General features: G+C 41.3%; 3 protein-coding genes across 6 annotated transcripts in view; 1 reads left to right on the forward strand and 2 right to left on the reverse strand.

The window, feature by feature from the left end:
• Positions 1 to 4,107: 4,107 nt before the first annotated feature.
• Positions 4,108 to 19,264, forward strand: pcgf6 (polycomb group ring finger 6). Of its 3 annotated transcripts, XM_034101359.2 has the most exons (11): positions 4,108 to 4,164; positions 4,616 to 4,693; positions 4,805 to 4,904; positions 5,568 to 5,664; positions 5,866 to 5,921; positions 5,998 to 6,057; positions 8,377 to 8,494; positions 14,550 to 14,577; positions 14,695 to 14,793; positions 18,383 to 18,469; positions 18,576 to 19,264. In XM_034101359.2, exons 2-11 carry the CDS (start codon positions 4,637 to 4,639, stop codon positions 18,624 to 18,626), a joined length of 753 nt encoding a protein of 250 aa, XP_033957250.1. In that variant the 5' UTR covers positions 4,108 to 4,164; positions 4,616 to 4,636; the 3' UTR covers positions 18,627 to 19,264. The 3 variants fall into 3 exon arrangements, with proteins under 3 accessions (XP_033957250.1, XP_033957249.1, XP_033957251.1); XM_034101358.2 differs by lacking the exon at positions 4,108 to 4,164 and having other exon boundaries at positions 4,228 to 4,693; XM_034101360.2 differs by lacking the exon at positions 4,108 to 4,164 and having other exon boundaries at positions 4,228 to 4,693; positions 8,395 to 8,494.
• A 644-nt stretch (positions 19,265 to 19,908) lies between these two features.
• inaa (internexin neuronal intermediate filament protein, alpha a) lies at positions 19,909 to 28,339 on the reverse strand. Its single transcript, XM_034101097.2, has 5 exons — positions 28,052 to 28,339; positions 26,005 to 26,235; positions 24,632 to 25,159; positions 22,795 to 22,919; positions 19,909 to 20,965 (listed from the first exon to the last, which is right to left on the reverse strand). The coding sequence occupies exons 1-5, from the start codon at positions 28,337 to 28,339 to the stop codon at positions 20,773 to 20,775; spliced, it is 1,365 nt and encodes a 454-aa protein (XP_033956988.1). The 3' UTR covers positions 19,909 to 20,772.
• Positions 28,340 to 63,887: 35,548 nt separating this feature from the next.
• The window catches only part of LOC117459392 (zinc finger protein 383-like), a 13,392-nt gene continuing 5,190 nt past the window's right edge, over positions 63,888 to 72,089 (reverse strand). For both annotated transcript variants that reach the window (XM_071205727.1, XM_071205726.1), the window contains exon 2: positions 63,888 to 65,028. In XM_071205727.1, coding sequence (XP_071061828.1) covers positions 64,255 to 65,028 — 774 coding nt within the window. In that variant the 3' untranslated portion in view covers positions 63,888 to 64,254. The remainder of the gene's footprint in view (positions 65,029 to 72,089) is intronic.

Raw genomic sequence — 72,089 nt, forward strand, 5'->3', positions numbered from 1 at the left:
AAATCGATATGTGTATGTATTTACATCAATATGTTTTAAAAAATAATAGAATTGGCTAATATTAAGTGATAATATTAGGATTAGTGTGAACAGCTAGTTTACATGTTAGGCTAACAGTGCCTTGGTTAAAGAGCCTGTTGCTGTTTATTTATAGCTTTGAATTCTTTCAAACCAATATTATCTTCTTAAACTTCTATGGTAGTCAGGAGCATCACTTTCTAATGTGTATTGATATATTTAGAGGGAGGGGATCTAAAGTAATGCTTTAAAATTAAGATTAGATTCATTTCTACAATTTTCTTAAATTCATGGTAGTTTCAGTAATCCCCTGGTAATTGAGGACACAAGTTATCTAAATGACTAATGTCATCTTTATGGCTTTCAGAAAGGACAGGAGACCGACAGGTGGCTATCAAAGGACTAGCAGCAGCAGCAGCAGCATAATGATGATGATGATGATGTTAAATGTGTTGTTTTAGGAACATCCATTGCAAATACATGGAATTCAATAAACATTGAATAGCATATCATGCAGTTTGTCTGTGCCTTTTCCTCCGTGTTGTCCTGGTGTGCTGTGCTGCCTCCTAGTCGCCACCATGGTTTGCTGTGCTGCCTGGGGATGCTCCAATCGCTCAGAGAAAGGAGTACGAATGTACGGCTTCCCCACTGACACAGAGCGGAGGAAGCAGGAGCAATTTCACGACCAACAGCAAAAAAATATGTGATGTAATTATATACAAACACTGCATTTGCACTTTTTCACAAAACGAAAAAACCACACCATTGGGAAAGCTTAATATTTTGTTTAATACAAAAAAACAGGGAAAGGCTTGAAAAACAGAGTTGAGACTCAGGGTGAGGGTGAGGGTCTCAGTGCAGGTATTCAGGCTCCATTGAATCCCCCTCTGGTTCTTGTGCTGAAAGAGGGAGTAACAGACAGGAGAAAGGGTTATACACACCTATATAGCACACCTATTGGATGGGAAATGCCTTGGGGAGATAAGGTGTGGTCTCTGTTCCCAACTGAAGTTATGGAACTTTATTATTTGTGAGTTTAACAAAGTATGACAAATGGCATCAGTAACAGATGTGATATGAATTTCTATAAAGTTGTCTCACATTCTTGGTCATATTTTATATACAGTATGTAATGAGTATAACATGTCCAGTAAGTATAAAGTGTTTCCTAATACTGTGTATTCAACCACTATGGAATATGTATATGGGCAGACACAACTGAGTTGTTCTGTGTATGAAGTAACCTCAAGTCACTCGTTTGTCAAGACAAAAAAGGGCAAGACTAGGCTGAGAGCAGAGGCTATACCCACCATCTTCGTGCATCGCCCTGTGTTCAAAAAGAGAAGGGCCCCTGTATCTACAAAGCCCATAGCTCATGATCACAGCTATAGTGTGAAAGGTGACACAGGTATAATAAGTATGAACTCTTAGTAACAAAAGTAATATTTCTTATTTTTAAGTGGTATAATATTTTAAATGTTCGAACATTTACAGTGCCATGTCTTCTACTTACATTAGTCTCAAAGATTGAAGGAAGAAGGGAAGGGATCACTGCCCACTGCCAGCACCCAGCCAGAGGAGCGCAAACAACAAAAACAAGCAAGGTGTCCCGTCATGTACCTGGAAGTTTGGGTTGGCAAAATGGATTAAGAGAGGGACTTGAAAAACCTTGGTGGCTCTCTACTCATGTTGTTACAGTTGTCTTGGTTACAGCTCTCAAGTTTTTTTTTTGTGCCATTTCCACATCTTTAGAAAATATGAAAAAATTGAAGTGAAATCAACCTCTTCTCTGGAGAACAAACTTTGATTTCTCTGTCTTGGGAGTTCGCAGTCTTGCAGTGTTGCTCCTCCACCTGTAACATCACTGCCCCTCCACCTGCCATACAGTAGGTTACTAACAAGATTACTTATATAATACAGTGATAGAATATATGTTTAGTATGCTTACTTATATAAAACAGTAGTATTAAACTTACCTTGTGTTTTCACTCTCACTTAAGTCCCTCTCCCTTTGCCATCAATCCAAAATCAGCTGAGCTGCAACATTATACAGACAGGTAATAATCAACAGAATCACAAGGACACAATATGGCTCTGCTAAAAACACTCACTCTTACACGCACCAAAGTTATATTTATCTAATATTTAACTCCCTCCACCCCCGCATACAATCTCGTTTAGAAGCCCCTCTTCTATAATTCAACATGTTGGACCAAATAGACATTAAGAGAACGGAATGTACAATTAAAAGGCTGTTCAACGTGTGTTGCTAACTTGCTTCGGTAGCTTGATCCGTTATCTGTAAACGTTCCCTAAATCTACTAATTTAGGGATAATCCACTGACATCCTTTAATACACATGTTCATTAGAATCAGATGTACTGATAATATCCGCAATATAAATCTTTAAACTTCTTCTTACCTTTAAAAGTCCGTCACGAACGGTCAATTATGCTGCAACTTCACAGCTCTGCCAGCCTTGGCGCTAACTTCCGGGGAACGATTGAGAGGCTCCACGATCCGCCATTGCTGTAAACAAATGGTCCATTGGAGTGAACGGAGATGTCGTAACTCTTCTATTATACGGCTCTGGCCCACTCCATATGGCCCACTCCCCCTCCACACTCGTTGCTTTGGAACAGCCCTCAATATGGCGGACCCTCCGCGTGAACGCGCAAACGGAGGGGTAGGGTGTAGGGGGCGGTTTGGGAATGGGCCTTATTATACATCCATGAGAAGAACAGACTACGTGAAATAAACAAACAACAAATAGCTGTGCTTTAGCTTCACCTTAGCATGTGTTCTTTGCAGGTGTTTGTTGAGGTTTGATTATGACTGATTTTTAGTAAGTAACGAAGTAACGCGTGTCGGGGCAATGTTAGTAACTGTAGTGTGATTACTGAATTATAAAAGTAGCGCGTTACACTACTCCGTTACCGACAAAAGTAATATTATTACAGCCAACTCTGGTGATATATCTGAACAACAAAGTGGTCAAAAATCATTTTCTTCATTTATTGGAAACATTTTCATGATTGCTTTTTTCGTTATTTAAGAATGGCGTTTATCTTTTTTGAGAATGAGTTCTTATTTTATTTAACGTATTTGGGTCTATAACAGATGATACAAATGTTTGTGTCAGTAAATGTGTACTAACAGAGGCGGGGGTGTGTGTGGAAATAACGGGGACAGAGCTGGCTGCTGTCAGACGATCAGCTGTGCAGCGTCATCACAAACGGACGTCGCTTCACGTGACGCTCCGGAGGAAAGGACGTCCCATTGCTCTTAAAACTCATTTCCCTGCTTCTCGTGGTTTCCTTGCGTCTCTCCATGCTTCCCTGCTGGGAGGGACTAGTCGCAGGGAAACGACGCAAGTGAGGGACGCAAGGAATCCATTTAACCGAAGTGAGAAGGGCCCCAGGTAGTGTTTTAGCACACCATGTGACGCATCTGAACGAATCACGTTGTCAGAAATTGGCACCAGCCAATGAGATTTAGTTTTTTGGTTTAAGACACATTTGTACTTTCACGATTCGTTGCTGATACAAAGGAAATGACCATATTTGGATCCGATGAGATTGTGCAGGAGAGACGGAGCTTTCCAACGATATCTCTGTTGGCAAACAGCGGTCGCGGTACTTTATGTTACGTTAGAAAGCTAACTTTTGGTGAATTTAGGAGAAACCTACAGACGCAAATAGACAAACTATAGTAAAAATAAACACCTAAATGTGTATTTTGTACATTTTACTTCCAAAAGCCTGAAAGAAAACATGTTATGGAATCAAAATAGAACAACATATCAAAATTGACCAGTGCATGAAAAACGATGTTTTTGCCTGCCGTGTCTCGCCCCATATATACAGTCTATGGTCTCGCCTTAAAGAGCAAAACTGAAAAATAATAAATACATACACAAATACAGGAACTAAACAATAAACGTCTGTTTTTCTAGAAACGTTTATTTTTTAAAAATATATTATTGATTGTATGTATGTGCTTTCAGCGAGCCCTGCTGGCAAGTCATTGGAGAACCGTTGCTCTCGTGTGTCTATCTCCGGAAATACGTACTTTTGTCTTCAAAATAAACAGATTTGTTCAACATGTTCTGGATTATAAGAAAAAAATTCAAATGGACTTGTTCTTGTAATTTCAAACATGCTTTGTTTTACTTTTTGTATGGAATATTGCTTTTCTTGTCAACTCATTTATTTTGAATGATAAAGACCGGAAGTTATGTTTGATGATGCTGCATGCGCGAGGGAAATAGAGTTGCTAGCGCGAGTGTAAATAACGAAGCAAAGTATATAAAGTTAAGAAGTAGCTTTATTTCGTATTTAAGTTGTCTTTTGTAGCATTAGCAAGCTTCTGGGCGTTTAACCTAGCTAACTGAGGTTGCATTAGCAAGCTGTGTCTCTTAACAATCACATTAATTTAAATGTATTTAACGTTAGCCAGCTAGCCACGCATAGCTTAATTCGTTGGCAACTCCAAACAACGTCGACGTTTTGAGATAATTCGTACTTTAAAGTAAACACTTCATTTGAAAGTTCTTCTCTCGTATCTTTGAGATGTATTCTTTTTCGTTCTAACTTAGTGTCGTAAACAGCTGTTGGGAATGTTGCCTCGCTTGAATCATGAAGGGACAACAAACGATTCAGAGGACGAAGAAGAGGTGCGTTCATATTTACTATTGCTTTTCATTATTGTTTTTCGGGGCAGACAACAAATGTAGCGCTGTATGTATGTTTAAGCTGCAACATTGACACTGTGCTTACTCTCACAGCCCGAGCGTCCTCTCAGTGAATTCTACCCATATATCCGCTGTGCCCTGTGCAGCCACTTCCTCATCGATGCCACCACCATCATAGAGTGCCTGCACACATGTGAGTGACAACAAGTTATACCAGAGGTCTGATTTAGTTTCTGGAGTCATCAAAATACTTTGAGAGGATGCAGGAGATCCATATGAACTGGGATGTTAATTTAATACATTATGTCCCTCACTTACTGTATCGCAATAATTAGGGTTTCTCTATTTGGGATGCAGATAGACACATAGGAAACAATGGAACTATGTTCATTAGCGATGCAAGTAAACTTTCACGATGCTTATACCAATATGTCCTTCCTAGATTGATGGTCCTATAACATGCATATCAGATTTAACAACACAATACACAAGAAGAGAGCAGTTGAACCATTATGTGTTTAGCGGATACAGGTTATAGCTGATCTTAATATAGACAACATTTATCAGAAATGTCATTACAGAAATGCAAAACACATGTTATATTGGTGGAAACCGTTTCTCTATAGTTTGTGAATCAATATTCTTTGAAAACATAATTTTTAAACCACTCAATTCACTGAATGTCTCAGTTGTTTAACAAACACCTTGAATTTAAAAGATGACTATCTTCAAAATCAAAGATTATAGTTCTGAGGAACTCAAAGATTGATATGTATATCAGCTTTAAAAGTCCATATGAATCTCTCTTTGCCATCTACTGTCCTGACTTTATTTTGATGTGTTTATCTTCTCCAAGTTTGCAAAAGCTGCATCGTGAAGCACTTCTTCTACAACAACAGGTGTCCAACATGCAGCACTGTAGTCCACCAGACACAACCGACGTACAACATCAGGTAGGTCTGTCAATATGTGATGCATTAGTTCAATTGTGTTACCTTCTGTACCAAAAATAATGATATCTCTGTCAACCATATGTTTTACAGTTTCAATGATTATAGGATTATGGTACAGATTTAATTTCAGAAATGTGGTTGCATTTATTTCCAAGTAAGAACAGTTTGTTTATTGAACACTTTTTCTCTGTTTTCCTGCAGGCCTGACAGACAACTGCAGGATATTGTTTACAAAATGGTTCCTTTCCTGGAGGAGTGTAAGTACAGTACATACAGTCACAATAATTTTGATGGTCTTCATGTACTCTATCTCTTTGAACTCTTATTTCACAGCCGAAAGAAAACAAATGTGTCAATTCTACAAGGAGAGAGGGCTGGATGTGCCAAACACAGGTAATTCTTTAAACTTAAAGGCTTTGTGCAACGTTAGATAAAAAGCTTGTGATTTTCTGTAATCTAATGTTCTGGACTTTACTTTTCCTTCTGTGAATAGCTTTTTGAAGTATTAAGTTAATCTAATTACGTTGTTCATTTAAAGAGCCTGTGACACGAGTTTCCCCCATCATCCAAACCCATCAATTTGAGTAAATATTGTCCCCTTGAAAACCGTTACTGAACTGATTTTGGATATTTGTACTTTGATAACCATTAATCTGCCTTCAATGTTGACAATTTTCTGGATCTTCTCGGGGATTCTTCAAGTCCCGCCAAATGATGTGTGACGTCATTGCGGGCACAGCGCTCCAGCTGCACCGTTCAGGATCCCAGCATCTGCATGTAAACGCACGATGGTGCACACAGCAGCAAGCTCAGCCAGCGATGACAGTTTAATGTTGAACGTGTCTGAGAGCTCATATGAGGCTGAAGGATCGGTTTATGTTGTATCTGTTAGAAGTTTAGGAATGAGGTGCGTCAATATGGGCGATCATACGGTCATGTAGCCAGTGGTGGACTGGGACTAAAAATCATCCCGGGACTCTCGACCGGCCCACTTCGGTACCGCTAGTAAATTGTCAACGGGGGGAGTGGGGGATGTCAGGGGCGGCGGGTGTTGTAGATAGTAAATGTAAATATGTAAATATTTGTGTCACTGCATCCTGGTAAAATACAAATATAATGTATAATGTCTGTGTCTTTGACATTAGCGCTGCTAGCCACCTGTGCCCTGTACTACGAAGCCAGTTCAACATACCCTGGATATGTTTGAGTAACAAACAAACTAACAACAACAAACTAACAAACGAGATCTCGCTAAGCGGTCCTACGACGCTGGTTATCAACTCGGTAAATCAAGCCAGGGTTTCTCTCTCCAGCTGAGAGCGCGTTCACGTCTAAGACACGAGTGGATCTGACTTTAATTACTTTTGACTCGAGTGTTTCGTCAACATAATGTGTTGCTTAAAATAATACTTCTGCATCCAGTATGTGACACTGAGTGTTGCACGGCCAGATACGGCTCAGCTGACTCAGATAAGGAAATATATGATATATTGTGATATTATATGATCGATGATCTGATTGATGATGTGATATCAGTGTGATATGAATGATAAGTGCGACACGTCGGCGTCTTCTCTGCATACGGCAGTTTAAACTGTATTTCCTTTATCCTGTAATATGACTTGAGAGATTTAAACTCCGCACACTGAGTTGATCTATTTTCTATAGACGCCGGAGGCGGGCAGCATCAGGTAAAATACGTTATTTAGCCTTACCAAACCTGAGCCTCACGCGCCGCCTATGGGGGATGTGCTAGTTACTTATCCGACCGGCCCACTTCGGTACCGGTGCATCGGGATTCGTCCCAATGGCCAGTCCGCCACTGCACCCAGCCCATGTAAACTGTCAACGGGGGGAGCCTCGCTGCGGGGAAACGGTGGACCTAGTGTCCCGATCGGAGTGGGAATAATAATAATAATAATCCGTGCATTTTATCCATTAATTTCCCCAACATTGTGGTAAAAAAAACACACGTTTAATCCATGTTGGTGTACTACAACTACAAAAAGTATCGGTTTGTTTTCTCATCAGGAAATGCAGACCGGCTCAAACAAACGATTTTTAATCATCATCCTCACGATCATGTAATGTATCATATGTTCGCCGAATTGACATGAAAGCACTAATAAATGTAGTTTCATCCACTTGAGTTTACAACTACAAAAATAATCGATTTGTTTTTATATCACATCCTACGGGAGGAAATTCAGCAGCTCTCACTACCGATTTTTAATCCTAATGTAATCATCATCTTCACCACGATCATTTATGTTTATGTCGCCGAATTGACATGAAAGCACTGACACATATGAATATACTGTAGTCAACTTCATTAAAACGTTATTAACGTGCCTAATCTCAGTAATTCACCATTTCTACGCATGACAACACACTTTGTCCGTGTTTGGCTCTCGAAGCGTTCCCACATTGACGTCACTTCCGGCTTCCCCCAAAACTTCAAAATGAGTCGAAGGAATTTCCCGCGATGTTCGAAATTATTGATATTCAACGGAACGGTATCGCTTTTTCTTTTTTAAACTGACGGTTCGAGATTACTAGTAGCCCAATATTTCATTGCACAACAGTTGTTGGGATGGTGTCACAGGCTCTTTAAGCAGACATGGGTTTTAAACATGGGTTTGTCAACAGCATCAAAAACATGAAAGTTTGTCACACAATCCATTACCTTGTGTTTTGCCTCCTGCTTTTCAGTTGTAATCTCGCCTCCAGGTCCTGTTGTCATAAAGAGGCAGAAGAAAGAGAACATTCCCCCGTCTGTGTTCACCATCCCTCCTGAGCTGGATGTATCTCTGCTGCTGGAGTTTGTTGGGTAAGGATCTATACAGCTATGCTGGACAGAATTTTGTCACAACAGCTGTATTACTTATTAAAAAGTAATCAACCTAGTAGACATTCTGCTAGATATTATGTTATGCCCCAGAACAAAGACAATCTACTAAACTACAGTACCAGTCAAAAGTTTGGACACACCTTCTCATTCATTGGTTTTTGTTTATTTTTTGTAGATTAATACTGAAGACATCAAAACTATGAAAGAACACATGGAATTATCTAGTTAACAAAAAAGTGTTACGAAATCCAGAATATGATTTATATTTTAGATTCTTCAAAGTAGCCCTCTTTTACGTTGATGACAGTTTTGCACACTTCTCTCAGTCAGCTTCATGAGGTTGTGACCTGGAATGGTTTTCAATTAACACGTGTGCCTTGTCAAGAGTCAATTTGTGGAATTACTTCTGAATGTGTTTGAAACCATCAGTTGTGTTGTGCAGTGGTAGGGTTAGTGCACAGTGGAAAGCTCTATTTGACTACTGCTGTAATCCATAGTATGGCCAGTCGATCTGGAAAATGTCAAGAACTTTGACTGTATCCTCAAGTGCAGTCGCAAAAACCATCGAACGCTATGATGAAACTGGCTCTCATGAGGACCCCCCGGGAAAGGAAGAGCAAGAGTTACCTCTGCTGCAGAGGATAAATACATCAGAGTTACCAGCCTCAGAAACCGCAAATTAAAAGCACCTCAGATTAGAGCCCACATCAATTAACACAGAGCTCAAGTAGCAGACAATCTCAACATCCACTGTTCAGAGGAGACTGCGTGAATCAGGCCTTCGTGGTCGATTGATGCAAAGATCCACTACTGAGGATGAACAACAAGAAGAAGATCATTGTTTGGGCCAAGAAACACAAGGATTGGACATTAGACAGTGGAAATCTGTACTTTGATCTGATGAGTCCAAATTTAAGATTTTCGGTTCCAACCTCCGTGTCTTTGTGAGATGCCAAGAAGGTGAGCGGAAGGTTTCTGCATGTGTGGTTCCCACCGTGAAGACTGGAGGAGGAAGTGTGATGGTGTGGGGGGGCTTTGCTAGTGACACTGTTGGTGATGTATTCAGAGTTCAAGGTACACTTAACCAGTATGGCTACCACATAGGGGTGTAACGGTACCCGTACCGAAATTATTCGGTACGGGCCCTTCGGTTCGGTACACGTGTGTACCGAAGTGTACCGAACGAATATAACGTTAAACGTAAAAAAATTGAGAACGTGAACAACTTCTTGGAAGTAATCTCAGGTGCTGCGTCGCAGCATTCAGAGTAATTTGCTCCCATTGTGTTCAACGCGTCATAGAGCGAGCAAGTCATTTCATTGGACGAGCTGGTCAGAGGGATGCGTTCATATGTATTCAGTAATTTGTGGAACTGTCGAAATGGCGAACGCAGATAAAGTTGAGCTCGAAAATCCTCCAGCATCATTGAAGTCTCCGGTTTGGGAACATTTTGGTTTCGCAGTTACGTACAAGGATGACGGACAAAGACAGGTGGACCGAACCAAAGCTGTTTGTCGGCATTGTTCAACTAACATTGGTTACGCGGCTGGCGACACATCAAACTGGCACACTCATTTGAAAAGGCATCACCCGAACGTGAATATCACCGGTACCAAAAGACTGAAGTGCAAACCCAACTCCCGCTAGCATTTAAGCCTCCACCACTCGCAAAAACTTCAGACCGAGCCAAAGCTATTACAAACGGCAAATATCCTTATGTTGCCATGGTAGCAAAGCGCTACCTGGCTGTATCGGCTACCTCTGTCCCTAGCGAGAGGGTGTTCTCCACAGCAGGAGACATTGTTAGTGCCAGCAGATCTGCCCTTTCGGCAAGCAATGTGGACAAGTACATCTTTCTTTAAAAAAACATGAAATGACAAGCAAGTCCTAATGTCAAACTGGCTGCTTAGGTACTAGTACAGTACAACTACAGATTATTTCAGTTCATCGAAAAGCTGCACCTTAATGTTTATTTTATTATATTTTATATTTATTAGAGTGAATATTCATAGTTTAATAATAATTAAAAACCCAAAACTAATATGTTGTGTTTTGTGAGTACAATCAATCAATCAATCAATCAATCAATCAATCAATCATCAATCAATGTTTATTTATATAGCCCAATATCACAAATGTTACATTTGTCTCAGTGGTCTTCACAGTGTGTACAGAATATCAGTATGACAATACGACACCCTCTGTCCTTAGACCCTCACATCGTACAAGGAAAAACTTCCAAAGAAAACCCAGTTTAAAGGGGAAAATGGGAGAAACCTCAGGGAGAGCAACAGAGGAGGGATCCCTCTCCCAGGACGGACAGACGTGCAATAGATGCCGTGTGTAAATTGAAAAGATAAAACATTTGCAACTAGTACAGTAAAGTTCAAATACAGATTATTTCAGTTCATCGAAATGCTGCACCTTAATGTTTATTTTATTATATTTTGTATTTATTTGAGTGAATACATTATTCACAGTTTAATAATAATTAAAAAAAAATATGTTATGTTTTGTGATAATTTTTTCTGCTGTACCGAAAACGTACCGAACCGTGACCTAAAAACCGAGGTACGTACCGAACCGAAATGTTTGTGAACCGTTACACCCCTACTACCACAGCATTCTGCAGTAGCCAGCTAAATATAAATCATATTCTGTATTTTTTTTTTAACACTTTTTTGTTTACTAAATAATTCCATATGAGTTATTTTATAGTTTTGATGTCTTCAGTATAACTCTACAATGTAGAAACATTTGAAAATAAATAAAAAACTTTGAATGAGAAGGCGTGTCCAAACTTTTGACTGGTAGTGTATGTTTAAAGGTCCCATGACATGGCCATTTATACTGATCATAATTCCATTGTTGAGGTCTACTAGAATAGATTTACATTGTTCAATTTTCCAAAATCACATTGGTTTTCTCATACAGCATCTCTGTATAGTATGTGTATTCACTTTCTGTCCTACACGCCTTGTTGGAGCTCCTGCCCCCCCTCCCTATGAGCCCAGTGTGCTCTGATTGGTCAGCTCGCCCACTCTGTTCTGATGAGTCCACCATTGTTGCAGCGGAACATCAGTGATTATGTTTTACAATGGCGTTAGTAACCAGAAAATGACACCAGTAATGACAAACAGATGAGAATGCTGCGTGGGGTTTGGGTGCCGTGTTGGTGGGACGTTGCGGGGCTCGCTGCTGCGGACAGTGTGAGCTGGATCGCTGTCTCAGGCTGAGTTCAGGCTGAGAAATCCGCGGAGCCGCAGCTGAGAAAAGACAAGGCTGAGTGAGTGTGTGTGTGAGGAGTACCACGGATTGGTCTATTTGGACCTGCGTATGGTCACGTCACTATACTCGAGAAGAACAAAATGGAAAAAGAAACCGGTCTTTTCTGTGTTAGAGCTTTACTCGCTACAAGGTGTACTTTGAGGGTTTGTGACTCTTGTAAGGAAATATTTGTATGTATTCATGCAAACTGTGAAGAAGCTTGAAAATGATTTGTGTAGAAAACTGGGCTGGTTTTGGGCCTGCTAACATGTGGTTTTTAGAGGACACAGGAAGAGGGGGAAGGTCAGGAGTTAACATACAGTCATCCCTGATGTGGGGTGTTGATGATAATTTGGGCAGCCAATCACTGGTCTGGAAGGGAGGCGCAGATAACTCCTCCTTGGGTCAGCGAGGGATATAGACAGAAACCCCGCTGTGTTCGGCCTCTTTCTCCTCTGGCTGGCTGGCTGGCTGGCTCACGTGAGTATCAGGTAAATGTGGGATCCCACAGAACTGTATGTAATTTGTACTGTATTGATTGTACTTGATTGTATTGCATTGTATATTACCATTAAAGTGGATTATTGTTAAACGGTTACTTGTAGGTTCTGGGTTTCCTTCCTGTAAGATAATGGCTTGTGTAGGGACGCGAGGAGATTTTTGGAAATGCGGCCTAATTAACATTTAAATCTCCTAACACTCTGCAGACCGTTTACATGCAGAAAAAGCTACATAACACACAAGGGGATGGGTAATAACTGGAAAAGCATGACATGGGACCGTTAACATATTTTCATTCTTCATGTCGTTGTTGAGGAAAATATTTTCCTAGGCCTCTGCCTTTTACCCAGTTTATCACTCTACTCCTATATTCAGCGTTCAGGAACGTGGCCTCAAGGTGCTACTGTCTCCCGTCGTCAGCATTCGGGCATGCGACTTTGGTTGCCACTTTCTCTCTTTCCTTGAGAATAGTTTTGTCTAGAACTAGATAAATACTTGGGTTTTGGGAGAGATCTTCAGAATTGGTCTGGCAGGAGCTGGGTCACTTTGTTGCTGCAGCAAATGTCTTTGTCCATTCTCTGGCCGTAACTTCCAATACATTCTTCATTGCTGCCATCAAGTGGAGCTCTCCCGTGTTCTCATTGGGTTTCTACACTGTGCTCCAAAACTTTCCTTTGCAGTCGTTAGTGAGATGTCTTTATTGGTTAATTAGCCACACGTGGTGTGAGGTTGATGGGAAAAGGCTTAGCCTCTGGGAAATTCATACAGAGTCAAGTGGAAGAACATTTGTCCTTTGCAACATTGTGTTGACATGCCAAGAACAATGTGTTCTGCAAACAGGGTCTATTTTTGTTGTCTGTTTCCTAGTAACAGTGTTTTTACAAGCGTAACCAAGAGGCATTTTCACAGCAGACTTTTTACATCATAAAAAAGCACAGTTGGTACTAATAATACAACAATGGCACTGCTTTCTGTAAGCCGTGCCAACAAGCCAGCATGCACAATACCAGTGAAGAATCCTGCAATTCTCAGGTCTAAATGGTATGCGGCCATTATTGGGTTTTGGTATAATCACATTTGAACTGATTCACTACTGGTCCTGTTTTTTTTATATTTTCTTCCTTTCTCTATTTAAAAACAAGCATGTCATTTCAGTTGAAAAAAATAGTCAATTATTTTTAATGTTACCATTGTTATTTATTTAGAACATATTTTAATTTTTTCATTTAAGGCTTTTGGCCTGTAGACACAAATAAATACTTCTTGTTTGAAAAAGGTACAACACAGTCTGTAGAAGGCCCAATCCCAAACCTACCCCTACACACTACCCCTCCGTTAGCGCGGAGGGTCCGCCACATTAAGTGCTGTTCCAAACCAACGAGTGTGGAGGGGGAGTGGGTTATCAAGCCATCAAACAGCGAGTCTGCATCGGTGCTGACTGGAGACCGGTCTCTACCTGACGCTGTGTGCGTCCGTCAGGAAACAAGCTGTTAACAAGTAGTTCCAGCAAACATCCACTCATGATAACCTCATATTTTTTAACTTAGGATCATACCTGTGTTTAGTCTAGAAACACAATTAAAGATGTTATATTTGAGTTATTAATTTAAATGTTTTGTCTAAGACAGTGGTTCGCAACCTGGGGGGCGCCTAAGATCGCAGAGGGGGACTCCAGGCCCAAGATTATTTGAGGCCAAATATCATATTACATATAATCGTAACGCAATACATGATTGCCACTAAAAGCCTTGTCTCTACATTACAATAAAATATAAAAAATAATTGATTAATTAATTAGAATACAAATTCAAGTTAGTAGCTAATAAAGGCATAAATGACAGAAATGTATAATTCTTTCTTTAATAGAAATGCTTCTTCTGCCCGTAAAGTCTCCAAACCAGGCTTTTCTGGATAAGCGCATTTTTAAAACATAGTCATTGTCCATGCCGGTTTCAGTTGGATTATTTGTCACTGTTGCTCCGATCAGGAAAAAATGGGAACCACTGGTCTAAGAGATGCTGATTTGAAATCGTTGTTACATACAGTTACGGCATTTCCTGTTTCTGCCGGAGAGAGGGGAGTTTGTCCCAAAGGTTAGGGTGTAGGGCGTGGTTTGGGATTGGGCCGTAGTGAATGAAATATCCTGTACATGTAGTAACACAGACATCCCACTAGAGGGACCGTTCTCTTGAATTGACTGCTTGTTGTTTGTTTTTTTTACCATAAAGTTGTCCTTACTATATATTAACTTCTGTTTTGTTTTCAGGGCTGAAGAGGGCATCGCTAATTACAAGGTAACACCCCCGCTTACTATTTGTAGCACTTCTTATTGTATTATAATTGCTTATGTTTACCAGAAAGATATGTAAATAATTAGTACATTCCACCCTGATCACCCTGTCCCTGTTTAGCCGTTAGAGAGACGGTACGTCCGTGTGTCCGGGGAGGCCACTGTGCGCCACGTGGAGATCTTCATCAGGAGGATGATGGAGCTGAGCTCAGCATGCCAGGTGAGTGTGCCAGGCTTACAGCTAATGAGTTCTCCAAGTGACACACCCACACTGATCCTGATAGTTGACAGTTTGGGACAGACTTAGAAGCAGGACAGTAAGGCAGTTGGCATTACAGCATAGTGTAGGCGTGTACAGGGTCATGTGGTGTATGCAAGTGAGAGGGATCACAGATTAAGAGTAACACACCTGTGGCATAATGCATATGAACAATAACTGTTGTAAACCCACAACAACAGTGTTATTTCCAATTACTAGTGCGTGACACAGCTGATCTTTTACAATTTCTAATACTTATAACACCATTTTTACACATTCTAAAAGGTATTTGAAAAGATCATTGTAACCATTTTACATGATTGCATGGAAGACAGTTATTTGTTGGCAGAGTTGGGTGTAACGCGTTACTGTAATAATATTACTTTTGTCGGTAACGGAGTAATGTAACGTGTGTTACTTTTATAAAATCAGTCATAATCACACTGACAGACAAGAGGGGTTTCTGCTGCAGGTTTATATGTACGTAATCTGCGCGACTTGCGCGTCCACATCTCCACGTGCAGTGCTGCATAAATATGGCTGAGTCAGCGATAACTTTCGAGGGGTGGAGGTATGCCATTATTTTGAGTTTGTCCGAAGAATAGACAGGAATGTGACGGTGAGGTGCAAACTGTGTCCAGGCCAGAAGCTGTTATCCACTGCTGTAAACACCACGTCAAACCTCAACACACACCTGCAAAGAACACATGCTAAGGTGGAGCTAATAGCTAAGGACCCCCAAACCCAGAGTGTGGATGTTGTGAGTGCGCCGCCGCCAACTCCGAAGCAGCAAAAATTTGAATTTGGAGGACCGGTAACCAAAGCAAAGATGGACAGGCTTGTAGCATCCTTCATAGTAGAGGAAATGTTGCCCATTTGCACAGTGGAATTACCATCGTTCAGAGATATACTGCGCAAAATACAGATAGCAGGAGACAAAGGACAGCCATGGTCAGATAGGAAAACATTCAGGAGCTATCTGGATCAGTCTTATGCGACAATGAAACTGAACTAAAGAGAACATTTTAAACTTTAGCAGTCTGCGTGATCTGCCTTCAGGGAGGGGCGGGCCGCCCTGCGAGTAAAGTAACGAGTAAAGTAACGAGTAAAGTAACGAGTTACTTTATGTAGAGAGTAACGAAGTAGTGTAATATATTACTTTTTTTTTAGTAACGACCCCATCTCTGTTTGTTGGTCACATGCCTAACTGACATCTAACATGTTGTAAATACTGATAAATTCAGGCTAGCCAAAACAACTGAACAGGGTCTCTCCAGATCATTTCTGTGATATATTTAATGGGGCTATTTCCCCCCTGGAATAGCAGCATGGCACATAGTGGAGGTCTACCTTCAGGGTTCGTACGGGTGCTGGAAATCCTTGAAAATGCTTGAAATTGTACGAGGTGTTTTCAAGGTTTGAAAAGTGCTTGAATTTGGGGAATGGTGCTTGAATTTGGGATAAAGTGCTTGAAATTGTAAATGCTTTACTTCGCTTTTTAGATTAAAAGAAAATAAAGAAGTCGGAGCGCGCTTAATTGCTTCGCTTTTTACATAAAACAGCTCCGCTCCGGCCTTCCCGCGCTATGCGCGTGACCTGTAAGTGTTTGTGTTACGTGTGACCTGGGCATTCTGATGAGTGATAGATGACTGTGTGCCAGGAGGTTGCCGTTTCAACGAGCGTTGGCTAGCAGAAGACAAATACAAGCCATGGCTAAAACGAGGGTCAAGCCCACGAGTAGCCTCCTGCAAAGTTTTCAAAAAATAACGATGCGAGAGTCTGCGCTGACGAGCCACAACAAAGGTACGCCGTAGTAGAGCATTTTAGATTAGACTAACGTTGCATGTTACGTTTGTTTAAGCTAACGTTAGCGAGCTGAATAGCGAACTCGATGAGGGATAATAATAATTGCAGGGGACAATCATTTCAGAGGAGCGTACCTATGTTAATATGTGCGTTACAGTCGCCATCCTGTGGTGTTCAGAGGGTGAAGCACTCACTGTTGTAATTCAACCCAGTCTCACGGCACTTCGTGTTATAGTCACGAAATATAATCTATTGATTCGACACAGAGCGATTTTTAAAGCAATGTATTTCTACTGGTAGTATGTTTCGTGCCTAAACCAAATGTGACTTTCTCTATCGAAATCAGTCACATTGACCCGAAGACACATTTTCGTTTATATTACTGGTCTGGGGGAAGCTCGCGAGTGTGTTTGTGTATTTTTGCGTTTGTGTACCGGGGAAACACTCACAAGAAACACCGGCTGTTGTTATGCTTGCTGTGACGTTAAATTACTCCGTTCTCCACTTGTAATTATGCCTTTACAAGCTTCAAAGTTGTATTTATCATCTGAATTTGCCAAAACAAGTTTAAAGGAGACATGTCATGCTTTTCCGGTTATTACCCGTCCCCTTGTGTGTTATGAAAGTTTTTATTAGGGATCGACCGATATGGCTTTTTCAAGGCCGATACCGATACCGATTATTAGTAATCAAGGAGACCGATAACCGATATTTGGAACCGATATACATTTGCAGTAAAATCAGAAAATCTTGGTGTCAAAATGTAGAATAACACAAACTCCAACACAACTCAACTTCTTTGAAATGCATTTAAGCATAACCTATATTATGTTTAATGAACTTTTAAACATCTTACAACTGGTTTCCTCTCTGTGCCCTTTTCTTTAGTGCAGCCATCTGCAATGAGTTAGAGAGACAAGAAGTGGGGCTGCAGGCTGACATGCTTAACTAACAATAATGCTTAATTTATTATATCAAACCAATGCCTGTCTGTCTAGCATAAAATCCCAATAAGCTGCTAGCAACTGCAAAACACTATGCTAGCTAATGTTTTGCAAACTATTAAAAGTGAGGCTATTACAGTAGACCTAACGTTAGTCGAGTAGCCTCACTTCGAATATTTTGCTAAACATTTGCAAAATACATGTTGGCTAGCTAATGAGCTGCACATATCAACCTGAAAAACTGCGAGGCTCCACCCGCTGCCCCCCCTCCGCACCACAGTTACTCCGCTGCGAGACGCTGCACGCACCCCCAACTCTGACTGACTTCCCGCGTCCCTGTGTAACTGGGAAGCTGATAGAATTGGATCAATAGATCGGGTGTTTTTGCAAATTCAGCATAGGGGATTGGGATGTTTATTGAACTTCGGCTTTCTACTGATTTACCCTCGAAACACATGTATGGCTCTGCCACTCAGCGCTGCTGCTTGCCTCTGTCTGTGTCTGCGTTCTTCGCACCTGCCTGTAATCTGAGAAGGTCCCGCCTCTCTGGCTGGCTCCCGCCCGGAAAATCTTCAGTGTTGATTGACACTTCAGTAATAGCCTATCAGATAGCGCTGTGGGCGGGACATTGCTCGTGTACAGAGAGTGGTGACTGCAGCCAGAGAAACGGCCGCATCAGAGCCAAAGTGTTATCGGCAATTTTATAAAAAAAAGGCTGATACCGATAATCGGTCTTGAGGCATACAGTGTCTGATCAAATATCTACAGCTGTGCTCTAAATGTGTCTGTGTGTCCTGCAGGTGGACGTGGTTTGTGGAGATCACCTCCTCGATCACTTCCAGTCCCTCAAGGACATTCAGAGCTTTGTGGGTGAAGAGGCACTGCAGGTGAGCCCCACAAACACACAAGAGGAAGACATTTTAAGATGTTACATTATGAAGAACTCCAGGAATACCTTTAAGTGATTATTTCTGTGGTTCCATTTTGCTGCAGGACGGTCTGTTGGTGCTGCATTTTGGCCTGGTCCTGCCCTCCCAGCCATGAGCACGAAAGGTGGATGTAGTCCATGAACTCATCACTTGGATTTCCTTTATTTATTAACAGTCTGAAATGAAAAGATCTAAACATTTAAAACTATAACGTTCAATTGTTTTAATAATATTATCACTGGGCATTCAGGACAGCCCTGGTTTCTGTTTGTTGCGGACAGACATTTGATTAACAGAAGTGCCATCATGCAAATTGAATTAAACCCGAGTCCTTACTGCCAAGATGTCTTTGAAGGCATCGTTCCAGGTGCTTCCTTCCACAGCACAACGTTGTGCCTGCTGCTGTCGCTAAAACGTGTGTGTGTGTGTGTGCGTTTTGAGTACTTATGTTTTTTGGAAACCAGGAACTATATCTTATTTTCTTTATTTATCATCTCAAGGTCTGAGCGGAGTTTCATATTGATTGTTGTGATTTAAGGGCTTGAAACAAAAGGACCTCAACTACCAAAAGTTTTTGTGTGGAGCTTTATATACTGTTTGTTTTATTTACAGCTTGCTTTGTGTTGATTGACATATTTAATTCAATGGCATTTGTATATTCTGCTGATGGGGTTTGTTCAAAAAGCATTTCCTACTCAGTTGTCAGAATGAATTAATAAATGACTGCTCAACTGAGGTATGTTTCTCGATTCATCCACGTTTCCTGGTTTGAGCTTAATTTCCTCCTAAGGTGTAAATGCTCTTCTCCCACCAGTGTCTGTGGTTGTTTAATATCTTGCTACACTAAATGAATTCCCCATTTCAAAAGCCAACTATTTCTGATCTTCTATCCTTTAGTAGAGGTGTATGGTGATCTGCTCAAAGTCCTAGGAATTTGATACAGAAGTCATAGAAACTTGAAAAGTATGCAATCATTAAAGTATAGCTGCAAATCATTTGACTTATAAATACATTGAGGAATGGTAAGATAATTGCCAACAATTTAGATCAATTATAAATAGTTAAATGTTTTCCATGCAGAAATGTCAGAACATGTTTTTTCGCTGAAATAATGAGGTTTTCTGCTTAATTGTTTTATATATCATTCAAGTGAACCATAACTGACGAAACAAAACCATACAATAAATCCAGAAAAGATTGGCGGTTAAAAACCATTATGTAAATAATTGTATTTATTTGTTATAGCTCTGGTGTCGAAATCTACCTGGAGATGACTTTGAATGTATTCGGGATTAAGCTGATTTGCACATGAAAACAAAGACGTGATTTGACAGTCATGTCATTTTATTGAATGCTACTGAAACAACAGTGAGTGGTTTTCCAGTGGGTGGGTAAATCCAAACCATAGATTAAAGGTGGAGAATGGAGAAACCAGCTCGAGTGAGCTAGAATTTGAAAGTACACTACACAACCGAAATAAATCTGCCCCTTCCTTCAGACTTCCTTACAGAGCCCCTCGTCCAACACACAGGAACGCGCACATGACCAATGATAGCACGAGATAAGTTTGTGCCTTTATATATACAGTATATGGTTTGTGCACGAGATGGAAGGCTGACAGGCAGGTATGCCATCCAATCATCTGACCCGGCCCGCTCACATGATTGGTCGTGCTTTTTACAGCGCTACGGCTTCCACAGATGACATTTTTATATGTATTTATTGTCAAAGCATGTAATGTATTCATTGCTATCGGGATGTTAAGAGCATTCCATGGAATATAACAAAAAGTGTTTCTGAAGTGAATGACCTACCTTACCTTTAACTGAACCAACATACTGAATATATTTCACAGATATTTCATTCTGCACATGGTTACTACGGGAACTCCTCATTTTATAGCAAAAGTCAGCAAAATACCTCATTTGCCACAGAGACTACCAGGAATGAATTATCACCCAAAAAGTTTAAGCTATGATTTCAAACATTTATCTTAGGGTTGGCTTTAATAAATACATTATTTTGTTATTTTTATTTTCTTTTGTATGACATCGTTTCATCATGTTTGTGCACCGTGTATGCGCTGTTCTGGATTGTTGGGGAATGGGGGGTAAAACCTGTGTATGTGTTAACGATACCTAGTCTATCTATGCACAATTTATATATGTTCCAAAAAAACTAAGAAAAACAAATACAGCGACTAAACCAACTACATATGAAGTACATATCTCCTTTCTCCACATTCCCCTGGTAGTCTTGCTTCAGTTGTTGGAGTTGATGTCCGCCTCATCTTTCTCCACACTGCTCTCCTTGAAGCTCTCCTTGGTGCCCCCCCCCTCCTTCTCCCTCGGGCTCCTGGAGGGGCCGGCTGCGGCTCGAGGCTGGTAGCTGTAGCTGGCAGCACCAAAGGAGATCCCTGAGTTAAAGTGAGTCTCCTCCCCCTCCAGCAGTTTCCTCATAGGACCAAAGGAAACACATGTCAGACTGGACACACAGACTTAAAGCACCTTATAAATATGTTTGATTAGTCTACAAGTCAAGAAATCTGGGGTGTTTCTCAATCACGAGTATGCTTGCTTGGTAGCACATGTCTTACGAGCATCTTGCTTCAGAAAGAAGCGAGGCAAGAATACTTCCTGGCATTCGGAAAACAAAGAGTGGAACAGGCTAGCAGGTGTGCGTCATATGAGAGGCCCCGTCTTACATTTTCCGCCACAGATTTGGGGTAATTGGTCCGTGCGCAAAGCATTGTGGGGATTTTAAGACCGCGGAGTCTACACTAGAGATGGCAAATCCGGATCATTTTATGGACTCGGAGTCTTCTGAGTCAATCATTGAAGAGATCCGGATCATACGAGTCATTTGAGTCATATGAGTCAGCATGACCAAGACCGTAGAAATCCTACCGGTGAAACCGAAAAGTTGTTGCATTTAACCAGCATATTAAACTAACGTTACATTAACCTCCGCTACACAGTGTCTTTTGCTTTAATAAAACGTGTGTGTGTGTGTGTGTGTGTGTGTGTGTGTGTGTGTGTGTGTGTGTGTGTGTGTGTGTGTGTGTGTGTGTGTGTGTGTGTGTGTGTGTGTGTGTGTGTGTGTGTGTGTGTGTGTGTGTGTGTGTGTGTGGTGTGTGTGTGTGTGTGTGTGTGTGTGTGTGTGTGTGTGTGTGTGTGTGCATTTTAAAAAATAAGTGTTTTGCATTGTATGTATATAGTTATTTTTAATATGTTCCTGTACTTAAGCTAATTTTGCACAATTGTGTTTTCATATAATAATAATAATAATAATAATTGTATAATTACATTTTATATATTCTAACTGTTTTGCAATTTTCTATCATTTGTTTCTTTTTGTGTGCCATGTTCAAAATAAACGAGTTTCCAAGTAAGATCCGATTCCTTATTGGAAATGCAGCTATTATTACAGGAGAGTCTCCTGTAATAATAGCTGCATTTCCTGAGGAGACTGTTGCACAACATGACCATTTTGTTAGAAGTCTACACTGAAACTTAATTTAGAGCCGGAAAAATCGCGGGATCCGTGAATCCAGGTCAATGATCGAGAGAGACCAGTAGCCTACGAGGACTCAGAGCCGTAACATATAGCAGGCAGCAGATCCAGAGATCCAGCAGACTCGTCCCCATGCACGAATCTACAGCAGACTCAGCCCCTCCTCCGGCTCGCACGGCTCCCGCGAGTCCCACGGCTCCCTCGACGAGTCGCAGCAGACTCAGAGATTTGCGGACTCACGGCTCACTCACGGCTCACGGCTCACTCACGGCTCCCGCGAGTCCAACGACTCACGGCTCACGGGACTCTCGCGGGAGCAGGAGGAGGGGCTGAATTTGCTGTTGATTCGTGCATGGCGACGAGTCTGCTGGATCTCTGGATACAACAACGTTGTAATGTGATTGTACACGTTATAAAGAGAGTAAAGAGTGACGCAATTTATAGTTTTAATTGTTACGTCACATCAGGTGTAGGACTCAAAGGACTCGGGTTAATCGAGAGGGAGACTCGTCACGACCGGCTCATTACTAGGATCCGGGTTAATGATCCGGATGAATCATGACTCGCCCATCTCTAGTCTACACATGTGCAGCCTCGAAATTTCTCCAAAGGAAATACGCCGGGCTCGGTAGAATTCCAAGTATGCTGGACATTGGCACAGTACTTCGGCGGCACTCAATGACGTAGTATGCTTGAAATAGTGGCTCTGGAGCAGCTTTACTCGCGATTGAGAAACACCCCTTCTGTTGGGGTTGTCCTTTAGTCAACACCTGTAAGCGGCTATCTCTATGTCCAGGGCCATCTTGACATTGAGCAGGTCCTGATACTCCCTCAGGTGCAGTGCCATCTCCCCCTTCATGTTCCTCAGCTCAGTGTCCAGCTGGCCAATAGTGTCCTGTTTCATAAATGAAAGAAGGTAGATTATCAGTAGTGTCAAGCACAGTTTTCTGTCTAAATTCATTTACTTGGCAAGTAGGGTTTTTATCCTCTATGATATGGGCTTTTCTGGGGTTTAACGGTTTGCCCTTCCTTTAGCACAATAACCTTTAAGGCTTAGCTGTACGTTCTCTTAGGACTTCCTGTATCCGATTTAGCAGCTCACAGGTAATCTAATAAAAACGCAGGGTCAATTCACTAAGAGCGCTTTCAGTCAGTCTCACTGTCACAGACTTCCGCACGCGAAGGGTCATGGTCTGACTTTAGACCTTCAACCTTAATTGTCCAGTTTAGCAAGAGCCAGAGCCTTAATAACTTATTATTTGAGAGACATTTTGACAAATCAAATCTGGGATGTTTTGCTAATATAGCACGCGCTGTAATCGACTGCTAACAAGTTGCTCAACGAACCACAATTATTTTATTTGTTATTTTTGTGGAATTTTTTTGTGTGTATATTGGCTGATTCTGCCGTTTGCGTTAATTGTTTGACATTTCAGGAAAAAAATGTATTCACTGAGTTGAAGAGAGGATTGATACATCTCCATGAAGCTACAACTAGCAACGAGTTATTTTCTCTGTTCTTCCGTAGAATTACTGGACATTCTCACATACTGGTGAGAGTAAAAGGTTCTCTCACCTGCATTCGAGAGCTACCCGGAATATTCGCCGCTACCCGGAATATTCCTCTCCAACGTGCGTTCCATAAGAAATAAACTGGACGAGCTTCAGCTACTATCTCTATCACGTAGACAGTGCCAGCAGTGCGAGAGCTGACTGACTGATCATTTACAAAGTTGATGCCTAAAGTGTTGTATTTGAGTTATCGCCCTAAAGCTTTACTTTACTGTCTTAGAGCCTTCTTAAAAACTGCGTGGAAGTGGTTTTTGTCTCAATCTGATATATCTAAATTGTTACACTCATTATTTTACCTCAAGGAATGCTTTTGTTTGTTTGTTGTGTATCTGTCTACAGGATTACTGAAAACACTACCATGTGCTTAATTGGACTATTTATACTTAGTAGATAGTTACACACTTTTATCCAAAGCGACTTACATACTCAATACTGTGGACAATCCCCACAGGAGCAATTTGGGGTGAAGTGTCTTGCGACATTGTGACTGCAGTGGGGTTTGAACCTATGCTCCCCTGATCCGAACATACTAGCCCACTGTGCCACAGGCCTCACTAGTTTTATCTTTTACATATAAGTGTATGTCTATGGCATACATTCTGACACAACATTTGTGTTTTTGTACATAAAATCCTGATTTCATTTTATTCTAATACACAAGTTTAAGATAAACATACAGAATAATATAGTAAGAGTTACTATAGCCAATCAAATCCTTTTTTTTAAGTGTTAGTTTTTGTTGTGTTTTCCCAATCAACTATCAAATTAATAGTTTCTATTAACAACCATAGTTGTTTGTTCTGTGGATTTTCAACAGTATCAGAGAAACTTTTTATGGAAAGAAATATAAGATAATCTTTTGATGCTATAAGCACCATACATAAAACTCTGTTCACCTCCAATGTTTCGGGCAATTTCAGAAAACCTAGACGAATAAACTCCAAACTGCTTGCATAGATATAATGAGAAATACATTTGCTTGAATGTATTGAATAGCCCCTTTAAGGAGACCACAGTGATGATTTTGTTGCTTACCTGCAGGGCTGAGACATCAGCGTTGTTTCCCACCTCCATCTCTGTGATCTGCCTCTCCAGAGACTCGTTGGCGCCCCTCAGGCTCTCGATCTCGATGGTCTTGGACTGCAGCTGCCTCCTGAACTCACTGACCTCCTCCCTGCTGGCCCTCATGGCCTCGTTGGTCCTGGAGGCCTGCTCGCTGAGGCTGGCGAACTTGCTCTTGTACCATTCCTCGGCCGACTGCAGGTTCTTGGAGGCGATGGACTCGTACTGGTTGCGGATCTCCTTCAGAGCCGAGGTGAGATCCGGATTGGCGAGCTCGAGCTCCACGGAGACCTGCTGCTTCTCCATCATGGTGCTCAGCTCCTGGATTTCCTCGTCATGCACAGTCCTCAGGAAGTTGATTTCATCCATCATCAATTCCAGACGGCGCTCCAGGTCCAGGCGAACGACTGTTGCGTCATCCACGTCCTTCCTGAAGGACCTTAAGTTCTGCTCAGCTTCGTCCCGCGCCCTCACCTCCTCCTCGTACTTCACACTGAGCTTCTGAAATGAGACATGAGAGGGGAGTTGCAGATATAATATGTAACATTATACAATTTCTAAAACAACCAGACCTTTTTTGTTAGGTTGTGTTCTTACATGCTCGCAAATATCCATTCAAACCTAGAGAAATGTTTCATTGGAATCAAGGTTACGCTCAGTTTCATTTAGTTGCATGTCATTTGACATATCCTCTTATGCTTTTTTACATCTTTGTTGTTTTCAACTGTAGTTTTTAACCCAAAGAAGTATTTTAGAAGTATGTCTTAAAGGTCACCTATTGTGCAAAATCCACTTGTTCATGTATTTTTTTGTATTTTCTTTTTATACATAAACATGTGTCCTCTTGTGTTAACAGATTTGGAAAGTTTCAGGAAAAAATATTCTCTCTCTTTTCGTCTTGATACATCTTTATAAAAACCTGTCTAAAAATGGGCTGATCAGAATTTGCACACTTTGTGATGTCACTGTTTTTTTGGGGTTGTGCAACCATTAGCCAATAACAAACTAAGATGAATAACTTATTAGAGGGGCGTGGCCAGCAGCAGCTCATTAGCATTTAAAGCTACAGACACAGAATCAGCACATTTGAAACAGGGCTGAAACCGGGTATGGCATGCTATATTTCATGATCTGTTTGGTATTTTAAACCAAACACTTCAGATACATGTTTTGTATATATCGTAGACCTATAATATATGGTTCAAAAACAGTATAATAGGGGACCTTTACGTTGTCACAAAAACAAGTTGAGCAAATGTTAGCGGCAGCAGAACTGCATCGAAAAAACATTATTAATTATTTTGCCTGTTATTATCGTCAGCTTTTTATCCTTTTTTACGTTTTACCTGCAGCTCATCCTCCATGTTGTTCCTATCGATCAGGATGCGGTTCTTGTCCCGGCTCAGTTCCTCCACCTGTGAGCGCAGTTCGCTGAGCTCCTGCTGGTAGAGGAGGGCGACGCGGGACGGCTCGCCCTGTTTCTGCCTCAGCGTCACCAGCTCCATCTCCAGCACCTTGTTCTGCTGCTCCAGGTGCCGCACTTTATCGATGAACATGGCGAAGCGGTCATTGAGACCCTGGAGACAGGATAAATGCTTATCATCACACAAAATCCTCCATAAGTTTATCTCATCTCATCTACCATCCAATTTACAACTTCACTTATTTTTAAGTTTTATATTTCTGAAAACAAAATAAATCAAATATTTACTTAAATGTCACCTATCATGCTATTTTTAGGCAATAGCATAGGTCTCAGATATATAAAAAACATGTCTATGAAGTGTTTTGCTCAAAATACCTAACAGATCACCCATTCTAGCCATGCCTCATATCCCTCTATTTCACTTCCTGTTTCAAAAGTGCTGATTTGGGGTGTACAGCTTTAAAAAAAGAAAAGAAAAAATTATTTAAAAAAAGAAAAAGGAGGGTGCTGAGCTCATGCGGGAGATGCTACCGGCAGATTCTGCGGTGATGAAACGCCATATCATGGATTATCAAGTATTATTTCTGAAACAGTATGGAGCTCAAAGGCTTTCTCTCTTGCCGGTTATACCACAAGGTGAGTTTCTTTTTATTTCCTGCTTCTTCACACACATGCTCTCTCCAGTACAGGTTAGCTCTGAGTGTTAGCGATGCTAATGTAAACATGCACCGACCATATTACGTCCCAAACAGTCGTGCATTGTTTCTGATAGCAACGTTTCTGATCTGGCCGTGGGTGTAAAGCCAGCCTACATTTCCGATATTACGTCATATCGGAAGCAAATCTGTATCAGCTCCGTTGTAGCCCCGTTTTTAGAGATTTGGGTACGGAGGACAAGAGAGAGAGTTTTATTTTCTGATGCTGCGTGAGTTCCCTGACACACCGGGGACACATATTTATGTATAAAAGACATCAAAAAAGTGCATTTTGCATGATAGGTCCCTTTTAAGCTTATATAGCATCTGTTCCGCCATTAGGGGGGAGCAGAACAGTCTCTAAACACAACTCATTAGGCTCTTTCACACCAAGTAGTTTTCCCAGGAATAGTCCCCGGAACTTTTATTTCCTGGAACTATCTAGTAAATCGCATTCACACCGGAATAAGTCCCTGAGGGAGCCGCTGACGTCACTTCTTCTTCTGCTTTGGGTTTACTGGCAGGCCGCAAACAACTTCACGGTGTATACTGGCCACCCGAAGTCCCCGGCCGGAAGTCCCCGGAGTTGGGGAGCTTCTACTGAAGCCTTCCGAGTAAATCTCCAGAATTTCTCAGATATTGGAACCTTTTTCTCCCCAGGAACGTCCCTGCTCTCTAGCAGGGACTAAAAAGGGGTGAAAAGGTTAGCCAAAAAAAGTTCTAGTTCCAGATCTTTTTGGTGCGCAAAATCCCAGGAACTATCGGAACTATTCCTGGGAAAAGTACTCCGCTGTGAAAGCGCCTATTGATGTTATTTCAATTTGATAGCTGAGAGAAACTGATGATTATGGTGCGAACTCCCTGTGGTTTCAATAAATTGATCCATTTATTCATAAAAAACGGATTGGTGCTGCTTTAAATATTATGGATGCAGGTTTAAAAACAAGGGTTTTTTAAAGCTAGTTTGTTGGCATGCACTGTTATACTAATATTATTGTTTTCATATAGCTTTTAATTTAATTGTTAATTAATTATGTTTTTATCACTTTACTGTTCTCAAATTATAAAAATGTTGAATATGATTTTGCCTTTTCCACACTTCTGTTGTTTTGTTTTTCTTAGTTTGATTGATTGGTGATCTGATAGCATATTAACTATAGCTTTTAAATAAAACAGACCACAACACAACCAATCGAAAAGAATTTTAAATACATCTTTCTGTAGTAACCCAACATGCAAATATTTAATATTTTCTTAAAATCCGTCCCCTACCTGCAACTGCTCCTTCTCGTTGGTTCTAATCATTTTGAATTCATTGTTGACCACAGAAGTCTGCGTCAAATCCAAGGAGTCGGCGGGCACCGGAGAGTAGGAACGGCCGACCCGCCTGTACAGGCTCATGGAGGAGGGGAGACTGTTGCGGGGCCCGGCCATGGAGCGGAGCCCCGGGGTGCTCCGGGAGGAGGCGCTGCCCATGCGAGAGGAGGAGACGGGGAACTTGGGGGAATCCCCGAAAATCTTCCGGTAGGAGGACGAGGTGTAGCGGTCTCCGTGGTTCATGTTTGCTAAGAGTCAGAGATAAAACTGAGGGGCTTAAAGAGCTTTGCAGGAGTTTATAGGCAGGTGGCAGGCAGAGTGAACCATTGCATGGCGTAAAACACTGGAGCAGTGCAGTGAACATGCTGAATACATTTTAGTTGGAGAGATACAAACAAACACCAATATAATTTCTAAAAAAAATCGAATTCAAATAAATATGTCACATTCCTTGATTTCATTTCGCCTGCATAACATGATGCAATCGTCCCAGAGCTTTTCACACTATAGTATTTTCCTGTTTCACTCTTCGCACCAGCAGGTGGAGCCCTGGAGCTGTGTGACACCAGCTCAACTGCAAGGTGGGGTCTTTATAGTAAATTATATGTGGAATTGGGACTGTATGTATTCATTACCTGTTTTATAATTCTCTATAATAATGAGAAGAGTGGATAAACTAACATCAGGAAACATGTGCCAAGGTGTGTGCCAGCACATTTTGAAAGTCCAGCATACATAATCAGAACGTTCTATCAACTAAATGTTGATGGCAAATTTGATATTTAAATATACATATACGTATGTTGCCTGTAATGTAAAATAGAGGGCTCATTACCTTCCAGCAAATTTATTTTTGATAAAATTCTTCAATAAACAGGAGTGGATTCATCAATTATCATTATCACTTGATTGCCTATTGAAATTAGTCAAATAATCAAGTGTGACTCATCTGAAACAAGTTTATAAAAATGATGCCATTAACTATCTTTATCTGTGTAACAGAATATGAGTACTTTTATGGTCTACATTAGTTTATTTGAATTTATCCATCACATAATGTGTGAAGTGATTTTGGAAGCAGCTGTTGCTGCTCTCCTCCAGGAGGAGGCGCTGCAGGACAAACACACAGAAGTGGTTTGTGAAGGTTTCCACGTGAAGAACCAAATAAATGTAGAGAGACGAAGCTGCTGTAACATAAACACATTGTTGTTGAGTGTGTGTGTTGTCCCAGGTGTGTGTTCATACTATACAGAGTGTATAAAGACTGGGTCCCGCTGTATTGCTCAGGCTTCACTACAGCGTCTATTCACAGGCGCGATCCCACTACTGAGCGGCACGGGGGCTTTGACCTGCTCCGTGTCCGACCTGGGCCGGTGCCCCCCTCCTTAGACTACCTGGTGGTCCCAGGCTCCAGGAGCACCATATCGATTCCGAACTTAGTGCGGACACCCGTTCGGCATAGTCCCTGCAGCTCAGAGCTCCTGAGCTCAAATGTGTCTCCAGCCTCAGCCTCCCGGTAACTGGAATTACAGGCACGCGCGCCACTCATTTAATTTAACTATTTATGCCTCCACGAGTCTAAGTTTTCCACAGTGATTTTGCAGCTGTGTATTAAATAGTTTTTGGAGATTTTGGCCGTTAATCGTCTTAACAATATCACAACACCAGATGGATGAGTGAGTCCAACATTAATAGGATATGTTATGCATTCAACTTTCAACCTAAAGTAATTGTGTTGACAGTACATTCCTACATTCACTTGGGAGTGGCATACGTAGTGAAGATGGAGTTTTCAATGGACGACTTTAATAGCAGCATAATTTACAGTGGTGGAAGATGGGTTTTTTACTTCAGTAATAGTACCAACAATACATTGCAAAAATACTTGATAACTAAAATATCTTTTTTAAATCAAGTAAAAGTATGCCTAAGCAGCCTTTTTTGGAGCCAGTTTTAACTGCTGCCTGTATATACAATAAATTAGCTTAATCCACTTACCTACATGGCACCACTGAATTACGGCCAGTCCACACAGCGGCGTGCGTTGAAAGTTTCACCATTCACTTGAATGGGGTGACGTCACTTTTCAGCGAAGCAGAGCTCAACTGGCGTGGCTCGCTGCAAAAGTTGAGAAATGTTCAACTTTTGAAGCTTCTGAAGCTTCGGTGGAAGCGTCAGCCAATCAAATCCCGTTTATGCAAATCTGCCAGTACGTGTCGCACTTATCATTCATATCACACTGATATCACATCATCAATCAGATCATCGATCATATAATATCACAATATTTCCTTATCTGAGTCCAACACGTTCTCACTCCCAACCCGTCACATGTTGACGGTCGGTCAGGGCCCCTCCCCGTCACTCTATAGAGTGGCGAAGTAATAATAATAATAATAATTCTTATATTTATTATAGCGCTTTATCAAAGACTCTCAAAGCGCTTTACAAATACACATTACACATACAGATCAAATACATGTAATGGTCATCTACTGTGGACAATACCCACAGGAGCAAATTCGGGTGAAGTGTCTTGCCCAAGGACACAACGGCCTGACGCAGTGGGGCGGGAGCGGGTTTCGAACTGGAGTTCCGCACACCAGCATCCATATTCGGCCTTATTCACAGCAGCACCACCACCCACCCTCCTGTGGAGGATGTTCTCATGGCCCTGGTAACACTTAAAGGAGGTGGATTTTGTGGTGCTTTACTTGTCCGCACACCAGCATCCATATTCGGCCTTATTCACAGCAGCACCTGCCCTGCTGGAGGTTCACACTTTAACTTTTTTTTTACCCTCCTCTGCCTTACACATCCTCCCACACTTGAGCACTCCTCACTCGGACTAAACCCCTCCATGCACACCCAGACTGCACCCAGAGAACAGGCTGCTTCACAGCACTTTGCAAGCCAGGAAAAGTGATTGAATCCTGGGTATACATGTTTTAAATAGTCTGATACCTCCAGGGCGCATCACCACATTTTACAAGCCAGGGAAGGTGCCTGAATCCTGGGTAAACATTGTTTAATTGTTTTAAAATGTGTGAAAACAGTGTTTTGTCACTTTCAAAACTCTCCCGTCATTGCCCGGAGAAATTGGGTCGATGTTGTATTCAATCTGACCGTTAATATTCCAGTGAGACGAAGTACATACAATCAGGGTGCGAACTGGAGGGGAGCAGGGGGAGCTATAGCTCCCCTAGTGGTGACATGAGCTCCCCTGGGAACATGGTTTGTGAAATTTGGGGGGAGCTCTCTAAAATACTGATATGATGACCAAATAAATTCCATTTTGGGCATGTTTTTTTTCAAAGGTGTAAAATAAGTGAAATAAAATTATATTTAGAGTTTATGATTCATGAAAAATGCTAGTGCTAATTTGACAGCTAACGTTAACTTGGGGGCTGAAGAGACACAAGAAGACGAGCCAAGAGAAGCTAACTTGATGACTACAACTACCATACAGTAGTAGAGATCGAAGGAGATGTGGAAGAAGATGATGATGCTGCTGATGACCACCCCACCTGTTCTTCCTCTTCCTCCCTGCCTGCTGCTCGAGATGGGGGGCGAAGTTGCTGCGGTGGTCCCGTGGCCGCCGGCTGGCTGGACCAGCCAACAGTGTAGTGAGTGGATCACATTTGAGTCATTTTAAGTTGATTAATTAATTAATTAAACAGTCAAACGTTACATTGGTGGTCCGTGGATTATTTATTATCAAGTTGATTGAAGTTTGCGTAGCCCATACATGCTCGGGAAATCTGTTGACATTTACATGATCCATCGGGACGTTTCATGTAAATGTAGACCTGTGGCACCACCCCGTGTGCAACAGATTTTCTCTTTATAATAGGCCTATGTCTGTGCTGTTGCTATTAATGCACGGATCAGCATTTACCCCCCCCCCCCCCCCCCGCGCAACCAAAAAAAAATCCCGGCTCCCCCGGAGACCGTGGTATAGTTCGCACACTGCATACAATGACCAGACTTGATCCCATGTTAATTTTGTCCCAATACCGGAGCATTCCCTAACCCCTCTGAAACCTCTTAATTCGGACTAAATTGAGCTGGATGAACTTTGTTGTCGCGCTGGTGTTTATTGCGAGTTCATGTTTGTTTGTCTTATTGTTTGTATGGGGGGTCTATAGGCTCTATGCACAAGATGGCGTCTATCAACTTCCGGCGGCTGGGTGTGCGGCTGAGTACTTCCGGTTTGAGTACAGAGTTTTGACAGCTTGACAGTTTGTTATGTCACACCGAGAGCAAGAATGAGCGGATCTCGGGGTAAAGAAAAGCGATTGGCCTTCCAGCGTGTAAGAAAGTCGGCACTACGTTGCTGTGTGCCCCTTTGTACAAATTCGTCCCGTTATCAGAATCAGAATACCTTTATTAGTCCCACAGAGGGGACATTTGCAGCGTTGAAGCAGGAAAGAGCCACAGACAGCTTAGTGTTGAATATCTTACATGCGTTAAAAAGTACTAAATTATAATATAATAAACAATATGCTAAAAAAAAGATAAAAAACAAATCAAATCCTGTAGCAGTTCTTAGGATTTAGCAGCCCGGTATATATATTAGTTATTGAAGATGGCATATGTATATAAAGTATATATTGCACATAAAGCACATATTGCACATAGTTTGACGGTATTTAACAGCAGCAAGTTACACAATTTAACGTTATAATCGGGAGATAAGTTTCCATTCATTTCGGCAAGCTTGGGCAACAACGATTAAAAGATTTCTTGCTCCCAAACCAATTGTGTATTTCATTAAAAAAAGCAGTTATACCATACTATGTTTAGGTACTAATGAATTATATCCTCAAAACAAACGCACACATAAATAACAAAGGAAAATACATAATTTAATAAATCCACAATATGATAACATTTTACAGATTAATTTAATAAACTTTTACAAAACATAGGTTGATGTTATATCGGGGGGAAAAATACATATTTAAAAATTTCAATTAGTCTCTGCATATTTAAGTAATGCTAGTTTATATAACAGATGAACAGATGTACAATATCCAGAAAGTAGATGCAAAAAATATATATAATGTGTGCATTTCCAACATATCCTCTGAAAGAGTGTTAGTCGTTGAGTAGTGAGCCATTCGTTTTTTTTTTGTGGTGCGATGTCTACTGAGAAGTCCTTGTATGCCTCGCTGACTTTGAGGACATCTGGGACATCTGGGTCTGGCAGCCCGCACGGCCTTGTAACGTGTACTCCTTTGAACATGTTTATATGATAATTAGGACTTTAAGAACAATTTTATACTCAGACAACAATCACAAAGTTGTAGCAGGCTACATACAATTACTTAGGACAATATATATTACCTTACACCGTCAGCAACTGTAAACTGCTTTGGCTTAGTGGAAATGAACACCATGTCACTCACTCTGCCTGGTTTCACACCCTATTAATTACACAAAAGAATTGTCAAATTAATTGAAAAGGTTGTTGATGCAACATACTAAATCAGCTCTTGGCACAAAGGAAATTCTCATTAAACCGTGGTTGTGAACACATACCGTACTTACCATGGTTCTTGGCTTGTGCCATTGCAAATGGCAAATCTATTTAGGAACCTATGTGAACATATTTTAAGTGGGGGTGGACCTCAAATCCTATAGGGGGGTCCGGGGGCATGCTCCCCCGGTAAGATTTTTTTTTTTAAATGTTTGATTTAAATGCATCAATCTGGTGCATTTTGAGGGGGAAATAAAGAGACTATACTCATATGAAACATAACTGTATACATTTAAATAATTATAAAAACATGGCCATAACCAATAACATACCATATCCAATATGAAAAAACATTGAAACTTGTTTATTTATTTGTTTTTGGTTCATTTATAGTTGTGTGTGTTTGTGCTCCTGAACCAGCCTCACCTGTCTCCCTCCTCTCCCCCTGCTCCTCTTTGAGGCAGCAGCAAAGACTAGTTTTAGCTCTCAACAAGTTGTAATAGTTTATCTTGCCTTTTTTCACCTAGTTAACGTTTTATTTTTTTATTATTCATGCATATTTTGCTAATCACTACCCCCTCAAATGGAAATATGTGTTTACATAAATGGTGACCAAACCGTTTGAGACCCACTGAGCTAACTTAGACTAAGTTAACTATCTAATCACTCAGAGAGTCCTTTACCTCACCTGAGCTGTAGTTATCAGCCTCTCAGTCTGACAGGAGAGGACTCTCCTCCACCTTGTTGTTGAAAAAGCTCCTTATATCCGTTAGCGCAGCTAGCTAGCACCAGATGCTAACAACAACAATACCTAACCGGCGCACACGCTTTATCTCACTCGCGCCACACATACACTAACACACACTCTCCCGAGCTTGAATGATACACAGAGACCAATCGAGGGCATTAGTATGATCTGTATGGAAGTGGCCATGTCGGCAGGCCACATCATGGAGACAGCCAGTCACCCTCTGTGAGGCAGAGTCAGACCCACATTTGCGCAGCGTTGCGTTCACAATACATACATAAAAAAAATCCTTAGGCCATCAGGCCACTTAGCAGGCCAGGCCATCGGGAAACCTCCCGGTCCTCCCGATGGCCAGTCCGGGCCTGTCTTATATTATAACTACATAAAATACTGTTAGTAGAATGTTGAACAGCTTAACATAGATGTAGGGTACAAAACCAGTACTTACCTAACACTGGCCAATAGAAATAATTGGACCCTACATGGATTATACTAACCATTCAGTAAAGAACAGCAGCCGTCACAACCAGTCGGTTGAGGTTTTCAACCTCTCATTAAGAATCTTTGATGAAAGCTAAGTTTGGGTTTAGCTAATGTATTTATCATTTTACACGAGAGGGTTACAAAACGAAAATAAATCTGTAGCCCCTTCACGCTACACACACATAGCTAGCTACCACTTGATGTGAGCAAATGTATTGTCACTATGTAATCTGTTGCAACACGTCAGCTAGCTGGGCTTATTTGAATCCTAAATCACAGGTTACCTACTCTTGCCACATCAAAACCCCAGAACATGAACCTGATTGAGGCTTTGAACCGATTAACACTTTTTATTTTTCTCCCTACTCTGAGATTGTGAGGCTTTTCATGCTTTCTCATGGACCTGTAACAGCTAGCCCTGACGCTCACTCTCCCTGAAGGTAGATCTTTGTTTGAAACTGTGGGGAATTGGATATCATTCATGTTATCCAAAAAAACGTAATAGTACATCATTAAAACGCTTTACACTGTATCAAGACTGTCAATTTGTGAAAGTTAGCCATTAACTACAGCTTTGTTTGTCACTTACCTTCATAATTGTCGACGTAGCTGGATACTGTATGGAGCTACATCTTGAACCCCTTTTCTCTCCTGCATCTGAGTGTGCAGAGGAAAATGTAAACAAGAAGCACACTGTTCAGGGTGTGCGCTGTAGGTGTAAGAAGAAAATAAGATGATATTGCTTTAAGAATACATTTTAAATTGTATTGCTGGTATGTTAAGATATCTTTGTGACCTTGTATAAACCCTATGCCCCGTCTTACACCGTGAGACCATCAGAGACATCACTGCTGGTCGTAAAGACCTGCCTGAGGAGATCAGGGTTACAAAAAATCTGTCTGCTCAATTAGGTCAATGTTGTATTATTTGTTTCATTTATTCTTAATCTATGTATTGTATGGTAATAATGAATAAAAAAAAACGTAATTTATTGAACACATTCCGAAACAAAGCAGATAAGACAGAACTAGACTCAGACATAATACTAATTATTGTTGAAACCTTTTGCGCTGTCAGATAATTGATATAAGTTGAAGTGCAATTACAGTTTTTAAATATAGTTTAACATTCTTTAATAGTTTAAATTATTAAATTATTTCTAGTACAATTGGTCTATAGGCATTACTACAATTCTAATAGTTGTTAAACTACTGACAGGTTTTCTGAAACCGAGCTTATGAACAAGAGAGTAAAGGTCGCTGGTTAAGCCAGGATCACTATATTTGTTGAGGTTTTTTATTGTATGCATAATAAATGTGTTAAATGAATTGAGCAATTTTTTTTAAAGAAGTATAATGTTGCAATCTCTTTAAGATCGGTAATTGCAGTTTGAAGACAGATGTTGTTTTCCAAGGGCCTCTCTTTCACAGGCCCAAACTATAAATCATGAGACTTCCAAATCCTAACAGACAGAGATCAGTATCACTTTGTGTTGCAAGCCAAATCCATGAAGGGGTTCTATTTGGCCCAATTTAAATACCATAAAGAGAGTATTGAACCCAGCTCAAGCTAAATGTCAAATGTCTTTAATTAATGTACAAGTGTTTCAATTTCTTCAAAAAATTCCAGTCTAGTTTCCTTCGAGTTCAGTCTGAGCTACGGATTGTTTCTCATAAACATTCTCACTGCTATCCCAGATGTTGTAAACCTTGGCAGACACACACACACACACACGCACACACTTATACACGCGCACACACACACACACACACACACACACACACACACACACACACACACACACACACACACACTTTGGATGAGTATTCACCTTTCTTTAGAGTTATTAGTAATTCAAGAGTTATTAGTAATTCAAGATTAATTATTAAATTAACTGTGGTACATAAGATAAAATAACTAAAACTTTGACTTGATAATTTTGTTCACAACATTAGACCTGTCCTCTAATCTCTACTAGAATAAGATACGTGTGCATCTTTGGGTGTTTTAACGCTCCCGTAATGTACCTAATATTGTTGTCCTTTTCATTACAGAGCTGGGAAAATGGTGTATTGCTTAGATTCTGATCCGTGTAAGTCCGATTTTGACTGACTTTAGTTCTAATGTTAATTTGATTTCAACCCATAAGTAATTATTTAAATGAACTCCAAATTTCACATGATGATGGATCAGTGTTCCACATTTGTCCCACTAATTTGTTTTACAATTGGGCCAAAGGTAAAGAGAGACATTGATGACCTTGTGTCCCTTTGTTAGTACGTGGTTCCATTTTGTCTATGGCCTTGGACGGCTTCACTAAAAGTCACCCAGTTCTACCCTGCTATGGTCCGGCTGAGTGCAGTCGCAGAGATGCTATGGCTGCTCTACATGACATTAATGGTCTGGTCCGAGAATGGACACCATTTCCTGCTCCCAGAGAGAATGACGCTCCTCAAACTGAACATTACAGCCGTTGATACTGTCTCACGTGGGTCTGCTCCCCCCCACCGAGTCATGAACTGAAAGCTTGACCTCTGCTTTGAACACTTGGAAGCCTCCCTGTCACACCAGCACCTACCCTTGGGTCAGTCAGATGAGACTAACGGCTTCACTTAGGGCATTTGGGTCAGATACATGGCTCTCGTTACCACAGAGTGGGTTGTTTGTTTTTTTAAGGCTATTCATACTGCTATGCAGAGGATGCCTGTAAGTTGGCGAGCTGTTAAAAGCCCCTACTATTCTTAGAATAGGCCTAATGTCAGGGGCCTCTTACTGTCTAATTCTGCATGTATTCACATTATATGGACGATGTTTCCACCTGGAATAAACTAGAGGCTGCACGGTACTCGGGCTACAATACGACCATTCTGTTCTGCTCTGACGATTCAATTTACAGATTCTACATCAAAACGGTTCGTTTTTATTGTTTCCAATGATAACATCACCTTAAGTGGAGGAATGCAAACATGTTTTCAAATGTAAGGTTTTGAATTTGTTTGACATTTCTCAGTAATGACACCCTCAGACACCCACTATCATTCATGCTATGCCTTCAGTGGTAACTCAGATGTTAAGGGGGATGAGGCTTTTCCTCCCAAATCTGATATGCTTTGTTTTTCAACAAAGGTATACATTTCCTGCATAATATATGTTTCTCACAATCAGTGTTGTGCTAGTTACTGAAAACCAGTAACTAGTTACCATTACTAGTTACTTCATTTCAAAAGTAACTCAGTTACTTTACTGATTACTTACACCAAAAAGTAATGCGTTACTGTGAAAAGTAACGTTTTAGTTACTTAAAAAAAGGGCTCCCATTATATTAATGCCCTTATAGCCTTCATTTCAGTACTGTTATTGCATTGGAGAATAATACAACCTGTTGATCAACTTGACATGCATTATATGCAATCTGGATAGCATCGATATTAGCTGGCTTTACATTTTTGTATATTCTTTCTCCAGGTAGTTGGAAAAAGTGTTCTGTTTCATATGCCGTGTGCCGCCCGGACATGCTATCATGCTAACTAGCTCCCTGAAAGCGGGTGACTCCACTGTAGCAATAGCCTGCATGTGTTCTACAACATACCGTGCAATGGCTTTATCGACTTTTCCCTGGCTAGCAGTCCCTTGGTTAAAATCCAGCCGCTGTTGCTTAGGTGCAGGTGGAGGTGGAGTGGCGTCGGCTGAGTCTCTGTGGTCTTAGCTACTAGCTTCGTCCCAGCATGTTGTTTTTGCAGATGTTTTAAGAGATTTGAATGACTGGTTTGGGCACATAGGCTCTTTGACCCGCCAGGACACAACTTACATTTAACTAAAACGTTCTTTTCTTTGTGCTCGACAAAAGTGAAATAGTGAGAATATCTCCAGGTGGAGAAACTAGACTTGAGCTCCGCCGCCGCCATGATAGTCTTGTTAGTAAACAACACAAACACGCCCACAGCGCGTCTCCGCATGTGACACAGGAAGTATTTAAGTACATTTACTCAAGTACAGTTCTCATCTCTGTTCACCTGGCTATTGACCATATAAAAAAACTAACGCAGTAACGGAGTAACGCACCATGTAGTAACGGTAACTGAGTTACTGAATTTAAAAAGTAATGCGTTAGAGTACTAGTTACTGCCAAAAATAACGGCGTTACAGTAACGGGTTACTTTGTAACGCGTTAGTCCCAACACTGCTCACAATTGTTTTTTGTAAGCTGCGCACAGGTCATACTGTGTCTTCTCGAGTAATGGATTATGATCTATACCAGGGGTGCCCAACCTTTTTTGAACCGAGAGCTACTTTTAAAGTTGCCAGTCTGCCGAGATCTACCAGTCCAAATAGAGAGGCGTAGCCATTACTGACAGCCTACTGCCAGGTAAATACACACTTCTACTTGTATAAAACTGACCTTCGTACGATTAATACTTCATAAAATACTGCAGATCCTTTATCTTACCTCTTTCTAATCTACACACATACAAGTATTTAACTGAAGTTACACAACAGTGTTGTTGATACAGAGTTGGAGTTTATTCACATGTCACATACTACAGTGGGTAATGTTTTCAAGAAGCATTGAACAGTGCTGCCACATATGACACAGGAAAAAAGAAAATACTCTGAACCCTTTCTTTGCCATTATATATATATATATATATATATATATATAGTGTTGCTACAAAAGTATAAATTAGGCTTACTAATAAGACAACTCAGATCTGAAGCTACACAGGAATCTGCTGCCAAAGTGCAATAAAAAAGACTAAATTAATAGAATCAAACCCTTTTTTTGTTGCATTTTAGTAGAGTATACAAATAAATGCCTTTAAAATAGGATGCAAGCAACACTAGCTTCTTAACCTGAATTGATAATAGACTATAATCAATTTAAACAGAACAGATCTTAATGTTTGCATTCTTATACCATTTTGTACAATAATTATAATGAATAAGTTCAAACAAACTAAAACTTACAGCTGATTAATAACGGTATCTAACTTGAGTTTGTATTGTATCAAAAACCTGTTGAAATGCTACTGTTATTTTTACTGTCCCCCAAAAGTACGTCGCAGCCTCCAGGAATGCTTCTTTCACAACTTCGCAGTCTTTGAAAGACTTCATGTGTTTCGCAAGAACGTGACTGACACGATAAGATGCTCTGGTAGCAGCCTTGCTCTTGTTGTTGCGCCTGGTGAAAATGGACTGCGGTGCATTTAGCTGTCCTCTCAGGCCCCTCCCCTTTTGGAGCGTAGGGCAGAATGAGGAGGGAATTCCGTCTCGTAGCGTTTGTGCACTGTTTTGAAATGCCGCTCCTAAAAGACCCTTCTTCGATAAAGCCACGCTCGCATTGCAGATGAGACAGATGGACTTTGAATTGGAATAGATACAAAAAGAATCATCCTCCCACTCGGAGTGAAAATGATATATTTGGGGCTTTTTTGCGGTGTTGTGTGTGTGCGGACTGTCACTCCTGTTGACACGGACAACGTCAGCGAACTCGTGCCCACTGCCCACAAGCCACGCCCCGACACATGGGGACACGCCGGCCAATCACAAAGCTTTGATGCGTTCAAGTGCATTATTCTGGCACAGGAAGATTGTTCTATTTTTAGACACATCTCGCGATCGACTGGGAATCTCCCGGTCGATCGCGATCGACTGGTTGGGCACCCCTGATCTATACCATGCTTACATGGACTCCTAAGTTTATTTCATATGTAACATAAGTGAGAGAATAGAGAGAGATGAGGAAGAGAGACTAGAGAGAAGAGGAAAGAGAGGGATCGAGAAGAGAGAAGACATATTTGCGAGTTGCATACTGTGATGCCCCTGTGGGTCCATCAGTAGAGAGGGTGTGGCTGTTCTGTCTGTGCTGCATTGGCTGCATTGGCTGCATTGATTGCACTGATTGCAGTAACTCAGGGCACCTGGGTCTGGTGCTCTGCAGCTATTTTAAAGCCTCTCTGCTCCTGTCTGTGCTCTCTGCTTTTCCCTGCAGGCACTCCGGTTTTGTTGAGTATACTATGAGTTTCTTCAGTTGCTTTACTTTGTGCACTTCAACACTCTCACACACATACATGTCCATACAATCCTCACCCTGCATTTACATTACTGATACCACTGACATCCACACCTCATACTTTACTGGTTTTGACTTAATTTGATTTGTTTGTCCTAAATAAACATATTTTGTTAACTGTCAACATGGTGTGTCTCCTTTTGGTTGTGGCCTTTTGAGCCGGGTCATAACACATACTGATACTGAGTTTTCTCGATTAATAGATTATAGACGATACCATGTTTAAATAGACTCCTACGTTGTTATTACATATGGGACATATGTAAGAAAAGGGAGGGGAGAGTCAATTATATTGAGTAATTGATTTCATATTGGAACATTTATTTCTCAAACCTATGTTTTATGGAAGAGGAAATGTATTTCTAAACTAATCTTTTATCAAAAGGTAAATGGTGAATTAATATAACATTTAGAATAATTGAGAAGGGGTTATATCGACAGGAACAAGCTCACCTTTAACTTAAAATAAAATGTCTCTGCTTTGGACTGATGTGTATATGATTCTTGTATGTTAAATGACTAACACAAACCTCATTTATGCATGTGCATGTGTCAGGAAGGCTCCCAAATAATTCTGAGGGGCCTATCCTATTTTTGTAATTAAATGATAATGTGCTAATCCATTAGCTTGAGTTGTCTTCACTCAGGAAAACATCCCTATCAAGTGTTAACCCAATAACTAGGACCGCTCTGAAGGCCAAGGGTCAGAGAGAGAGGGTCAAACTCTCCGGCTGCAGAGAGCACCCCCAGCCACGTGCAAGGAGGCACAAGGTCGTTCGAGATGAGAGGATGCTAATCTTCAACTTTCTGAGGAGATGGGATGCTTCCTCATCTTTCTGCTCGGTGGGCTCAAGCAGACAACCCTGCAGGACGAGCGAGGGCTTCAGAGGCTTCCATAATACAAGGTTCCATGTTTCTTGGAGGAGCAGATGTCTTCCTAACCTCTCCCATCAAGGGGGACACACACCTGGATGTGCCACTTGGAATACGCAGTTGCACTGCTCTCAAGCAGATAGCAGAAGGAATGCAGGCAGATGAGCCTCCATTTCACTGGGGGGGGGGGGGGTCAACTACAGTGCTCACTGAATGAGCCACACAAAAGCAGAGCAATTGGGGGGGGGGGGGGGGGGGGGGGTTGAAATATAGCGCTCTGATGAAGAAGAGTTTGAGCCAATCAGCACCTCAGTGCTAATCTACAGTATCAGGGTGCCTTTACACACCAGACATTCTGTGTCATAAAGAGAGGAGGAGAACGAGTCAGGAGGACATGTTCTTCCACCTCTCGTACAAAGATAACATTTGAATTGAAATACAGATGTACAATTAATGATTGTTTTTATATTTCCAATGACCAGACATGTGTTAAATAGTGGTGATAAATATATTTTGTCAGATCAGATTACACTTTCACAATAAACAAAATAAATTAATTGATATTTTCAGATTATAAGGTATTGAATAATAAGATATTTCTAATATTATAACAGATAATGTTAATATCCTTAATTGTCCAGCAATCAGGCTTAACAACACTACTCTTCAATGTATTACCCATGCACAGACAGACCTAAAATGATGTTTCAAGTTTTAAGAATGTGTAATCCTTCCTTTTCAGATTGTTAAACATTTTGAAAATTGTTTGATTTTCCCTTCAGATTTTGAAATGACATAATGATTGATAGTTGAAGTAATGTAATTATGTTATCATGCCATAGTCTTTTGATTTAATATGTAATGAACTAAACGTAAAGTAATCCTAAAATGGAAGACACTGCAATTTTGCAGATTCCAGATTGATCCAATCACAACTGTGAAGTGTACACCTTAGCTGGATCTCTTATGATCCTGAGTTTAAAAATGATTGCCTTAAAGTAAATCTTTAAACTGAAAGCTGGTTTTGATTTTATAGTTTGATAAGTGAGATCAACTAATGGTTAATTGTTAAAACATATTATTTTGAAATAGATGTTTGTGCTATTATGCATCTGTGTTTTATGTGTGTTCATTATTGTGCTTTTAACAAAAGAAGATCCGAACATTGATGAGTGATGATTTTTTATTATGATTGGCTGAGCAATCATTGTGGTTGAATGTTTCAATCTTATTCTACTCTGTGATGTAATTGATGTACGGTGAGACCACACTCAAATCTGAAGACGCCTATTGATTTAAGTATTGACCAAATTATTATTAGACTAATGTTTTCAGGTTATCAAAGATGATAAAAAGAGTGGACTGTTAGAGAATATTTCTTCCTTATTCCTAAGTGTCAAAGAATAATTCGTCCTTACTCCTAAATAGGGCTGTCAAACGATTACAAATTTTAATCAGATTAATCACAGCTTAAAAATGTATTAATCATGATTAATCACCATTCGAACTATGTCCAAAATATGCCATTTCTTTATGGATATTGTTGTGGGAATGGAAAGATAAATGAAAGAAGGCGGATATATCCATTTAACATACAGTATCTATGTTTATTATAACATTTTTCTGCATTTCAAAATGAAAGACAGCCCACAATCAATCATCAAACCATGGGGTCTTAATTCATTACGTGTTGATTTCTATCAACGGGGGAGTACTTCAGGAAAGTCGACAGGGGGGGGGGGCTAGTGGAGTACTTTGTGACCACAGAGTGTGAACGTTGTGATCAGCTGTTTTAGCGCAGTTCTCCAGTGAAGGGGGGGGGAAGTCTCCCTCCGCAGCCGGTTGGCGTAGTTTTGGCACAATTCCGTTGTACAGACCGACGTTAACAGCAGCCCTGTCTGTGCACACGGAGACCGACTCTGTCGTCCGGTGATCTAACCGCCTTCTGGAAAAGCTTCACAAGTACGTCGGTACGCAAATGCACTTTGTGACACAAGTGACGGTACGCATTTCAGATTACGCACATAACCTGCGTACCAGTTATGTGCACCTACTACAGCAAAAGTATTCTCCATCGGGACTTCCTGCAACAACACCACGCCGTTATCTTGATTCTGATTGGCCAGAATACATTATCAAAGATGTTCTTTTGAGAAGACGATCACTACGTGACAAAAGTTTTCAAAACCGTTTCTGGTCTTCGGTATTTCCAGACAAGTGGCTACTGAAATCAATCTTACTAACTGCTGTCTGTGCAATTCTCGGCGCGAGTTGGCGGACTTTATTTTGCTTACTTTAACATAATTGTTCATGGTGGGGCTAAGCCATTTCTTGGTATGGCTGTAGCCTACCCCAGCCATACCCTGGCGCTGCCACTTGTGGGATGTATGGGGCGGGCCATTCTGCACATGCATTACATGCGTTAAATATTTTAACGCAATTAATTCAAAAAATTAATTACCGCCGTTAACGCGATAATTTTGACAGCATTACTCCTAAGATATTTAACCTTATTGCCTGTTGATGTCTACGACCAAACCCTGGCTCTGTTATCTCTCTTAAGGAATGGGAGGCTCCAACTATCTTGATAAACCAGTTCAACTCTCGGTCATGAAATGGTTTACGGCTGTGGGAACGCTGGCTTTCTAAGCTCCACAGATGTTTACGCCTCCCCCAATATGCTCATTAACTCTCTGTAAACTAGTTAAAAGGTCTATCGAGAGATAGGCTGGGCAGAATTGACATGACAACCCACCCGTGCAGTCAGAACCTTTTGTTGCTGTGACTTGTGATATGAATTCTCCGGCCGTTGATTTGTAATAAACTACCAGTGTTTGACATCAAAGCTTCAACTCTCCTCGTGTATCTCTGAGTCCTGACTCTCCATTGCTGCAGAAGTTTCCCTTACAAATATAAATATATATCCATCCATCCATCTTCTCCCGCTTATCCGTGGTCGGGTCGCGGGGGTACCAGTTCCAGTAGAGAGCCCCAAACTTTCTTTTCCCTGGCGACATCAACCAGCTCTGACTGGGGGATCCCAAGGCGCTCCCAGGCCAGCGAAGAGATATAATCCCTCCACCTGGTCCTAGGTCTACCCCTTGGTCTCTTCCCAGCTGGACGTGCCTGGAACACCTCCCAGGTGGCATCCTAACTAGGTGCCCGAACCACCTCAACTGGCTCCTTTCGACGCGAAGGAGGAGCGGCTCAACTCCGAGTCCCTCCCTGATGACCGAACTTCTCACCTTATCCCTAAGGGAGACACCAGCCACCCTGCGGAGAAAACCCATCTCGGCCGCTTGTATCCGCGATCTCGTTCTTTCGGTCATGACCCATTAGGGGTGTAACGGTTCACAGAAGTCACGGTTTGGTTCGTACCTCGGTTTGGAGGTCACGGTTCGGTACGGTTCGGTACAACAAGAAAAAGCAAAAAAAAGTCCCAAATGCATAATTCCAGGTTTGTTGTTATTTATGTTTGAACAGTAGTGCACGTTTCAGTTTAAAAATAAAGAACTCTTTTTTGAATAATTAACTGTATTAAACAGTTAAAAACAAACCATACACAGTACACTCAGATGGCCATATTATCTATACTGGCTGATGTCAAACAAAAAGGTTTCATCAAGCTGTAAAGCTAAAAAGAATGTCTTGAAAATATGACATCATAATAATAAGAAGGCGTATTCGTCGTGTGACTGCGTGTGCCGAACCATGACGTCCCAACCATGACGGTACGGGACGAATACGGATACCGTTACACCCCTATGACCCATCCTTCATGACCATAGGTGAGGGTAGGAACGAAAATGGCCCGGTAGACAGAGAGCTTTGCCTTCTGGCTCAGCTCGCTTTTCGTCACAACGGTGCGGTAAAGCGACTGCAGTACCGCTCCCGCTGCTCCGATTCTCCGGCCCATCTCACGCTCCATTGTTTCCTCACTCGAGATACTTGAACTCCTTCACTTGGGGTAAGGACTCATTCCCTACTTGGAGTGGACAGTCCATCGGTTTCCTGCTGAGAACCATGGCCTCAGATTTGGAGTTGCTGATCCTCATCCCAGCCGCTTCACACTCGGTTGCGAACCGATCCAGTGAGTGCTGAAGGTCGCAGACCGATGAAGCCATCAGAACCACATCATCTGCAAAAAGCAGTGGTGCAATCCTTAGTCCACCAAACTGCAGACCCCCTCCCCCATGACTACGCCTCAAAATACGATCCATGTATATTACAAACAGGATTGGTGACAAAGTGCAGCCCTGGCGGGGGACCAACCCTCACCGGAAATGGGTCCGACTTACTGCCGAGGATCCGGACACAGCTCTCGCTTTGGGAGTACAGAGATTGGATGGCCCTGAGTAGAGACCCCCTCACCCCCATACTCCCGCAGCACCTCCCACAGTAACTCCCTGGGAACTCGGTCATCCGCTTTCTCCAAGTCTACAAAACACATAATACCGGATAAGCGTACTCCCAGGCCCCCTCCAGGATCCTTGCGAGAGTAAAAAGCTGATCCGTCGTTCCACGACCAGGACGGAATCTGCATTGTTCCTCCTCAATCTGAGGTTCGACAATCGGCCTGACCCTCCTTTCGAGTACCTTAGAGTAAACTTTCCTGGGTTAGGCTGAGTAGTGTGATGCCTCTGTAATTGGCACACACCCTCTGATCCCCCTTTTTGAAAAGGGGAACCACCACCCCAGTCTGCCACTCCTTCGGTACTGTTTCCGACTTCCACGCAACGTTGATGGGACGTGTCAACAATGACAGTCCCTCAACACCCAGAGCCTTCAGCATTTCTGTGCGGGTCTCATCCACCCCCGGGGCTTTGCCACTGTGGAGTTGTTTGACGACCTCAGTGACCTCCCCCCGGGAGATTGGTGTTGATCCCCCGTCATACTCCAGCTCTGCCTCTAACATAGAGGGCGGAGTTGTCGGGTTCAGGTGTTCCTTCCAACGCCCTAACAATCCATTAGTTGAGGTCAACAACGTCCTTACTGTACACAGCTTGGATGGTTCCCTGCTTCCCCCTCCTGAGGTGTCGGATAGTTTTACAGAACAACTTTGGTGCCGCCGTAAGTCCTTTTCCATGTCTTCTGCGAACTTCTCCCACACCCGCTGCTTTGCCTCGGCCACGGCTGAGGCTGCTGCCCTTCGGGCCTGTCGGTACCTTGCAACTGCCTCGGGAGTCCCCCGGGATAACAAATCCCTGAAGGCCTCCTTCTTCAGTCGGACGGCGTCCCTGACCACCGGTGTCCACCAGGAGGTTTGAGGGTTACCGCCCCTTGAGGCACCTAAGACCTTGAGACCACAGCTCCCTGCCGCGACTTCTGCAATAGAGGCTTTGAACACCGACCACTCTGGTTCAATGTCCCCAACCTCCACAAGAATGCCCGAAAAGCTCCGCCGGAGGTGTGAGTTGAAGGCCTCCTGAACTTGGGCCTCCTCCAGACGTTCCCAGTTCACCTGAACTACACGTTTGGGCTTACCAGGTCCAATTAGAGCAGGGGTGCCCAACCAGTCGATCGCGAGATGTGTCTAAAAATAGAACAACAATATTCTGTTTTATCGTTAATGTCCTATAACATAATCTTCCTGTGCCAGAATAATGCACTTGAACGCATCAAAGCTTTGTGATTGGCCGGCGTGACCCCACGTGTCGGGGCGTGGCTGGTGGGCAGTGGGCACTCTATATACTCTATTAAAATGCAACAAAAAAAGGGTTTGATTCTATTAATGTTGTCTTTTTTATTGCACTTTGGCAGCAGATTCCTGTGTAGCTTCAGATCTGAGTTGTCTTATTAGTATTTGTATATAATGGCAAAGAAAGGGTTCAGAGTCTTTTCTTTTTTTCCTGTGTCATATGTGGTAGCACTGTTCAATGTTTCTTGAAAACATTACCCACTGTAGTATGTGACGTGTGAATAAACTCCAACTCTGGTTTAGTGTACAATACTTGTATGTGTGTAGATTATAATTAATCGTACGAAGGTCAGTTTTATACAAGTAGAAGTGTGTATTTACCTGGTAGTAGGCTGTGGCTACACCTCTCTATTTGGACTGGTAGATCTCGGCAGACTGGCAACTTTAAAAGTAGCTCTCGGTTAAAAAAAGGTTGGGCACCCCTGAATTAGAGGCTTCCCCCGCCACTCGACCCAACTCACCACCAGATGGTGATCAGTTGACAACTCCGCCCCTCTCTTTACCCGAGTGTCCAAAACATACGGCCTCAGGTCCGATGATACGATAACGAAATCGATCATGGACCTTCTGCCTAGGGTGCTCTGGTACCACGTACACTTATGAGCATCCTTATGTTCGAACATGGTGTTTGTTATGGCCAATCCATGACTAGCACAGAAGTCCAGTAACAAACCACCACTCCGGTTCAGATCAGAGGGGCCGTTCCTCCCAATCAAGCCCTTCCAAGTGTCTCCATCATTGCCCACTTTGCCCATGGTTCATCAGGGCACACAAACCTCTCTACCACGGTAAGGTGCTGGTTCTTTATTTATTATATATAATTTATATATTTGAATATTATTTCACATTTAATTTGCAATGTTGAATGTTCAATAAAAAAGTTCTGCTTGAAAGGATGTACTTGAATTATTATTATTATATATTATCATTATGTCAGTGGTCTAAAAGGGTCTTACAATGATGCCGACAATATTATAGTTTATCGCAATAATTTCCGGGAAAATGTATCGTCTAACAAAATTAATTATAAGGTAAGATAAGATCGACCTTTATTAATTCCTGTGGGGAAATTCAGTTGTCCAAGCAGCAACAGGTGAAGCGTGAAAAACAGGACAGCAAAGATTCACACAGATTAATAAAATCAAAAATAAAATCAAGAAAAAAATAATAATGATAATAATAATAAAAGATTATGAAATAGGAGATGAGTAATTATTGTGACAGGCCTAGTCTCAGGGCTTCTTAAAATGTAACAACCTATTGTGTCATACCCACTTTTACCGAAACAAGTCTAACACCTCATTTCCACCGGGTCCGTCTGCGTCGCGTTATGGCCGCAGGGCTCCTCTAAAATTAGGATGCATCCTATTTTTGAAGCGACGCAGCTGTAAGGTAATGTCGGGCAGGCAGGAAGTGGAACGTTCAGAGCATATATATATACACACAAACAAAGTCATTTAGCAGACCCTATCCCTCCATAGTGTTACGCTTGGGTGAAGCAGGTAGGACTCAAATGCAGAATTTAACGAAAAGCAAGCTTTATTAAATAATATAAAGCTGTGGCAAAAAAGGCAGTATCCAAAATATCCAAAACCAATGAGCAGCACAGGGACCACAGACCGTGGAATAACATGGAGGGGAAACAATGAACCGACATGGAACACAGGGGAAGACTAGACTAAATACACAGAAGGGTAATCACAGAACAAGACACAGCTGGGCAGGGGAGGAGAAACACAAGGACAACAGGTGAACACAATCGGGTAATCAGGGAGGGAAACAGACAGAAAGCAGACAGGCAGGAAACGGGTGTGAACACTTTACACAATAAAACAGGAAACCCAAAGACAAGAAAAACACCAACACAGACACAACTACAAACGTGACATAACATGAGAATCGTGACACATAGTCTTTCAAGTAGGAGGATAAATGCCAGCGTTCTCCTCTGGTTTACAGGCACTGTGTAAATTATATATATAGAATAATTATGATGATGAATGCATTTTTTTAGCACTAAAATACAGCAACACATCTTTGATTAATGTCGTTTATAACTGGAATATTACAATTATTATTAACTTTGTCTGTACAAAGTAGCCTGTCCAGGAAATATGCCCAAATCAACAAAAAACTGCGAGCCGGCAGGAAAGACGCTCCGCTTCTGAAACGCGCCTGGTAGGGTATGACGCCGGAGGAGGCCGGACTAAAACCGCGGCGCAGACGGACCCGGTGGAAACTAGGGGTAACGCCAAGACTCTGAATTAGCACTAAGAGAAAGAGTGCTAACGCACTTAGCACATAACTCACGTTAGCAATCTTTTATACTACATCGCATCTGCACAAACAAGATATCATCTGAAAGCTGAGATTCCACAGATTCCAATAGTATAAGTATCATCACTGAGTGACAAAAACTCGTAGCAGCGAAGGCTGCTGAGGGAGAGAGAGAGGCTCCATTTATTATACCGTGTTATTATACAAAAAACAAAAGCATTGGCGACTGCCATCGGTGAATGTCACCTCATTTGCCAATGTGCCGATGGCCGGTGTTCGGCCGATGTATCGGTGCATCCCTAGTTGTGATGAGAAGAAAGAGATGTCAATTGAAGACAAACAATTTTTAAAGATCATGTCAGATTCAGCTCAAATCAAAGATGGACATTATCAGCTTGACCTTCCATTTAAAGAGAAGAATATCATGATGCCAAACAATCGCAAACTTGCAGAGCAGAATCATTAAAAAGGAAATTCAAAAAGGAACAAAGTTTTCCATGAAGAATATAAAACATTCTTGGAGGCTGGGATAACAAAAGGTCACGCTCAGCTACTGCCCCAAGAGAAGCTCAAACCTGAGAGTGGAAAGGTGGTACATTACCACATCATGGGGTTCATCACCCAAAGAAGGGCAATATTCGTGTAGTGTTCGATTGTTTTGAATCATATCAAGGATCTGCATTAAATGACAAGCTCATTCAAGGTCCCAATGCTCATTCGATTCAGACAAGAACAAACAGCTTTCATGGCTGATGTCGAGGGATGTATCATCAGGTCAAGGTGGCTCCTGCCGATCAGTATTATCTTCGCTTTCTTTGATGGCCAGGAGGAGATGTCAGTTTACCTCTCGCTGAGTACAGGATGCCAGTACATCTATCTGTTACCACTTCATCAGCAAGTTGAGCAACCTATGCTCTCATTAAAACTGCAGAAGAAAACAAAGATGATTTCTCTGCAGAAGCTGTTGACACTGTCAGAAGACATTTCTATGTTGATGATTGCTTAAAATCTGTCACTTCACTTCACAGGATGTAATCTGACAAATTGGACAAGCAATAGTAAAACTGTGCTGGCCTCCATCCTAAAGAGTGAAAAGGTGCACTGCCCATGGCACCATATCAGCTAGAACCACCACTGGCTCTGTGTATGACCCACTTGGATTTCTTTCACCATTTGTCTTCACTGCAAAGCATGTCCTACAAGAGTTGTGCAAACTAAATTGTGGATGGGACGAAGAAATCTCGGAGGCTCTCAAGAAACAGTGGCAAAGATGGCTCATGGGATTAAAACTGTCCCAAGATTGGAGCTCACAGCATCAGTATTGGCAGTACGCATGGACAAGATGGACTGGACTGATAGTATATCTGTTCTGAGATACATCATGAATGAAACGCTAAGGTTTCAGACATTTGTAGCCAACAGAATAAGCCTGATATGAGAAGCAACATCACAGTGAAAATACATCAACACTAAAATGAATCCAGTAGATCTTGGGGGTTGACAGCAGAATCGTTCTTGAAATGTGAGACTTGGTTAAACGGGCCATTAGGCGCTTTCACACTGCAGTACTTTTCCCACAAAGGTTCATCAGAACTTAGTTCATGAGAACTAAGGACTCCCAGCAGCCTTCCAAGTAAATCACCAGAACGCCGACACCTCCTCATCTCCACTGCTCCTATGTTTTATTTTGTGTTGCCATAAGTTAGTCTCTCTGCGTTTGTGCGCTGGGCTAATGCTAATGCGAGGATAATAAAATGGCGCCTTCACAAAACCTTTTGGGAGTTTTACGGGGCGTGGTTTGCAATCCGCCCAGCCAATCAGAAATAGGAACATTTTTCTCCCACGAAAGTCCCTGCTCTCTAGCAGGGACGGAAAAGGGGATAAAAAGGTTCTCATGAACTAATTTTAGTTCCGGATGTTTTTGGTGTGAACTAGGGGTTTCACAACTACCAATATTTACTAGTCGACAAGTTTTTCAAAATAGTAGTCGACTAGTTGTTACGTCATAATAAAGACACACAACGAGAGGTGTAAAACTGTATTTTGTAATGCAATGCAATGCATACAGTTACGTTAAACACTGTAACACAGCAGCATTTTAATTTGGGTTACATGGGTTACATGGCTGATTAAATAAAAAATAGTAACTGGACTCACCAAATCCACTGCAAAAACTCTGTTGAGAACATAAATGCAACGTAAATCCAGTGTGCATTGCGCAACACTTTACTCGCTGTCACTGTCCTCCTCGATAACGATGTCCACCCTACCAGGTTTTTTGGTTTGCGTTAAGGAAGACCAAAGCATCAACATGTGAGGGAAGTAGGCAGTGGCGGCTGGTGGAAAATATTTTTGGTGGGGCTGTTGATATAGTGAGTAAAATGGGGAGAAATGACCCCTTAAATTAGGACTTCTGGTGATGTAATGGCGCGTTTCCAGTGCAGCGCGGAGCTCGCTATGCTGCGTTCAGACCGGACGCGATGCGAATATTCGCTTCGCTCTAAACGCTCCTATCGCATCGCTCTAGTCGCTCGAGTTTCACCGCAGCTGCCAGCTGTGTTTACTCGCATCATTCAAACAAGACGCGCTGGCTCGGGAGCTACAACTACAACAAAATGAACATATTTTACCGTGATTAAATTGTAATACACGTTTCTAAATGATGCCGACGAAACAACATACTGATACCGGTTAGTAAAAACCATGAATTAATGCTTTGACAAGTCTGCAGACAGACGGCAGGCGAAAACCCTTTTAAAATGCTTGTTTTCTGAATGGAGCTTGGCTAAGCTAACGCTATATATGCTCCGACCGTCCACACTCACAACAACGGCCTATACAGACATAAATAAACCAGCGACTGTATTCTTCATGACACAGACAGTCTGTGGTTTGTACTTGTTTAACTTTTGTCTAGTTTCTGAACAGATCATATCTGTCCCCGGCTATTTGAAGAGCAAGCATGGGAAACAAAAGATAGCATTTACCTGTTTGCATCCAGCTACATGAGAAGCCTGCCTCGTTGATACGTTTTGTCTTTTTCACGAGCTTGCTGTGATATATACAAATCGGGTTGGTCCGGTCCAAGGTCTTTAAGTATCAATTTATCTCCCAAACTTCTCCTTTCGAAAGGATTGGAGAGTAGCTCTTGCACGGAATTGGGTGCGGAGCACTGCTGACCGAGGTCCGGCGACTCCACCTGCACACCATTCTCATCCAAATACTGTGTCACCTTGGTCACTCACGAGTCTAAAAAACAATTCACGTCAACGCACGTAAGCAATATGGGCGCCAACGTGAGCGCCCACGTGACCAAAATATTTGACGGCGCTGATGGCTGAAATTATGTTTCGGCGGCACAGTTTACTATTGAGACTTTTGCAACGTGCTGGTTGCTGCTGTTTGGCTCGGGGCTCTGCCCGGTAATGATAACCTAATGCCATGGGCAAGGCCAGGCAGGACACATGTGACTTATCAGTAATTTTAGACATCGTAACACAATTTTAAACGAGATTGTATTGTAGATTATACATTTTTGTGATACCAATTGTATGATATTTACCTTGTTCATTAAAAATAAAAATATAAAATATATATATTTTTTAAATATTTTTTTTTTTAAATATTTTTTTTTTCATTTCATTTTTTTTTTATGTGGAAAGAGGTGGGGCGGCGCCCCTAGCGCCCCTATGGGCCGGCCGCCACTGGAAGTAGGCTTGACCGCTGTCGGGTGACAGTGTTGCCTGTCAGGGAAAACATCAGTTCATTTCAGCGCTGGTTGTCTTGGTGGTGCCCAGCAAACAATGTGGGCTTCGTAAATAATTGGACAGCCTTCTGGGGAAAACCTGGTCTGATTAAGAGAGACGGCATTCATCCTACTTTGGAAGGTGCAGATCTCATTTCGGCAAACATTTCATGGCTTTGTGGACTTAATCCATGACAAACTGGAGTTGAGACCAGGAGGCGGAGTCGCAGTCTTACACGCTTCTCTGCGCTCTCTCCTAGGCAGTCATCCATAGGAATCCCGAACCCAATAAAATACCCAATATTAGCGGTGTGTGTGTCTGCCCTAAGGTAAAACCTAATAGAGGTGTCATACATAATAACCTAATAAAAGTAAATGTAACAACTACTACAGTGCAACAAAACAGGAAGATTAAATGTGGTCTCTTAAACATAAGATCTCTAGCATCTAAAGCAATATTGGTAAATGAGTTAATATCAGATTATAATATTGATATATGCTGTCTCACTGAAACTTGGTTGAGACATGAAGAATATGTCAGCATAAATGAGGCCACTCCACCCAGCCATATCAACACTCATATTGCTCGAGGCACGGGCCGAGGAGGTGGAGTTGCAGCAATATTTGACTCAAGTTTACTTATCAATACTAAACCAAAATTAAATTATACCTCCTTTGAAAGCCTCGTTTTTAGTCTTACGCATCCGACCTGGATAACTTTGCAGCCAATCTTATTTGTTACAGTGTATCGTGCACCAGGTCCTTATTCAGAATTCTTATCAGAATTCTCTGAGTTTTTATCAACGTTGGTTCTTAAAACAGACAAAGTAATTATCGTAGGTGACTTTAATATTCATGTTGACGATGATAAAAATAGCCTTACTGTTGCATTTAACTCTATATTCGATTCTGTTGGTTTCTGTCAGAGTGTAAATAAACCAACCCACTGCTATAATCACACTCTCGACCTTGTTCTGACTTATGGTATTGAAATTGAGCAACTATTAGTCGAACCGCATAATCCTGCTTTATCCGACCATTTCTTATTAACTTTTGAAGTACTATTACGAGACTAAAACGCATTAGTCAAAAGCTCTTGCAGCAGAAACCTATCTGTTAGTGCTATAGCCACATTTAAGGAAGAGATTCCACCAATACTTAACTCGATAGCATGTCTGCATGTAGGGGAGGAAACTTATACAAAATGTACACCACCCCAAATTGATCATGTTGTTGATATTGCTATAGATGCGCTGCGAATAAAATTAGACTCTGTTGCTCCTTTGAAAAAGAAGAAAATAAAACAACATAGATTAGCTCCATGGCATAATGCCGAAACCCGCAAAATAAAGCAAAAGTCTAGACAACTTGAAAGGATATGGCGTTCCACTAAACTTGAAGAATCTCGTTTAATTTGGCATATTACTCTCAATGAATATAAGAAAGCACTGCGTAAAGCGAGAGCAGCCTACTGCGTAAAGCGAGAGCAGCCTACTACGCATTCATTAATAGATGAGAATAAGAATGCAAGATTTCTTTTCAGCACTGTAGCCAGGCTGACAGAGAGCCACAGCTCGATTGAGCCTTCTATTCCCATAGCACTCAGTAGTAATGATTTTATGTGCTTTTTTAACGATAAAATGCTTACTCTTAGAAACAAAATTAATGACCTCTTGCCTTTGACCAGTATAGTGTTATCAACAGCTCCCGGAAACGTAAGTTCTAATATTACACTAGATCGTAAACTAGAATGCTTTTCAGCCATAAACCTTGAACAATTACATTCAATGATTCTCTCTTCTAAACCATCAACGTGCATGTTAGACCCAATTCCAACTAAGCTCTTGAAGGAAGTTTTTCCATTAATGAGCACTTCTTTATTAAATATTATGAATATGTCTTTATTATCAGGCTATGTTCCACAATCATTCAAAGTAGCAGTGATAAAACCGCTTCTTAAAAGCACAACCTCGATCCAGAGGTTTTAGCGAACTATAGACCTATTTCTAATCTTCCGTTCCTCTCAAACATTCTTGAGAAAGCGGCCGCAAAACAGTTGTGTGATTACTTAAAAAACAATGATTTATTTGAAGATTTTCAGTCTGGCTTTAGAACACATCATAGCACAGAGACAGCTCTGGTTAAAGTCACAAATTACATTCTAATAGCCTCAGACAAGAGACTTGTCTCTATTCTTGTTTTGCTCGATCTCAGTGCTGCATTTGATACTATCGACCATGATATCCTATTGCAAAGACTAGAGCACTTAGTTGGCATACAGGGAACTGCTTTAGGCTGGTTTAGGTCCTATCTATCTGAACGCTCTCAGTTTGTACGTGTTAACAATGAATCTTCCACGCAAACCAAAGTTAGCCATGGAGTGCCACAGGGCTCAGTGCTCGGACCTATTTTGTTCGCATTATATATGCTTCCGTTAGGCAATATTATAAGGAATCATTCTGTAAACTTTCATTGTTATGCGGATGATACTCAACTATATTTATCAATCAAGCCTGATGAAATTAATCATCTAAATAAAATTCAAGACTGCCTTAAGGACTTAAAAACGTGGATGACCTTAAACTTTTTGATGTTAAACACGACCAAAACAGAAGTTATTGTACTTGGCCCGAAGAATCTACGAAACAAATTATCTAAAGATATACTCACTATGGATGGCATTGATTTGGCCTCCAGTGAGACGGTAAGGAATCTCTGTGTTATATTTGATCAGGATTTATCCTTTAACGCCCACATAAAATCAATTTCAAGGACCGCCTACTTCCATCTACGTAACATTGCAAAAATCAGGCATATCTTGCCTCAAAACGATGCAGAGAAACTAGTCCATGCATTTGTTACTTCTAGGCTGGATTATTGTAACTCTTTATTATCAGGGAGTACCAAGAAGTCAGTCAAGTCGCTTCAGCTGATTCAAAATGCTGCAGCTCGTGTACTAACCAGAGTTAGGAAAAGGGACCACATTACTCCTGTTCTGGCTGCCTTACACTGGCTCCCTATAGAACACAGGATAGAATTTAAAATTCTTTTTCTCGCCTACAAAGCCCTTAATGGGCAGGCGCCATCTTACCTTAAAGAACTCATTATACCCTACTGTCCTACTAGGGCATTGCGTTCCAAGAATGCAGGGTTGTTGGTTGTTCCTAGAATCTCTAAAAGTACAATGGGAGCCAGAGCCTTTCTTATCAAGCTCCACATTTGTGGAATCAGCTTCCAGTTTGTGTTCGGGCGGCAGACACCCTATCCGTTTTTAAGAGTGCGCTTAAGACCTTCCTTTTTGATAAAGCTTATAGTTAGGGCTGATTAGATTCAGCCCCTAGTTTTGCTGATATAGGCTTAGTTTGTCGGGGGACATCTTACTTCTTCCTTCTCTCTGTCTATACCTGTGTACTCTCATGTTCCGATTAACCCAGCTTCCCCAAATTTCTTTCTTTTTGGTGTCTATATACGCCGGGATCCGGAGTCATGGATGATCCTTCGGTCCTGTGTCCTGGATCGCGAGCCCTGGATCGCGAGTCGTGGCTGTGGTCCTGGATCATCGGTCCTGGATGGATATCCTCGTGGATTCATCTTCCTATTATACACACATGCATTTCTAAACATTTGGACTACCTATGTTGCAAATGCATTATCTTTTCAATTTACACACGGCATCTATTGCACGTCTGTCCGTCCTGGGAGAAGGATCCCTCCTCTGTTGCTCTCCCTGAGGTTTCTCCCATTTTCCCCTTTAAACTGTGGGTTTTCTCCGGAAGTTTTTCCTTGTACGATGTGAGGGTCTAAGGACAGAGGGTGTCGTATTGTCATACTGATATTCTGTACACCCTGTGAAGACCACTGAGACAAATGTAACATTTGTGATATTGGGCTATATAAATAAACATTGATTGATTGATTGATTGATTGATTGATTGATTGATTGATTGATTGATTGATTGATTGATTGATTGATTGATTGATTGATTGACTTGGGGTGCTGGTGTAGCCAGGTAGCTCCTGGAAAGCTTGGCTAAACGGGGGAAGCGGTTCGCGTTTTGTGCCGGAGCTAAAACTGAAACTGTAGAGTGCATAGGTGCGGTTTAAGTATTGACCAAATTATTATTACACTAATGTTTTCAGGTTATCAAAGATGATAAAAAGGGAGAAACTGTCAAAGAATATTTCTGTCTTTACTTTAGATATTGAACATATTCTGTGTGTTGACGTTTAGGACCAAACCCTGGCTCTGTTATCTCTCTTAAGGAATGGGAGGCTCCAGCTATCTTGATAAACCAGTTCAACTCTCGGTCACAAAATGGTTTACGACTGTGAGAACGCTGGCTTTCTAAGCTCCACAGATGTTTACGCCTCCCCCAATATGCTCATTAACTCTCTGTAAACTAGTTAAAAGGTCTATCGAGAGATAGGCTGGGCAGAATTGACATGACAACCCACCCGTGAAGTCAGAACCTTTTTCTGCTGTGACTTGTGATATGAATTCTCCAGCCGTTATACTTGTAATAAACTATCATTGTTTGACATCAAAGCTCCAACTATCCTCGTGTCTCTCGAGTCCTTACTCTCCATTGCTGCAGAAGTTTCCCTGATAGCTACTAGAATAAGAGTGTGTGTTTTTTTGCAATAGTGCTTATGAGTTTAAACATATCAGTCACAGTGGCTTTTCATCATCATTTCTCAGTGATACTAATAACATTTAATGGATGCTGGCTAACTATAAAATACATTAAATAAAACATGAGAAATATTAAAGTAGGCTACCTATTTTTTGGTTTATTTTTGTGGATTCAAATGACAGGTCTGATGACTAGATTGATGGACTTTATAGAACTCTAAGAAGAGCAGGAGTTGGTGATGAAGGTGGAGGATGAGGAGGAGGAATAAAGGTCTCTGATGCTCGGCTCTGGATCAGCTGCTGTAGATCTGGAAGTCTGTGAAGTCCACCAGGACCTGGAGGAAACCTGAGAAACTGGAGGTAGAGTTTGACGGAGGTTGAAGAGGGAACAGGGTTTTAGCAGTTAGAGGTCCAACAGGCGGGAGGTTTCCAGAAGAGGTTTTAGGTGGAGCATGCGTCTGCAGCTTCCTGCTGTCTGCAGGTGGAGGCTGGGTATGAACAATAGTATGAAGGCAGAGTTCATATCTGCAGCTGGAAGAGGGGGGAGAAGTACTCAGATCTGGGTCCCGCTTTATTGCTCAGGCTTCACTAGCGTCTATTCACAGGCACGATCCCACTAGAGCGGCACAGAGGCTTTGACCTGCTCTATGTCCGACCTGGGCCGGTGGCCCCCTCCTTAGACGACCTGGTGGTCCAGGCAGGCCCGGCTCCAGGATGAAATGACTGAGGGGGCTGTTAAAAAATCCGAGGCTGCGATTCTTTTTCACAACAACGAAAAATACTGGCAATGTAATGAATTGACGCACCAAGCTTTTTTCCTTCTCACTGCTCTACAATCAGTGGTGTCCCACTGGTTTCAAGGTGGGCATCAACTACCAGCCGCCCACTGTAGTTCCTGGTGGAGACTTGGCCAAGGTCCTGTGTGCATGCTGAGCAACACCACTGCTATTGCAGAGGCCTGGGCTCGGCTTGACCACAAGTTTGATATGATATACGCTAAGCGTGCCTTTGTGCGCTGGTATGTGGGTGAGGGTATGGAGGAGGGAGACTTCTCTGAGGCCAGGGAGGACATGGCCGCTCTGGAGAAAGATTACGAGGAGGTTGGAGCTGATAGCCTGGGAGATGAGGAGGATGAGGAAGGAGAGGAGTATTAGAAAGGCAGACATTCCGCTTTATTGATCTCTGATCCATGCTGTTTTATTAATGTCAAGAAAATAAAGTTGTTCATTGACTGAGCCTGAACCTATGCTTTCCTCTCGTCAATAAATACACTGTTAAACATTAGCTATCTGCCTATATCGGTTGTATGTATTCACTTGCTCAGTTCAATCAAAAATGTTTTCACACAGATATGCTATTGCTCAATTCTGTCACTTGGAGGCAGTGGTGTTTAACATGTATATATCTTTTCTCTGAACAGAACAGGCATGGCAATCTAGTTAAATGCTAGATTAATCACTAAATTATTTCTCAACATCAGATGATTCAAGAGTACCATTTGCATATCTTACATTTACTTATTTAAGATTGGATTTGTGCTTTACGTGAGAAGAACAGAGTCCTAACCCCGGCCTGATCTAAAATAGGGTGTGGTATTCACTCTGGCCCAAGGGAGGGATAGTAGTGAGGTGGGGGCTCTCATGCGCAATACATTAGGAACCATGTAAAGCCAACATTTAAAAAGGCTAAATAGTGTTGTAAGGAGATTAGTGTTTTCACAGGTGTTGTAAATGTTTTTTTATTTTCAGTTCTGTAATCATTCACCATGTTCAGTTACAAATAAATGCTTTTTTTTAGACATTAAGCAGGGATATTTAATGTCAAAAACAAAATGGATTCTACATCAATCAATCAATGTTTATTTATATAGCCCAATATCACAAATGTTACATTTGTCTCAGTGGTCTTCACAGTTTGTACAAAATATCAGTATCACAATACGACACCCTCTGTCCTTTGACCCTCACATCGTACAAGGAAAAACTTCCAGAGAAAACCCCACAGTTTAAAGGGGGAAATGGGAGAAACCTCAGGGAGAGCAACAGAGGAGGGATCCCTCTCCCAGGACGGACAGACGTGCAATAGATGCCGTGTGTAAATCGAGAAGATAATACATTTACAACATAGGTAGTCCAAATGTTTGGAAATGCATGTGTCTATAATAAGAAGATGAATCCACGAAGATGTCAGGAATCTTGTGGGAGCCATCAGGGAAGTAGTATGGTGAGAGTCTGGCAGGACCGCAGAGACAGGTTCAGCCATGACTCAAAGTCCAGGACTCAGATCCAGTGCTCAGGATAGAGGATCCAGGACACACGACCACAGCAACAGGATTAGCCTCGACTCAGGATCCCGGCGTATATATGGACACAAAAAAGAGATTTGGGGGAAACTGGGTTAATCGGAACATGAGAGTACACAGGTACAAACAGCCAGAAAGACGGAGTAAGGTGCCCCCCCCCCCCCCCAACAGTCCAAGCCTATAGCAGCTAAACTAACGTGTCTACATACATGCACTCCCTTAGGATAGGTTGAGGGAAAAGGGTAGCAAGTAAGAAGTAGGAAACAAAGGTGGAGAGGCACACAGGGAGACAGGTCCCCACTGGAACCTGAATTGTTTAGAGGTAAGGAGTAGGTCTGTGGCTACGCTCCACACTCCCGGGCCGGGCTAGGCCTTCTCTGCAACCTGTTACTCTCCATTAGAACCTCGAGAGATCATAGAAGGGAAAGGTTTGGATAAAGTTTTAAATATAAGATCTAAGTTGTTAGGATTTGCAGCATCTGATATTTAAGAAGTGTGTTACATTTGAAATGGCAGAAAGTCTTGTTGCAATTTCCAGATATTAAAAGAGGTCCTTTGAGTCTCGCTGGTAATTATCAATAGTAGCAGTAAGCAGCAAGTGAATACTGTTCAAACAATACTTGTGTTTGTGTTTTATATTGATTTCTCTGTTTTATCCTTTCATAAATGTGAGGACTAAAATGGCTATGAACAAAGGGCTAGTTGCAGTAAACAGGGTTTTATTGCTCTGCGGGGGAGGTGTTATGCAGGACATGGGGCTAGGTGGGGGAAGATCGCTAGCATGTCATGTTTTCAGGGAAGTCTACATCTCTTGAATAGTATATGTGTGGGTTTAATTACTTTGTATTTTGTGTAACCAGAAGTTGGAGATATGAGAGGTAAAATATTTGTGTTATCTTTGGAAGCAAAGAAATATCCTTTAAGACACATCTGAGGTCTCTGGAATGTGGGGGTGTGTGTGTGTGGAGGTTGAGTAAACTCCACCCCTTCCTGTATCTATTGGTATGAAAGCCTATTCAGCTTTCTGTTCTGCCTCTCTCTTCTCGCGCCGGCCGGACCGGAAGGTCGTGGCGGCCTGTGAAGAAGGGCCAGGAGTAGGCCTACTCCTGACATTACGCATATGATATGGTTTTGTATGGTAATGTATTGATTGTATTGCATTGTTATATTACCATTAAAATAGATTATTGTTTTTAACGGATACTTGTATGTTCTGGATTCCTTCCTGTATGATAACCAGCTTGTTAGGGACGCGTGGAGATTTGGAATGCGGACCAGTTGTCCCTACAAATCTCTAATAGATTTAAGTGAAAGAGTAAGAACTAAAATGCATAGGTGAAGAGGCACAACGTATCTACGTCAATGCACTCTTATTAGATTATTTTATTTTATCACTATAAGCTTTACCAAAAAGGAAGGTCTTAAGCGTACTCTTAAAAACTGACAGGCTGTCTGCCGCCCGAACACAAACTGGAAGTTGATTCCACAAATGTGGAGCTTGATAAGAAAAGGCTCTGGCTCCCATTGTACTTTTAGAGACTCTAGGAACAACCAACAACCCTGCATTCTTGGAACACAATGCCCTAGTAGGACAGTAGGGTATAATGAGTTCTTTAAGGTAAGATGGCTCCTGCCCATTAAGGGCTTTGTAGGCGAGAAGAAGAATTTTAAATGCTATCCTGTGTTCTATAGGGAGCCAGTGTAAGGCAGCCAGAACAGGAGTAATGTGGTCCCTTTTCCTAACTCTGGTTAGTACACGAGCTGCAGCATTTTGAATCAGCTGAAGCGACTTGACTGACTTCTTGGTACACCCTGATAATAAAGAGTTACAATAATCCAGCCTAAAAGTAACAAATGCATGGACTAGTTTCTCAGCATCGTTTTGAGGCAAGACATGCCTAATTTTGGCAATGTTGCGTAGATGGAAGTAGGCGGTCCTTGAGATTGATTTTATGTGGGCGTTAAAGGATAAATCCTGATCAAATATAACACCAAGATTCCTTACAGTCTCACTGGAGGCCAAATGAATGCCATCCATAACTAGTATATCTTTAGATAGTTTGTTTCGTAGATTCTTTGGGCCGAGTACAATAACTTCAGTTTTGGTCATGTTTAACATCAAAAAATGTAAGGTCATCCACGTTTTTAAGTCCTTGAGGCAGTCTTGAATTTTATTTAGGTGATTGATTTTATCAGGCTTGATAAATATAGTTGAGTATCATCCGCATAACAGTGTAAATTTACAAAATGATTCCTTATAATATTGCCTAGCGGAAGCATATATAGTGTGAACAAAATAGGTCCAATCACTGAGCCCTGTGGCACTCCATGGCTAACTTTGGTTTGCATGGAGGATTCATCGTTGACACGTACAAACTGAGAGCGTTCAGATAGATAGGACTTAAACCAACCTAAAGCAGTACCCTGTATGCCAACTAAGTGCTCCTAGTCTTTGCAATAAGACTCCGTGTCAACCCCAAGCCCCCAGGAAGTGCGCCGGACTATGTGTCCAACATTCGTTGTGTCCAAACGGTGGTACTGTAACTTCCGTATCAGTCCGTGACGTCACCCGGCCCAAAACAACTTTTTCCCATTGACTAACATGGGGAAAGAAACGTCTGTAAATCAGCGGATATTTTTTTTTAAAACTAAATAAACTACCCAGTATGAACAATTGTACAGCCCTTATTATAATCATTAAAAACTTGGCAAGAATACTGGGATCTCAGCGATACAGGAAGGCATCTCGACAGCATCCAGAAACATGTAGGGGTAGAAGACTAAGCAGGAGCCCAAGGGAAGAAAAAGGTCATTACAAAGTTAAGGACACACAGGATTAAACCAGACACTCCACAGAATTGGGAGGCACCCCACTGGACTCTGTACAGATTGCAATACATCGGAAACCGCCAACCATGTCTTTAAGGTCTCCTATTATGTAATATTTAGGCATACATTATGAGTATATGATATATAAAAAACATGTCTATGATGTGTTTTTCTCAAAATACCAAACGGATCATGCATTTTAGACATCCTTCATATCCCTCTATCCCAGCACTGTTAGAGAAACGCTAATTTTTTATTTGATTTTAACAATTCCTGTTCAGATTCAGCATAGGAGCTAAAACACTTAATAACCTTCATTACGTGTTAGAGAAAGATCATAAGAAAGGTTGACAAAGATGAGGCTGTTCAACGGGCAGCGGAGCCGCTGTGTGTAGAAAGTTGTGTCTGAACCGGAACCAGATTTCGGTACCCAACCCTAGTGACCTGCCTGCCCTAAAACAAGGGAATGACATGTTTATGATGTGCTGCAAAAACACAAAAAATATGCAGGGATGTGAGTCTGTTTCTAAGGCCTTTTTATTTTGGTAAAGTCTGACCATTTAAACAAAAGAGAACAGAATCAGTCTGTTCTTCTTTTAGAACAGACTGCCAACTCAACAGGAACTATCAAAAACATCTCAATCGAAAATGTTAAGTCACAACATTTTATTAACTAAACAGATTAATGGAGAAACTACTCGGCAGATTAATGAACAGTGAAACTAAATTCCTTCAATGCAGCCTAACGAGGCTAGCAGTTGAGATATAATATAAAAAAATGGTTGAAATACAGCATAGCAAAACATTTCTTTATAAGTCAGGAACCATTACAAAGATTAATTAAATCGGGAGAAACGGCATCTCTGTGGCCTTGTGTTGGCATAGTGTGAGCGCTGGTTAGAACATAAAAAACTGTAAGTCAGACTTCAATTCAGAAAGACTCTTAAAATATAACAAAACAGCTCTCAGGACATCAGGAGGAGGAAACAGCTAGCTTGGCTCTCATAGTCGTTCAAAACTATACAGTGTGGATTCGCTTGTGGAGTTTAAGGTTAGAACTTTGAGAAAAAGTTTTCCCACACTCTTCACAGCTGTACGGTTTTTCTCCAGTATGAATACGTTGATGTGATTTGAGATCACCTGATGTTGTGAATGTTTTCCCACACTCTTCACAGCTGTACGGTTTTTCTCCAGTATGAATACGTTGATGTCTTTTGAGAGCACCTGATGTCGTGAATGTTTTCCCACACTCTTCACAGCTGTATGGTTTTTCTCCAGTGTGGATGAACTGGTGGGTTTTGAGGACAATATTTTGAGTAAAAGTTTTCCCACACTCTTCACAGCTGTACGGCTTTTCTCCCGTGTGAATACGGTGATGTTTTTTGAGAGCACCTGATGCAGTGAATGTTTTCCCACACTCTTCACACCAATATGGTCTCTCTCCTGTGTGATCACGATGATGTATTTTGAGATTACCTGATGTAGTGAAAGTTTCCCCACACTCTTCACACCAATATGGTTTCTCTCCTGTGTGAATACGCTGATGTGTTTTGAGATTACTTGATGTAGTGAAAGTTTGCCCACACTCTTCACAGCTGTACGGTTTTTCTCTCGTGTGAGTACGTTGATGTGTTTTGAGATTAACAGATTGAGTGAACGTTTTCCCACACTCTTCACAGCTGTACGGTTTTTCTCCAGTATGAACACGCAGGTGGCGCTTTAAATGTCCAGATATTGTAAAGGATTTGTCACATTGCTGACAGCTGTGACGTCTCTCTCTTCCTTTCGGTTTCTAGAACAGATGGACAGAGAAAGAGAGAAAGTAAATCTAAAAAGCATAAATACATATACAGTTAACACAATAAAAACTCAGTTAATACAAACCTTCAGTTAACAAAATACTACTTTTAGTAACCGTTTGTGTTTATTATATTTGTATTATATTTGATACAGTAATACATCAACGTTCAAACCACAGCTAATACAGCAACTTCTAACCTATATCTAACCATATTGTGCATTAATACACTAACATTAACACCATGACGTCTGCTCTAAAGTGACAGTGATGGACAACCTGCTAGAAAGACGCCGTTGAGGAACGTTTTTTAAACATTCAATGACCCTTTAAGTTATCAAGTTATAAAAGGCTTGTGCCGCATGTTGTGGAAATGCAATAAATGAAAGTCGAATACTGGAAGTGGAAAAATGTGCTTATGAATAAAGTGTGGAATATAATTCAAGGAGCGCACCTTGAAAAGCGCTTTAATAAGTCGTCTATCTGGCTGAAACTGTAGAGTGCATAGATGCGGCGCATTTGCGCATAAGATGAGGACCCCTGAATGTTGGATGTGTTTTGCTGGAGCATTTTGCAGCACCTCACCGCCAATGTCGGCATCCTCATCTCCCACGTTTGCCTCCATTTTGTTCACGACTAGATGACTAGGGCCTACAGCGCCGACTAGTGGTAGAGGTAGTCGACTAGTGGATTAGTTGGTGAAACCCCTAGTGTGAACGCAACATTTCGGAACTATATCGGAACTAAAGTGGGAAAAGTTCTGCGGTGTGAACGCACCTATTATTTCTGAAAAAACCTGAGGACAAATGTTTTATTGTTCAGTTTATTTACAGAATTTCAGCGAACGTGTCACTGTTTTGATAGACAGTTCTTGTGACTTGTGGTGAGTGAGAGAGTGTCGTCTGATTGGTTGGGTGTCGAAGAGGGAGGTTCCTAGAGAGAGAGCCGGGTAATGCTACGAAAGAGCTGACGTAGTATGTGTATGAAAGTGGGGAATTAACCGAGTTGTTTCATTGTTTTGGCGTGGTTACGGCCAACGGTAACCTGTGATCGTTATTAATAAACTCCCGGATAAAAAGGCATAAACAGCCTGCCTGTGTTCCTATAGCGAGACGCTACAATATAATCATTGTTATTATCTGGAAGGAAGCCAAGGTTATCCCATTACCCAAAGATAAAATAAAAACCTTTGCTGGTTCCAATAGTCGACCTATAAGTCTCCTCCCAGTGTTAAGTAAATTAATAGAAAAAATAGTATACACCCAAATTCAATACTACTTTTCAAGTAACAATCTGACAACGAACTACCAACATGCCTATAGAGATGGTCACTCTACAAGTACAGCACTTGCACAAATGACCGACGACTGGTTAACCTGTTAAGCCCCGAGCCTGTTTTTCAGGTCTCAGACTCGAAAAGGACATTCCCAGAACAAATTACCATATCTTCCCTTCTAAAAAGGGTTAAAATAATAATCTTTTTTCTCAAAGCAAGGTTACACCTGTGAGTTGGATGTAGAAGTGTCAGAATCAATATAGATGTTTTTATTTTAAAGTAAATTCAGATTGAACACAGTAAAAAAAATGTAAATTATTGTGTCCGTCCAAAAAAAAAAAAGTGAACCACCCTTGAATGATGGGATGGTAGACTAAAAGCTTTAGGAATCCAAACTACAACATATAATAAGTACCCTGTATCAAGATTGATGCAAAACAAGTTTGACCTTTTTAGAGAGATTTAGCAAATAAAACCCACTTCTGGGGTCATTTGACCTATCTCTGGCCTCCCTTGCTCAATTTAGCTGATTGACATCTCTTTATAACCGCCAGAGCCAATGGAATCGAGGGGAACTCCCACATACTCCTTATTTGGTGATGTGTGAGACTGACGCATAGCCAAAACCGGAAGCTGCGATAACTCTGGTGGATACCATTAGCAGCTAACTTTTACTTTACGATGTTTACATAAAAATGGAATTATGGATTATAAATAAAAATATATATTCCACAGAAACATTATCAACCTATGGATTAACCAATTCAGACACGTATTTTCTCGTTTTAATGCCATTGAACAAGTCTTTTGATCAGATTGACATCTAAGTTGAGACGATCTCCCGTAAAAGCTACGTAAAGGTACGTGTTGTGATGTCTGTTTGCTTCCCCTGTCGCGAGTTTGGATCACTCAGTGATGATACTATACCTAAATAATCAGTGGAACCTCAGCTTTAATCAGATATCTTGTATGTGCAGCTACGATAATAAGGGTATCTTTTATCTTGAGTTCTGTGCCAAAGTGCGTTAGCATTTTTCGCTCAGGGGTCATTTAGATGCTTCTTAAGAGACTTGTGTTTTGTTTTGGTAATGGTTTGTATCGTCAATTAGCTGAGATTATTCCCGTTAATCTGGTATAACACATTAATAGGTTCTTAAATATTAAGATCCCCTGAAACAGTGTAGTGAATTAAAAAAAAAAGTACCCGCCGAGGGGGACCTTGGGGCTTAACAGGTTAAAGAGCATGGATGATAGGAGGCTTGTAGGAGCTGTGGTGTTAGACTTTAGCGCAGCTTTCGATGTAATCGATCATAGTCTGCTGCTGAACAAACTCAAATGCTATGGCTTTGGTTCTGTGGCTATGTGTTGGATGGAGAGCTACCTGACTAGGAGAAGGCAGCGAGTATATTTCATTGGGAGCTTTTCTGAAAGTAAGGTGTTGCAGTGTGGGGTCCCCAGTTCGCTTGGGCCTTTGTTGTATTCTATATTCACAAATGAGCTTCCTTACGTATTAAATAAATCCAGTGTAATGATGTATGCTGATAATTCCACAATGTACAGCACAGCATCAACATACAGTGAGTTAAACAATCGACTTAAAATAGAGTTAAATTAAAGCCATAGCAGACTGGGTCAACAATAACAAACTGGTACTCAACATTGCAAAAACAAAAGCAATGGTGTTCGGATCCAAACATATGTTAAGCAGCAATCCTCAATTAAGCCTGACACCGGCTGGTCAGCCAGTGGAACAGGTAGACGAGACTAAGTTGCTTGGCATTGTTCTTGATTCTGGTGTACAGTGGACAAAGCAAATTGACAGTATCATAACTAAAATGGGAAGGAGCATAGCTGTGGCGAGAAAATGTACAAAGTATGTAACACCAACCACTTTCAAACAAGTCATTCAGTCTCTGGTTTTGTCACATCTTGAGTACTGTCCAGTCATATGGTCATCAGCAGCAAAAACACATACACAGAAATTACAAATGGCTCAAAACAAGGCTGCCAGACTAGCTCTCCACTGTTCGAAGTACACTCATATTGGAGTTATGCATAGAAACCTATCATGGCTTCCGGTTGAGAAACGTCTGCAATCTCGTGTTATCACTTTTCTAAAAAAAATTCCAATTTAGCAAAAAACCACTGTATTTTTATGATCAAATAGTTTACACAAGAGACGAGCATGACCATAAGACTAGACAAGCTACATCAGGCCATCTACGGTCACCTAAACTCAGGACAAATCTTCTGAAATCTTCTGTGTCTTATAGAGCTATAAAGGAATGGAACTCATTGCCAAACTACCTTGCTGAAATAGAGTCCAGAGCCTCTTTCAAGAAGAGATTGAAGGGTCATCTACTAATGGCCATGTAGCTGTGAACCCTAATTTAATTTGATCACATACTTTGTACTGGTGGGTGTCTTGTGCACTCATACTTGGCTGAGATTGATATTGAAAGTGGATGACATTGTTGATGATGTTGGAGATTGTTGATGATATTGGTGATATTGTTAATGATGTCAGGACTTATGTCTTGAATGTTGTTGTATTATGTAGACCCTCCAGAAAAACGCGATTCTGCAATCGCAGAAATTACCGCATAATCAGCAAAATGGCGCATATTTTTAAAAAGCCGCATATTTATCAAAAGGCCGCATAATCTCCGCATTTTTCCACACAAAGTTGAGAAAAAAAAAGTTAACTCGTCTTGACGTGAAGTGATGATGATGCGCGACGTCATCAGCTCGCGCATCACAGAAGGTAAACAACACCGTAGAGTGAACGTGTGGAGCTCACACGAGAGTTTCTCTTCACCAAGATGAAAAAATCTAATCCATCTCATTTACCGACGAACATTTCTGCTAAAGACCGGGCAAAGCAGTACCCCGATGTCTGGGGGGAAACTATTCTGCACCCCGTGCAACTGTGTGTTGGAGCATAAGAGAACACCGACGGTGACGACCCACTTTGATTCACTCAAACATTCGAAAATGCTTTCTGCTGCTGCGGACAAGAAAGCCAAACAACTCACGTTCACCGAGGCATCGACCTCCAAAACCCTTTCGAAGGCTACACGAAACGAAGTGAGTAGCCTACAAGACTGAAGCTGGTCAGATAACGAACGAGTAAATGAAAACAGAATGAGGCGGAGAAGTGTGTGTGTGTGTGTGTGTGTGAGAGAGAGAGAGTGTGATTAAAATAGCCCAATTGCTTTTACAATAAATAAACATTGAATGTGTTTAATTGAATAGTAAAGGGGTTTAACGTTAGTGGCAGGTTGTGTGTGAGAGAGAATAAATAAATAAGACAGCCCAATATTTTTTTCCCCCGCATATTTCGCAACTCCCCGCAATTTCACCGCATAAAATCACATAAAACCCCGCATGTTTGATCGCATAATCAAGGATTTTAGCCCGCATAATCAAGGATTTTAGCCCGCGTTTTTCTGGAGGGTCTAATTATGGTTGTATTGTTTTAAGTGTCGGACCCCAGGAAGAGTAGCTTTTGTCAAGAGCAAAAGCTAATGGGGATCCTTAATAAACATAAACATCATTCTGACCTCAGAAAACGATAAAGCTTTCATTTCATGAGGGATTTTTGCAGACGCTCATATTTTCAGTGTTGCCGTTTCCTCTGAAGTATTTATTGGGTTGTTATATTTAGATAATATTTAAACTTAAATACTACTGTTTTTAAGTTTAACAGTATTAAACTTAAAAAGGTAAGTTTAATACTACTGTTTTATATAAGTAAGCATACTAAACATGTATTCTATCACTGTATTATATAAGTAATCTTGTTAGTAACCTATTGTATGGCAGGTGGAGGGGCAGTGATGTTACAGGTGGAGGAGCAAAACTGCAAGACTGCAAACTCACAAGACAGAGAAATCAAAGTGTGTTCTCCAGAGAAGAGGTTGATTTCACTTCAATTTTTTCATATGTTCTAAAGATGTGGAAATGGCACCAAAAAAAACTTGAGAGCTGTAACCAAGACAACTGTAACAACATGAGTAGAGAGCCACCAAGGTTTTTCAAGTCCCTCTCTTACTCCATTTTGCCAACCCAAACTTCCAGGTACATGACGGGACACCTTGCTTGTTTTTGTTGTTTGCGCTCCTCTGGCTGGGTGCTGGCAGGTGGAGGGCAGTGATCCCTTCCCTTCTTCCTTCAATCTTTGAGACTAATGTAATTAGAAGACATGGCACTGTAAATGTTCGAACATTTAAAATATTATACCACTTAAAAATAAGAAATATTACTTTTGTTACTAAGAGTTCATACTTATTATACCTGTGTCACCTTTCACACTATCGCTGTGATCATGAGCTATGGGCTTTGTAGATACAGGGGCCCTTCTCTTTTTGACCACAGGGCGATGCACGAAGATGGTGGGTATAGCCTCTGCTCTCAGCCTTGCCCTTTTTTGTCTTGACAAACGAGTGACTTGAGGTTACTTCACACACAGAACAACTCAGTTGTGTCTGCCCACATACATATTCCATAGTGGTTGAATACACAGAATTAGGAAACACTTTATACTTACTGGACATGTTATACTCATTACATACTGTATATAAAATATGACCAAGAATGTGAGACAACTTTATAGAAATTCATATCACATCTGTTACTGATGCCATTTGTCATACTTTGTTAAACTCACAAATAATAAAGTTCCATAACTTCAGTTGGGAACAGAGACCACACCTTATCTCCCCAAGGCAATTTCCCATCCAATAGGTGTGCTATATAGGTGTGAATAACCCTTTCTCCTGTCTGTTACTCCCTCTTTCCCAATTTCCCATCCAATAGGTGTGCTATATAGGTGTGAATAACCCTTTCTCCTGTCTGTTACTCCCTCTTTCAGCACAAGAACCAGAGGGGGATTCAATGGAGCCTGAATACCTGCACTGAGACCCTCACCCTGCACACTGAGTCTCAACTCTGTGTTTTTCAAGCCTTTCCCTGTTTTTTTTTTTTATTAAACAAAACATTAAGCTTTCCCAATGGTGTGGTTTTCGTTTTGTGAAAAAGTGCAAATGCAGTGTTTGTATATAAATCACATATTGTTTTGCTGTTGGTCGTGAAATTGCTCCTGCTTCCTCCGCTCTGTGTCAGTGGGGAAGCCGTACATTCGTACTCCTTTCTCTGAGCGATTGGAGCATCCCGAGGCAGCACAGCAAACCATGGTGGCGACTAGGAGGCAGCACAGCAAACCAGGACAACACGGAGGAAAAGGCACAGACAAACTGCATGATATGCTATTCAATGTTTATTGAATTCCATGTATTTGCAATGGATGTTCCTAAAACACATTTAACATCATCATCATCATCATCATCATCATCATCATCATCATCATCATCATCATGCTGCTGCTGCTAGTCCTTTGATAGTCACCTGTCGGTCTCCTGTCCTTTCTGAAAGCCATAAAGATGACATTAGTCATTTAGATAACTTGTGTCCTCAATTACCAGGGGATTACTGAAACTACCATGAATTTAAGAAAATGGTAGAAATTAATCTAATCTGAATTTTAAAGCATTACTTTAGATCCCCTCCCGCTAAATATATCAATAAACATTAGAAAGTGATGCTCCTGACTACCATTTCATTTCATTTCAAACCTTTATTTATACAGATAAAATCCCATTGAGATCATTGATCTCTTTTTCAAGGGAGACCTATTCAAGTAGTTCCACATGAAACATAAAAGCATAAACAGAACAACAAAAGGACATCATACAGCACATTTACATAATTATCCACATAA

This window comes from Pseudochaenichthys georgianus, chromosome 15 (genome assembly GCF_902827115.2).
Source record: "Pseudochaenichthys georgianus chromosome 15, fPseGeo1.2, whole genome shotgun sequence".
Classification (NCBI taxonomy): Eukaryota; Metazoa; Chordata; class Actinopteri; order Perciformes; family Channichthyidae; genus Pseudochaenichthys; species Pseudochaenichthys georgianus.

What these genes read in the sequence shown, in the direction of transcription:
- pcgf6 (XM_034101359.2), top strand. Translation starts at nt 4,637, where the DNA reads ATGTTGCCTCGCTTGAATCATGAAGGGACAACAAACGATTCAGAGGAC. An exon ending in CTGCTGCTGGAGTTTGTTGG is followed by an intron (nt 8,495 to 14,549) that starts GTAAGGATCTAT and finishes TTTTGTTTTCAG; the next exon opens with GGCTGAAGAGGGCATCGCTA. An exon ending in AGGGCATCGCTAATTACAAG is followed by an intron (nt 14,578 to 14,694) that starts GTAACACCCCCG and finishes GTCCCTGTTTAG; the next exon opens with CCGTTAGAGAGACGGTACGT.
- inaa (XM_034101097.2), bottom strand. Translation starts at nt 28,339, where the DNA reads ATGAACCACGGAGACCGCTACACCTCGTCCTCCTACCGGAAGATTTTC. An exon ending in ACGAGAAGGAGCAGTTGCAG is followed by an intron (nt 26,236 to 28,051) that starts GTAGGGGACGGA and finishes TCCTGTCTCCAG; the next exon opens with GGTCTCAATGACCGCTTCGC. An exon ending in ATAGAGATAGCCGCTTACAG is followed by an intron (nt 20,966 to 22,794) that starts GTGTTGACTAAA and finishes TGGTCCTATGAG; the next exon opens with GAAACTGCTGGAGGGGGAGG.